This window comes from Pan troglodytes, chromosome 1 (genome assembly GCF_028858775.2).
Source record: "Pan troglodytes isolate AG18354 chromosome 1, NHGRI_mPanTro3-v2.0_pri, whole genome shotgun sequence".
Taxonomy (NCBI): Eukaryota; Metazoa; Chordata; class Mammalia; order Primates; family Hominidae; genus Pan; species Pan troglodytes.
In genome coordinates this window covers 119,924,426-119,987,115 of record NC_072398.2, presented here as the reverse complement: position 1 = coordinate 119,987,115, position 62,690 = coordinate 119,924,426, and the positions used below count along the sequence as shown (strand labels likewise).

The 62,690-nt window shown below is 42.5% G+C and overlaps 1 protein-coding gene across 7 annotated transcripts; it reads left to right on the top strand.

Annotated features, from left to right (window-relative positions):
* Positions 1–2,129: 2,129 nt before the first annotated feature.
* CHI3L2 (chitinase 3 like 2) lies at positions 2,130–28,420 on the top strand. Of its 7 annotated transcripts, none has more exons than XM_063798401.1 (13): positions 2,130–2,326; positions 11,956–12,366; positions 13,576–13,782; positions 15,546–15,575; positions 16,440–16,641; positions 16,936–16,992; positions 19,897–20,047; positions 20,629–20,753; positions 21,014–21,143; positions 23,731–23,913; positions 26,308–26,424; positions 27,208–27,347; positions 28,198–28,420. In XM_063798401.1, exons 3-12 carry the CDS (start codon positions 13,743–13,745, stop codon positions 27,343–27,345), a joined length of 1,173 nt encoding a protein of 390 aa, XP_063654471.1. In that variant the 5' UTR covers positions 2,130–2,326; positions 11,956–12,366; positions 13,576–13,742; the 3' UTR covers positions 27,346–27,347; positions 28,198–28,420. The 7 variants fall into 7 exon arrangements, with proteins under 7 accessions (XP_063654471.1, XP_063654479.1, XP_063654480.1 ...); XM_063798409.1 differs by having other exon boundaries at positions 13,499–13,782; XM_063798410.1 differs by lacking the exon at positions 2,130–2,326 and adding an exon at positions 7,954–8,333 and having other exon boundaries at positions 13,499–13,782.
* Positions 28,421–62,690: the final 34,270 nt, after the last annotated feature.

Sequence of the window (62,690 nt, the reverse complement as noted above, 5' to 3'; positions counted from 1 at the left end):
ATTCCTGGTTGGGGGGCCCACTCCTGCCCTGCTCATGTCTGCGTAACTACCTACTGTAACATCATGTTTTATTTAAAGAGATAGATGCACAAAGTGTGTATATGTGTAGGTGCCCACATGTCTATTTAACTGTATGTACTAAATTAACATCTGTCCCCAAACTGATCTCTGCTGAACAGAGCCAATCAAACTTAGTTCCCTTGGTGAGCTTGCACTCTTGGTATTACATACCCACTAGGGGACAGGGCCAGGCTCAGCCCTGATGTTACAGTCTCACCAATGCACCACAAAGTAGCAGTCTCTCACTGTGAGTTATCACCTGGAGTTCTTTTTCTCACAACTAAGAGAATTAGGGAGAGTGAGCACAAAGGGTGAAGTTGGAGTGAAAGTTTAATAAAAGAAAGGAGAAAGCTCTTGGCTGCGGAGAGGGGACCCAGAAAAGGGTTACCATTTTTACAGTTGAATGCAAAGGTTTTTATAGGAAACCAATAAGGGCTGGGGATCTCATTTGCATAGGTACGAATTTCTGGTAGCTCTACCTTGTTCTTCTAATGCACATGTGGGCCCTTAGCTTGAGTTACTCCGTATTGCTTTGTTCCCCTTACTGTGCATGTGTCAGGGGATGGAATTGTCCATTGTGGGCATGTCTGGGCAAGTCACCTGTATAGCCTTTCTTATCTCTGTGGCTGTGGGCATGTCTTAGGCAAGCCCCCCTGTGCAAATTCCTTTATCTGTGCCTGCAGCTTCATTTTTCAGGCTGTTCTTTTGTTTGAAAGAGAACCCACCCTAACTACCTGCCTGACCAGTTTCTTCCTTTCTCCTCCCTCACTAGGAGATGCTCTTATCAGACTTTCCTAAGTGTCAAAAAAAAAAAAAAAAAAAAAAAAAGCCACAGTCTACTCCATCTTTTCTCCACTTCTTTGTTCACTTTTCATCTTACTCTAAGAAGTCTTTATGTAGCTATCATTTCCTGAGCGTCACACTGCTTGGTTCTGGGAATCAAACCACACAAAACTGAACTCAGCTCATAGGACATACCATCTGTAAACCAAAAATAAAATTCTAAAACCCCCCGCCGCCGACCATCTGAATGGACCCCTTCTCTCAGCAAGGGCATTCCAAGAGTTACCTGAGGGACTGGTTCAGGCCATGATGGGGGGTGGAGTGTGGACATGCCTCATCGTACACGCCTCCCTCTCAGAACAGACTCTGAAAGTTTGATGAGAAACAGTTACAATCAATTCTTTCTGAAGCCTGCTACCTGAAGGCTTCATCTGAATGGTAAGACTTCAGTTTCCACAACCCCTTATTGTAACCCAGACATTCCTTTCTATTAATTCCAGGTCTTTAGATAATAACTATTTCAACCAATTGTGAATCAGAAAAATTTAAACCTGCTTATAACCTGGAAGCCCCCATTGCAATCTCCCCACTTCAAGTTGTTCCCCCTTTTCAGACCAAACCAAGTACATCTTACATGTATTTGATTGATGTCTCATGTCTCCCTAAAATGTATAAAACTAGGCTTTGCCCTGATCACCCTGGACACATGTTCTCAGGATCTCCTGAGGGCTGTGTCACAGGCCATTGGTCACTCATATTTGGCTCAGAATAAATCTCTTCAAATATTTTACAGAGTTTGACTCTTTTCCATCGACATGTTTCAGCCCTTCGAGGAGTTTTCACAACCAACGTAATTTGCAGGGTACTTGCAAAGACCAACAGATATTTTAGATATAAAAGTGCTTTAAATAATTGGATTATTTGAGCTAATATTATTGCCATATACTCCAAAGGTAAAACAGAGCTCACTAGTGTCCTTGCAACTGACAGGAAGCAGAATATAGGGGTAATCAGCACCCGATGGGATGCCTGAGAGATGTGAGGTCTGAGCAGCCATCACGTTGTAGAGTTGTAGAGAACGTGAGAAACCATGGGCACCAAGTTCCCAGGGTGAATGGGGCTGTGCAATCACTGCTTCATTTTGCTTTTGCTTTCTTCCCCAGCTCTTCTCTCTCTCTCTCTCTCTCTCTCTCTCTCTCTCTGTCTCTCGACACAAAGGAAACCAAATGCAAATTGATACTTATTCTATAGGGCCCAGATACTAGTCTCCTTCTTCACAGGAAATTGAAAGTCTCAGTAAATCTCTCAACAGAGGCCTGTTTGCAGGAGGCCAGGGCCTAGGAGGTGGAGCTAAGTTTGTTTATCAGCTTGTTCTGGGGACAGAGGTGGAACCATCACCCACAACCAGAGGAAACTGTCTGGTTCCCCAAGGTCATTATGGGACTTCCTGCCAGAGCACCTGATGGAACAGTTCATGACTGAGGTGGGCCCTCACCTTAAACTCTTTCCGTAGACAGAAGTGGGGGATGGGAGAATTTGTAAATGACCAACCAACCACCTCTCAGGTCAAATCTGAACTCCCTGGTGACTTGAGGGAGGTTTTGTGCAGAAAAAGCACCAGGCCTGCCAGGCCTGCAATGCAGTCAGAAATTGCTGCATGTAAATCCTGGCCCTGCCATTTGAAAGTTGCTCAACTTTTTCCCTGTAAAATGGGGAAGGCTATAATGTGCACTATACCCTGGTGATAAGGGTTATGTAACTTCCTCTCCTATCCATTTTCATTTCTCCCCTTTCCTTCCCAGTTCCCGAGATCCCATTATCCTTCCTCTTACACTGACAGCCAAAACTTAAAATTCTGCTTGCTTTATTTTGCAGAGCAATTTAGTTTTCTTTGCTTCATTTTTTCCTTTCAAGACAAGATTCTGGGAACTAATTTTTCAGAATTAAACAACCACACAAATGTTTTGCTGACACACACACACACACACACACACACACGAGTCCCCCAAGAGGACTTCTGCCTCCAGCTTTAAAACACGTGCATTTTCTTTTCTCACTGTATTAGTTTTTCAGTCGATACTTCCTTTGTTTCTCCAGAGAACCTAAAATGAGCAAGACCACCAAGCTGGTCCACCATCCCCTACATGGACTTCGAGAGTCGCCAGAACACTGCTTTTTATGGCCATTTGTATAATCGCAAATGGTGCCCCATCCATGCCCCCTCCATGTCTTTCAATCAGCTTATTTGTAAAGTCTTCCATAATCATAGTGCCATTATGCCGATATCTTATAAAAACATGTTTATTATATACACCTGCCAAACATGGGCAGCAGGTATTTTGCAATAAAAGTGAAAAAAGCAATCAACAGTTGAAATTGTTCGTCACTAGCCCAACATCTTTCCTACCACATGCCCCTTCTTCTCTGCTAATAGAACCCCTATTTGCTAGGTATCGGTAGAAATCCTTTGACTTTAAAGAGAGGAGGCCTCCTACCCTCACCATAATGCAAGAATTGTAATTCACCTAAACCACACATAGTAATTTCATTCTCTTATAATTGGTCATGTGACCCAATGAGCTATGAGGGGAAGTTTGCTGAATGTAGTGCCCAGGAAAGCTTTTGCTTTCTGGGCAAAAAAGGACAGACTCAACTGGTAGGGTCCCTTTTGCCCCTCTGCCATTTCTTCTTTCCTGTAATACTGACATTATGCATGGAAATACTGCAGCAATCTTGGAACCATGAAGCACAAGGAAAAGAACAAAGAAGCAATCTATGAAACAATGGCTTAGCAGAAAGATAGCCAGAACCTGGGACAGTTGACAACTTTGAGTAGCTGACCAGCCTTGGTCTTACCAGTTATGTGAAACGGCTAAGCCCTCATTTGTTTATGTCACTGTAGCTGGGTTTCCTGTTATATATACTTAAATGCAGTCCTAATAGGTACATAGTGCATCCTCTCAAAAACGGTTGAAGGCTCATTATATACACCTTTGCGTCAGCCTTGATTCCAGAATCTAGTGCATGAGCAAGTCCTGTCTGCTCTACCATCAAAAGTGTATCCCAGATTTCAACTATTTAGTACTTCCCACCACCCCCACTGCCATTAACCTGGCTGAAGCCACCATCATCTCTCACTCATAATGCAGCATTCTCTTAATGGGCCACTTGAGTCTACTCTTTTCTTCCTTCAGTCTTTTCTCAACATGGCAGCCAGAATGATTCCATTAAAATGTAAATCAGATGGTATCATTTCTCTTATAAAAGCTCTCCAATGGTGCCTCTGTTACTCAGATTAGAAGCCAAGGTCCTTAAAATGGACTATGGGGCACCTACCTGATTGGGCTCCTCTCTGTTTTTTTCATTTGTTTTGTTTTGTTTGTTTGTTTGTTTTGGTTAGATACTTTCTATTACTGTCTTCAAGTTTGCTTGTTCTTTTGCAGGATCTAATCTATTAAGCTCACTCAGTGAATTTTTAAATTTTAAATCTCATATTTTTTCAGCTTTCCTTCACTTTTTGTTTAATTTTTCATAATTTCTACTTCTGTCTTCATTATACTCATGTTTTCCTTTAAACCCTCGAATGTACTTTTTTTTTTTTTGAGATGAAGTCTCACTCTGTTGCCCAGGCTGGAGTGCAGTGGCGCAATCTTGACTTACTGCAACCTCCGCCTCTCAAGTTTAAGCAATTCTCCTGCCTCAGCCTCCTGAGTAGCTGGGACTACAGGCACCTGCCATCATGCCCAGCTAATTTTTGTATTTTTAGTAGAGATGGGGTTTTATCATGTTGGCCAGGCTGGTCTCAAACTCCTGACCTCAAATGATTCGCCTGCCTCGACCTCCCAAAGTGCTGAGATTACAGGTGTGAGCCACCGTGCCTGGTTTTGAACATACTTATAATAGCTGCTTTAAAGGTCTTGTATATTAATATCTGTCATTTCTAGATCTGTTTCTATTGACACATTTTTCTCCTGGTTATAAGTCACATTTCCTGTTTTTTGGTATATCTGGTGATTTTTTTTAATTGGATGCTTGACATTATAAATGTTATGTTGCTGTTGAATGTTTAGATTTTGTGGCCAGGAAGTCAATTTATTTGGAGATTGACAAGAGCTTTTTTTTTTTTTTTTAGACAAGGTCTTATTCTGTTGCCCAGGCTGGCGTGCAGTGGTGTGATCATAGCTCACAGTAGCCTCGACTTCCTGGGCACAAACAATCCTCCTGCCTTAGCCTCTCAAGTAGCTGGGACTACAGGTGTATGCCACTATGCCCAAATAATTACTTAAAATTTTTTTTTGTAAAGACAGAGTCTCTATGCCGCTGAGGCTGGTCACAGACTCCTGGCCTCAAGCAGTCCTCCCACCTCGGCCTCCCAAGGTGCTGGGATTACAAGTGTGAGCCACTGTGCCCCGCTCAACTTGAACATTTTGAAGCTTGTGTTTAAACTTTGTTAGAACGGGTCTAGAGTCACCCTTACCATGGGGCTAGTGAGGCCCTTAACTAAAGTTTGACGCTTCTGAGGTTTCTATTAAATTTCCAGCTGCTCAAGAAGGACTTTCCACTCTAGCCGGTCTTATCAAATGTCTCCCAGCCCAGTGCAAGCTTTAGTGGTTGTTCAGCTTCCAGATCTCTGGTGGTGCTTATTTCCTTGGTACTTTTGGTTGTTGTTGTTTTTGCTCATTCTGCTGTAGTCTCACCCTCTGTATGAGAGCTTTGTATTCAGCCACAGATCTGAGAGAACCCCATGCAGGTTTCTGAAGCTCTTTTTCTGTACTGCTCCCTTATCTCTGGCATTCTATTGTGAAGTTTCCAAGCCTCTCAGCCTCTTCAAACTCCATTCTTTGTCTCAGTGGGACTTGCATGCTCTCCATAGGCCCCCCTCCTTGTGTTGCAGTCTGTACAAGGCACAAAGCTGGAGCTGTGGGAGGGCTCACCTCATTTGTTTTCACAGCCCTGCATTGCATGTTGCCCAATGTCTGAAAACAATCATTCTGTATATTTTATATCATATTCTAGTTTATCGTGTGAGAGTTACTCAGTCGTTACTGGAGGAGGCCACAAATACTTATTAAACGTGTGAAGTATTTTAGTTTCCATGCTGGTTAGTAGGCTGTGAAGATGAGTTAGTGTGCATAGAGGAGGTAGAGGAACTGAAACTCAGGGTGGGTGGGTGAGGAGGAATTTGCCCAAGACAAAGCTATTGTTAGACCTAGGAGGAGAGGCCTGGTGCTTTGCATCCTCGGGCTGTGCTTTCACACTCAAGCCACATCATCTCTTCCCTGGCTTAGCTGCTCTGAGCACTGCCTCCTCCTCAGTCGTCTCCTCCTCTTCAGTTATGTCTTCCAGCACTTGGGATGCTGACTTCTTCAGCCAAGCCCCCTCCAAGCCCTCCCCATACCCACATTCAGATAAAGTGGAAAGAGGTTTTCCATCCCAAGTGTATCAGATCATTTGGAAAGATCAAGACCCACTAGCTCCATCATGAGCCAGTGGATGAGCTTTCTGGTTGTCCCTGCTTTGACTCCCACTTCCGATTTGTCCAAAGGCCCTCTCACCACCATGCAGCCTGCAATATGAGACCATGTCTGTGAAACCGTGCCATGAACAGCAACACTTAAGGAAATTGGATTATTTAATCAATAATTGGAGCAATAAGCATCTGCCTCGGTGTGCCAGGCCACAAGAGGCACAGGTAAAAGGCCTGTCTTCTCAAGAAGCACTTATTCTAGAGACTGGCTGCCCACTGTGGGGTTCAGTTAGCAGACAATACCCTGCTGCCAGTGGTTTCAGGGTCTGCCTCAGGTGCAGATAAGGCAAAGGATCCCTTTGCCCAAGGTCATGACTTACCAGGGAAGCCCATCACTTGTGGCTGAATGAGGAGGGCGTATAAAGACCCAGGCATTTTAGTCTGAAGTGAGACAACTCTGATGGATGTCACTTCTTCTGAATCTCATGGCTAGGTTGGCTGAAGCTTTGTCGGAGCTGCATCCAAACTCAGCCTCTTTCTCTGCCCAATCTTGCTCCCTCTTTCCTTTCACAACAGATAATTTCTAATTAACAGCTTGTGCCCACACTTCAATTCCACACCTGCTTCTAGGGGGCCCAACTCATGACACAGGGAATGACCGTGACCATGGGCTTTGGCAGCTACAGTCCAGTCCACTTTCCCTGCAGACAGGGAAAGGTCAGGTCAGGCAGGGGATGATGACTCCACAGAAGAGTCACCCTGATACCACAGGCTTCAGCTTCTCAACACTTTTTACCTCCCTTCTTTTTTTTTGAGATAGAGTCTTGCTCTATTGTCCAGGCTGGAGTGCAATTGCACAGTCTTGGCTCACTGCAGTCTCTGCCTCCTGAGTTCAAGTGATTCTCATGCTTCAGCCTCCTGAATAGCTGAGATTACAGGCACCCTCTATGCCCAGCTAATTTTTGTATTTTTAGTAGAGCTGAGGTTTCACCATGTTGGCTAGGCTGGTCTTGAACTCCTGGCCTCAAGTGATCCACCCACTTCAGCCTCCCAAAGTGCTGGGATTACAGCCATGAGCCGCTGCACGTGGCCAACCTGCCTTCTTTATCAATGTGACAGAAAGTTGAAATGAAGATGAATTACTGGGACATGAGATCAGATTATGTTTATTGAGTGTACACTCTGAGCCAGGTACTAAGCTAAGTGCTTCACTTGCATTATCACATTTCATTCCCTCAAACAACCTCCCAGGGAGGTAATCTCATTATCTCCTCTTTATAAAGCCCTTTGCCTCTGTCTTATGAGAGTTGGGGCAGGCCTGAGGGCAATGAGTCATGATCTCAGATGCCCTCCAGGGTCCTGGCCTGTCTTCTACAGCATGAATCCCTGTGAGCAGCTTCATTCTCATTGCTGGCTCCTGCTTATCTCCTCTTTTTTCTCCTCCCTCCCCAGCTCTCAGTTCTGCAGATCTGGCAGCACTGCTCAGACCCCACCAGCAAATCCGAGGCACTTTCAATGCCCATCCCCCACCCTCAAAAATAGGAAGAGGAGAAACTCTCAGACCACATCCTGCATTTGAGCAAAGTTCCCACCAGTGGTTCAATGCAGGCAAACATTTATGCGACATCTTCCAACTCATAGCCAACCTAGCAACCACCAAAGCTGGGCTCCCAAGAGGTCACTCATTCACTTATCAGCAATGGACTACCAGTGATCGACCTGCTGTGTGTGGGGGAAACTGGAAGTGTACAGATGAGTGATTCATTCATTTATTCTTATACTTTTTCACCTAACAGTGACTTACTGCGGTCTTATTTTGTTTGAAGCACAGGTCCTAAAGATGTGGTGGGTAGCAAGAAAGAGTCTTGATCTTATGTTCCACTTAGTGGAAGAAATAAGATTTACAGTCCATTATCAAACAACTTCGTAACAGTCCAGTCACATGCACACAAAGTCCAGAAGAATGTACAGGAGATTTGTAGTTTGGGATGGATCATAACATCTCACACATAAAGGGTCTCAGGTAAGGTGAGCATTGAGGTGGCTGCTGCAGTTCGTTTTCTTCCTCCCTGGTTCTGCACTGGGCCCAGGTCTTTCTATTTAGGCTCTCTGGGTGCCTCACAGACCCACTGCTCTCCCCAGGGAGCACATACCTGTCTCTGAACCTGCTACCTCTTCTCCCCCACGCCTCGTCCCAGTGGACACTTGGCCTCTTTAAACCTCCCTCCAGTGTCCTCCCTTATTGATGGCCACACTGAGCAAGTGTGGTCCATGTGTCCCATGCTGAGATATGCTAAAAGAGCCTGGCTCTTCCTCAGCCTTGAAGCACATTAACAGAAGTCTCTTTCTGTTATACCAGTTTTAGGCCTGAATCCGGCCCCAGAAAGCAAGATGGGACAGTGCCAAGCCTCAGGAATGCAAGCATGTTAGGGCAAACAAGAAAAATCCACTTTGCTGTATTTAGAACAGAGCATTTCTCCTTCCTTTATTTTTATTTTCATTTTTCCCTTTGATCTTCCCTGGTGTTCTTCCTCTGCATTCTCTTTTTTGGGTCATACTTATTTCTGCAGTGAACAAGGTTATGACATCATCCCTCTGTCCCCGCTCATCCTTCCAACCTTTCTGAGACAATCCCGGGGCCAAGAGGAGACTGAGAAGCTCGGGGAGGTAGGACCTTCCCAGGACACCTGCCCAGCGCCAACTAGGTGTTGAGCTGCCTACCAACAACCACGAGAGGGCGCCCCTTCCCCATGCCTCTCCTGCGGAGGCTCCCTCGGGAGTCCAGGTTTGGGGTGGGTCAGAAGTGCTGCAGGCCCTGGACACAGGCTTGTATCTGGAAGGTGACAGTGCCTCTGCCTCATCACTGACTAATAGAAGGCCACCCTTCATTGTTATTTCCTCCCTGTGGCAGAACTGGGTTCTGAATTTCTCCTCAAGCAAATCCCCAAAGCATATTTTTAACCTAACCTTGGGTAAATAAGTATAGTTTTTCCTATCTTTAGGGATTCAAGTTCTCCCTGGGGTTTGGAACAGAGCTAGATCCTGCCTTCACAGACCCCTGTAAATCAAGGTGAATCGAAAGTGGCATTTAAATCTGGCCTTATATGCCAAGAAATGGACATCTTCATGCTTCCACCCCGCTGGTGATCTCAGTTCCCATGACACACCTACACTCTCATTAAGTCACCCTTGTTCCCACGTCTGCCACAGAGTTACGGAGTCCAACTCTGAGACTTCACTAAGACTGGTCTCCTCGTGTGTTTCCTATTCTTCTCCTCCTGGCAATGCCCAGATCCTCCTTCTAATCCCTTCTCAAATCTTGCTTTCAGGAGGAAGCCAGCCGGGTCTCTACCAGGGCAGTATGGCCCTTCTATTCTCTGCAGTCCTCCATTCTTTCTGTACCACTGTGGTGTTTGTGTTTAATTCTCTGCTCCTTTATCCTGCCTCTTACATATCTCTTTCCTGAGCTAGATGCAAAAGCTGTAAATGAAGATTGGCAGACATAAAAATATTTTTAAAATTATGTAATGAAAACAATATAAACATAATAGGAAGTAAAAAATGAAAAAATACAATAAATATGATAATGGATTAATTTCTATAATACAGAGAGAATTCCTAAAAAGCCATACCAAAGAGATGGAGAATCCAATAGAAATGGCCAGGCAACTCAGAGAAGGAGAAAAAGCATTGGCCAATAAATATATACATTAAAAAGTTGCCCAACCTTTAGTTTTAACATAAATTAAAATAAGAAGGCATAATTTTAATATAAAAGATAGACTGATAATACCCATTATTTATTGTTTACTAGAATGGGGGTAATAAGCATGCCTCATACGTAGTTGGAAGGAGTACACGTTGAAGCACAATTTGAAAAGTAGTATAAAAATAGTATATAGATGTCTTTTATACAAAATCATCTCATTGCAGAATTATCTGTGACTGTGAAATTTGAAAACAACTGAAATGTCCATCAATGGGGGATGTAGTAATTTAAAATTGCATATAAATTGATATTCTCTATTTTGATTATGTGAAAGGATGCTTTGCCATAAATTGTTGAGGGTAGGGGAGAAAAAGAGAGAGAGAGTGTATGTGTGTGTATGTGTGTGTCAAGAAAGGGGAGAGAGAGAGAGAAAGAGAGAGAGAAGGGAGTTAGGGATGATGTGTACCAAAATTGTTAACAGTAGTTTCTTTAGAGAATGAATAGGTACTTTCATTTTCTGCTTTATATATTTTAATATTCTTAGGGTTTTGCTACAATGTAAACTTGCTACAATTAAATTTTTTAAATTTCTTTTTGAGACAGAGTTTTGCTCTTGCTGCCTAGGCTGGAGTGCAATGATGCGATCTCGACTCACTGCAACCTCCGCCTCCTAGGTTCAAGCGATTCTCCTGCCTCAGCCTCCCAAGTAGCTGGGATTACAGGCATGTGCCACCATGCCTGGCTAATTTTTTGTATTTTTGGTAGAGACGGGGTTTTTCCACGTTGGTCAAGATGGTCTCGAACTCCCGACCTTAGGTGATCCGCCCACTTCGGCCTCCCAAACTGCTGGGATTACAGGCGTGAGCCCCCGTGGCCAGCCCAATTTTTTAAATTTCAAGTTTGAGGAAAAAAGGAATAATTTGTTTACATGTTTGTCTCCCCCACTAAAAACATAAGTCAATAGAAAGCTGAAATCAAATTATATTTGGTTCATATTTGGTTTACTGTATAAATTATATTTTTGCAGTGACTGACAGAGTAAACACTCCATTAATTTTTTAAATTACTTTTCTTTTATACATTTTAAGGGTGGATGCTTTATTTAGCACATACTTCATTCCCTCTAATGTTATATTTACCTGTATTTATACATTTGCCTTCCCAAGTAGAGTACAAGTTTCTTGAGGCAGATCAAATAGGGACTGTATAAGCTCTTATCAGTTCTTTACAAGGTGTAGATTTTCCATAAGTGTTTGCTGTATTTGTCAGATGCTGAAGGATTGAAAGCCATTTTTCCTCCTTGGGCTCCAACCCCCACACACACATTATCTTCCTCTTCCATGGTGGGGTTTGAGTTTAGAACATACTAATGTCTCTTGTGACTTTGAAAGATTAGGAGTCTAGTAAGGAATGTCTCCAAGTTAGGTTCTCAGTTGGAATAGGCACTGGAGCAGATGAAGACCTTGCTTAGGAGAGAATCCACAGCTTAAGCCTGGAAGGAAACTTGTTTAAGAAAAAAATCTGCAAATAATTGCCATGACCTTGACCACGAAAGTCAAAATCTGATTGACTAAGCTTTCTCTTTTAGTCCTGGGGACAAGTTTATCATTTTCTAGAATTAAAATGTCAGGAGAAAAAAGATACATCTCTCCATCCACCAACATAATAAGGCATAATGTCAGGAAAGCAGAGATAAAACATTAATGCCTTTCTTTACTGTACTCTCAGTGCCAATCTGGTCGTCTGATTGAAATACGGAGATAGACAACTGCAAAGCAATGCCAGCGAGAGTGAATGCACAGGCACACTGTGAAATGCTACATTTACCTTCTTCAGCAGGGCAGGAAATACCTACCAAAAGATGAAAAGATCTCAGTTCAAACTAACAAAGAATACCATGAGTGCTTTCTTTTTCTTTTTTCTTTTTTTTTTTTAGATGGAGTCTCGCTCTGTCACCCAGGCTGGACCATGAGTGCTTTTTTAAACCTCATTTTAAATCTGAAAGAAGAATGAATACATTGGTATGCATAAGAAGTTTAGTATGAACCCATACTGTGTTTTGTTATCAACAAAGAAACAAGAACAAAATTGGCACCCTTTCAGTAAGCTCAGCTGAGGTATTTTCACACTGAAGGTTCTGCAGGCTTCTGGAGCCCTTGAGAACTGAGTAGGTAGGTTCAGGCAGCTATAACAAAATACCACAGACTCGGTGGCATAACAACAAACGTCTGTTTCTCACAGTCTGGAGGCTGGGAAGTTTAAAATCAAGCTGCACACAGATGAGGTGTCTGGTGATGGCCCTCTTCCTGATCTGCTGAAAGCCACCTACTTGCTGCATACTCCCATGGTAAACAAGATCATCTCTTCTGTGTCTATTCTTGTAAGAGCACTAATCCCATTCATGAGGACTCTACCCTCATGATCTAATTACCCGCAATGCCCCTTCTCCATAGACCATCACACTGGGACTTAGGGCTTCAACATGTACATTTTGGGTGACACCGAGGAGTCAGTTATGAAAAAGGCACTGGGAGATAGGTAGGGAGATGTGCAAGGCCCTGAGGATCTGAGCCTTTGAGTCTGGAGTGCAAGTCCATTCTCACAGGTTAAGGCAGGATCCTGAACAAACATTTGTTGAGGTTTTTCTTTTTGTGTTTCACATAATTCTTTATTTTTATTTTTTATTTTTTTTTTTGAGATAGCGTCTTGCTTTGCCCAGGATGGACTGCACTGGTGTGATCGCAGCTCACTATAGCCCCAACCTCTGGGGCTCACTCAGGTGATCCTCCCACCTCAGCCTCCCAAGCAGCTGGGATTATCAACACGTGCCACTACTCCTGGCTAATTTTTCCTTCGCATACTTCTTGTACTTGCACAGTGGAGACACAGACACCAATACATCACAATACAGTGTGAAGGAATGAAGGGAAATAGAATGCACTGTAGGCAGAGGTGCCAGCTAGTCTCTGCTTGGGGGACAGTGGGAAGAGCTACAGAGAAGGTGTCATTGGAGGTGCCTGGTAAACAATAGCTGTTGTCGGGTGTGGTGGCTCACACTTGTAATCTCAGCACTTTGGGAGGCCAAGGCAGGAGGGGCGCTTGAGCCCAGGAATTCAAGACCAGCCTGGGTAATGTAGTGAGACCCTGTCTCTACAAATTTTTTTTTTTTTAATTAGCAAGGTGTAAGGTGCATGCCTGTGGTTCCAGCTACTCTGGAGGCCAAGCTGGGAAGATCCTTTGAGCCCGGGAGGTTGAGGCTGCAGTGAGCCATGATGGTGCCACTGCACTCCAGCTGGGGTGATACAGCAAGAGCAAGATCCTGTTTCTAAAAAAATTAAGCAAGCCAGAGGTGGTGTGAACACAGAGAGAGAGGTGGGGGCAAGAAGAAGGAGACAGATTGGGATGATGAGGAAGGAGATTCAGGGCCGAGGGTGATACCAGGAGGCAGAGCCTGAGTATCACCTCCTTCCCTTCTCCAGGACCGGGTCCCTTTTAGGTGAGACTAGATGAAAAGGGCTCTTCAGCAGCTGACTTCACAGCAACTAATTTCTGACAGGTCAGAGTTGGCATTGCTCAAATCTGGGCTTCATTTGCAAGAAGTTTCACAAGTCTGCCAGGGGAAGTCCCTGGACTTCTTGCTGCTTTCGTGTAGGGCAGGCTGTCGAAACCTCAGTGGATAAAAGACCTAGAGAATGTGCATCCCAGAAGAAGCTGGCCAAGGATATGGGAGCAACCACCATGGACCAGAAGTCTCTCTGGGCAGGTGAGCATGGGGTTGATAATTCAGCAGGAAAGTTGGTGAGGAAGGAAGAGGTAACAGGTCTGTAGAAGAAGTAATCTTCCTCCTTTCCTGGGACTTCAGTCTTTCCATTGACCTTAGTGTCAAAAAATTTCAAGCCAATGCAACTCTCGTAGGGGAACCACCTGATCTTTCCTGAATGGACAAAAATGCAGCAGTAGCCGGAACCCTTTGCACTGGCAGGATGTTCTCAGTTTGTGCAGAGGTGCTTCTTGTCCACATTAGAACTGGAGCTAAGACAGGAAAGAGGCCAAGCTTTCTTAGTCTCTTGGTGTATGAGCGTTGTATTGCGAGTCACATCTTTCTTGGGCTCTGCTGTGGTTATATTTTACAACTTTTGGAGAGCCCCACATTTCTCATCTGCAGAATGGTTTATTGAATTTAATGTTTTTTAAACTCTCCCTTTCAACTCTAAAGTTCTGATCCAAAACTCTGGCTTTTGTGGTGGCTGGGAATTGGGATGAGAGTGGGGATGAGGCTAAATAAACAAGGCTATGAGTGAACGGGGGACGTTTACCAGGAGGGGAGGGGAGGGAATATGTCTGCTGGAGGAAAGAAATCATTTATTTGTGTCCATACCTCTTTCACCTTGTCTTACCCTCTCAAGCCATTAAGCCCCCACTTGGCAAGAGCCTTTTGGGTTCCCTGTTGAACTTAGCTGAGCCCTGGACTGACCCTTGACAGGGTAGAGCCCGTAGGGAGGCCACACTTTGGAGAAGGGCCTGGAGGCTGACCTGACAGTGGATGTGCCAAACAGAATTTCTCTGACCATTACTGAGTGTGTGGAGAACCAGGGCCTAACCTCCCTGCCTAAAAAAACATGTGAATCATCAAGAGAGAACAGTAGAGCCCTGTTTTCCAGCCCTAAGCTCTGCAGGGGAGGAATCAGCTCCAGCAGCTGTGTCATTGAAAGTTTTCTCTCCTTTTTGGCTGCCCCTTTCTTCACTTTCGGACCCGTAAAGGTTTCAGAGTGAACAATATCCCCAGGCTGGGGGGATTGCAGTTCCAGGAGTCTTGTCCATTGGGCAAAGTTTCTAGGATCCAGGGGTCTGCTCTTTCTTTCCTTTAGGAGGATGTGTTAAGTATAGAATAATCTCACCAGTCTTCCTAGGGTAGATGTCCTATGGAGAAGAGACTGGGCATAATTTCAAACATATAAGTTTAAAGCACTACCAGGGCCAGCTCACACTGCTTATCTTGTTCTAAGAGTTAATTGTTTATACATAGTGTGACCATCTCAATTTGCCTGAGATAGTTCTGGTTCAAGCTATCGTCCTAGGGAAATTATTAATAATGCTCCTTTTTACTCTTTGAAGGGTCTCATTGGACAATAAACTATATGGTCACCCTACCTATATTCAATTCCAGACTGGACTATGAGCTCCTTGAGTGCAGGGAAGGCATTAACTGCATTATAATTCCCCCAGTGTCCTGAGCAATGCTTAGCACAGAGCATATGTTTCAATAAAACTTTGTTGAATAAATGAATGAAAAAATAAATTCCCAGCTTGGAACATGTTTCTGCCTAGGAATGTAGAGACACAAGGCACCCCAGGGCTGGGGACCTCAAGGTCCTGTAAAGAAACCACAGCAGCTGTGACTGGGGAGCCCAGATGAAGTGTGGCTCTATCTTGTATGTGAGCACACCCACATTTTCACTGCCATTATCTGGGACAGAAGAACCAGGTTTGGCTCAACAGATTTCTCTTTCCACCCATCTATTGCAGGTGTAGTGGTCTTGCTGCTTCTCCAGGGAGGTAAGTAGTCAATAAGTCACTACCGCCTGGATCTCCTGGCTTGAGTGCTTTCATTTTTGATGTACAGTTTCTTTTTCTGCTACGTGCTTTTTCTCTTGATTACTCTCTCTGGTTCTGCCACTGACATATTTATGACACTGAGTTTTTGTTCTCTGTATCTTTTTGTGTATCCCTTGTTCTAGTTCTTTTTGAGCCACTCTCTCTCTCACCCCTCCCCCATAGCTGGCCTCAATATGTGTGTGTGAATACAAACATACACAATGTTTGTATTATCTGTTTCTCTACTGATCTGTGTCATCCATCCATCCATACACACTGAATCTTAGTGCTCCATGGGTGTTTTATATGTTGGTGGTATCTCTGTCTCTCAATGTATTTTTTTTTTAATTTTTTTGAGACAGGGTCTCACTGTAAGGTCCAGGCTGTAGTGCAGTGGTGTGACCATGGCTCACTGCAGCCTCGACCTCCCAGGCTCAAACAATCCTCCAACTTCAGCCTCCTTAGTAGCTGAGACTACAGGCATGAACCACTACACCTGGCTAATTTTTAAATTTTTTGTAGAGATGGGGTTTTGCTATGTTGCCAGAGCTGGTCTTGAACTCCTGGGCTCAAGCAGTCCTCCTGCCTCAGCCTCCCAAAGTGCTGGGATAACAGGTGTGAGCCACTGTGCCCAGACTCAGCGTATTTCTTAACTGGGGTCTGGGTACTCAAGAGCCAGCACTAAAGGCCCAGGCTGAATGACCCTCAGAGTCTCTGGCAGAATGAGCAAATGATGCAATGGCTGTCTTGGGGAGAAAATTGTGACTTTCTGGACTCTAAGGCAACAGCACTAGAGTCTCATTGGCTCTCTTCACTCTACTCCAGGATCTGCCTACAAACTGGTTTGCTACTTTACCAACTGGTCCCAGGACCGGCAGGAACCAGGAAAATTCACCCCTGAGAATATTGACCCCTTCCTATGCTCTCATCTCATCTATTCATTCGCCAGCATCGAAAACAACAAGGTTATCATCAAGGACAAGAGTGAAGTGATGCTCTATCAGACCATCAACAGTCTCAAAACCAAGTCAGTAAGATGGGGGTGGAAGCATCCTGCATGGGTTTTAGAGGAGGGAAGCTGGTCTTAAGCTGAGCCTAAGACATACTATCTCATTCATTCATTCATTCCTATGTATTTCTCTGGGTGTATTTCTGATCCTAACTGTTCTCACCAGTGCTTCATCCCTTCACTGAACTTCACTTTAGTTCAAACAGCCAGGCCCTAATTGTCCATATTCTCTACACTTAAGAACTCTGTTCTTTAGACAAAGGCTTCCCTGGCAGCCAGAAAATAAATAATCATCTTATTCTTCTACTTCAGGAATCCCAAACTGAAAATTCTCTTGTCCATTGGAGGGTACCTGTTTGGTTCCAAAGGGTAAGACTACGTCTTTATTTTTTGTTCATTTCCCCATGTAATTTTTGATCATCATCATTTTTCCTCCTTCTAAGAAGAGATATTAAACTAGGCTTTAAGAGGTTTTCCCTTGGCCAGGTGGCAAAACTGATCTGAGATTTGTCATAAGCAGAGGAACAGCATTAGGTTTTCTGGGGTCTTTGAAGGAATTCTTCTGGAGCTTAATACAAGCCCAGACACTCAAGGCTTGAGAGAAAGTGGGCCATGAACAATATTCAGAAAATTCTGAATTATTTACATGAATGTTTTTCACTTTATGGATTATAGAATTAGTTTTAATTGGAAAGTGCAATTTTTTTTTAAAATCACTTGAGGGTTTGACTTTGCGCCCCGGGGTGGGTTGGATGGGTTGCTTCCATTCAGAAGCCCCACCATGGCCCATAGCAGTCAGTGGAGTACAATGTCTGGGATCATGGCTGTGCAGCCAGATGGCCTCAGCACCATCAGAGCAGCAGAGGAAACAATCAGTCCTGCTTTGCTTAAAATCAAAATAGCTATTGATACAAAGCACACATTCAAAATAATATTTTCTATTCACATGGAAATGATATCCCATTTACATCAAGAGCTAAATGAAAATACATAAGGATAAATATCACATTTTTTCAATCTTCAGCTACAGTTTATCTAATTTTGAATTTCTTCTGCTTTATTATTTAAAGTGCTAACATCTTAAAAAGTCCAGAGATCTTAAATTTGGCTGAGAGAGTCTTGGAGTTTTTATAGAAATCTGATAGTACAACTTGTGCAACCTGTCAGAAGTCAGTTACAGCCAGAGTAGGCAGAGAGAAGAAGTAGTGTTAGAAGACCTATGTAGATTTCTGCACACAGAAAGAAGGAAGAAAGATCAGGCAACCTAACTTTTTTGGTTCTGTGTTAACTCCTCCGTGAACACCCTTCAATATGAATGGGCTTCCATGGCACCCATCCTTCTAATTATCAAATTTTCTCCCCTTCCTAATACTTGCTTAGGTGTTGATGCAAATAAAAATGTCTTCATTTATTCATTCATTCATTCATTCATTCAGTAAATTCATTCAGTAAGTAATTGTTTACCAGTTTAGTGGTTGAAAGTAGAACTTTGGAGATAGACGTGTTTGGTTTGGATTTCCCTTTAGATGCATGCAAGCTGTGTGACTTTTGTCAAGTTCTTTATGTCTGTATGCTGCAGTTTTCTTTAACTATACAATAAGAATAATAACAGAATTTACCTCGGGGTGATGTTGTAAAGGCAAACTGTTTAGCATAGTGCCCCTGTGCAATAAGGGCTCAATGGTTGCAGTAATTATTGTTATATGATTATTGTTGTTATTATTAGGTAAATGCCAGGCTTTGTGCCAGGTGCTGTGCAGAATAATTATATATGTGTAATATACAAACTTGCTTCTAAGGAACAAATTAGTAAATTTCTATTGAATGGGCATCTCTCCTAAAATTGGAGGCATCTGCCCAGAGGCTCAGGTGCAATGGCTTTCTAATCATTGTAAGCACTTTCAAATGCAAGAGAAAAGCTAGAAAACTATTTCCACTGTAGTTTTCTGATATCAGGCCAGTTTCTTGCTATCTCTTCAACTTCAAAGATGAGATACATGCAGGAATCAAAATCTCAATTTAATATTGAGTAAAACAAAATTAATTCAAGGCTCTAAGAAAGCCTGAGTGTGGGAGGTATTGTAAGAGGTGAGTGACACAACTTAAAAGTTATGTCCTCAGGAAAATACCAGTATCTCATCTACAGCTTTGGGTTTTAAATGCTATTGGTGCCCTTGGTGTGGGCATCTGAGAATCAACTTCATGGCTTCAGAATTCTAGTTCAGGTGAAGCCCTTGAGGAGCTGCTGATTTCAAGTCCTGTTTTCATCAGAAATCCCGGGGGTGGGGAGATCTGCGTTGCCTATTTGTGGCCGGGATGCTTGTTTGGGGACCATGAAGTCACTGGAGTCCAGTTCTTTTTCCTGGAACTTCCCTAAATGTTACCCCCTTGAGGCACATGAAGCAGGATTAGTACCCTCAGTCCCAATTTAGAAGTGGCCAGACTGGAACCCAGAGAGCAGGTTAATGACAAAGTGGCCATCAATCAGAAAGGATTCTGACCTTGGACTTGAATCTAGTTCTCCTGACCGTAAGCCCACCACATTGCAAACTGCTTTTCCAAGGGTGTAAAGTGTTAAAGAAAACCAAAGCTGGACAGTATTTAAAACAGTAAAACAGATTTTATTCAGGAAATATTGAAACGGGGAAAAAGACCTCAGTATGGTACTGGGTTCTATTCCAAAGGCAGCAAAGACAAGTGAGGAAATATAGCCAAAGAGCACGCTGGGGGCAATCAGTGGATGGAAAATCATAAAGAGGAAACACTGGGGCTAGGGGGATTCTTGCTAAACTGATTCAACAGGATTCCTGCCAAAGGATGCCAGAGCGATGAGATGCCACCTGGGGGATGGCAGGGGGTGAGTAATCAGGTACCAGGTCTGGGGGTTTCTGGCTAAACTGACCTAGCAGGACTTTTTCTGGAATCGGACACTGCAAAGACAGACACAGAAGCCCAAGGTTAAGGTCCAGTTGAGAAGAGGGCTCAGAGAAGCCTACCTAAGTTTGGTCAAGGCAAGAGTCTTTGCCAAAGGCAGCTCCGTTACCCTTAGGAAGGTCTGCAGAGAATCTAGTCTTCCTTTACCTGGCTGGATCAATGTTCCGGCCCAACAATCCTTTTTCTCTCGTCTGTTCCAAAAGGGGAAAGCATTAGAATAGACAAATTGTAAGTGAATATTGGGGAAGAGAAGACTGCTTGGGATTTCTGTGAAAAATGTGTTACACTACAAGTGTTACTTGTTCTTTCCAAAAAGACACTCGTATTGCTTCTTTCCAGGTTCCACCCTATGGTGGATTCTTCTACATCACGCTTGGAATTCATTAACTCCGTAATCCTGTTTCTGAGGAACCATAACTTTGATGGACTGGATGTAAGCTGGATCTACCCAGATCAGAAAGAAAACACTCATTTCACTGTGCTGATTCATGTAAGTCATGAATCAAGTAATTCATGTGAGTCAGATGCCACTGTGTACTCAGTACTCTGATATCCAGAATCCACGGCCACATTGGGAGACAAAAAGGAGGAGATTGAGTCTAACAGCCCCAGCCTTTCTGAAGCTCCCACTAATGAGAGAAAAGCCCTGGTTCCTATTTTAAGGTGGTAACAACATGAAACAATGGAGCCCCCTTGCACATTTATTTTGATGTCCTTCTTTTTGATGAAGAACATCAAAATAAAGCAACATCCATATGAAAGAGGGTGTAGCCATAGGATTTCCTGAGTACTGAGGTAGCCTCACAGAAGATCTATCAGATAGATCTGAAAATCTATCAGGTAGTAACCAAGATAGTTATTCCTGGGTAGAGTGAGGCTGGGGTTCTCCTGCCTAATGTGGAAACTTCCTGCGCAGATACAGGCACAAGGCATCCCCATGTGGGGTGGGGAGGAATGGGTTGATCTTTTCCATCTAATGTGGTTCTAGAAACCTCACAGATTCCAGGCAAGAAGCTTAGCACTGTACTCTGGGAAGGGGAATATTGCACCTTGTTTCTTTGTTTTTCCTAGGAGTTAGCAGAAGCCTTTCAGAAGGACTTCACAAAATCCACCAAGGAAAGGCTTCTCTTGACTGCAGGCGTATCTGCAGGGAGGCAAATGATTGATAACAGCTATCAAGTTGAGAAACTGGCAAAGTGAGTACATCAGAGCAACTTTCCACCCCTCTGCTTCCAATTTGCTCCATGCAAATGATGCATCAGCATGTTTGACGGATGAGGGGAGGAGGAAGAGAGGGAAGGTCATTGTCCTAACCCTGCATCATTCAGCCAGGAACAACTTCTTTACAGAGACTTTCAATCCTTCTAGCAGCATCATTCAAAGCCAAAACAATTACTTACAATTGTTTCTACCACTGCTCGTCACAAAACCTCTCCCATTGCTTTTGGCACTTTAGAGATCTGGATTTCATCAACCTCCTGTCCTTTGACTTCCATGGGTCTTGGGAAAAGCCCCTTATCACTGGCCACAACAGCCCTCTGAGCAAGGGGTGGCAGGACAGAGGGCCAAGCTCCTACTACAATGTGGTGAGTAGGCCAGGGGAACCGCAGGGGTACTGGCTGTGGGGGTGGGGCCGGAGAGAGTCCAGCATGTCTAGAGTTACTTCTGTCTTGAACTGAGCAAGAGCTATGATCCCGAGAGGGAATTGGGTAGCCCCAGGAGCAAGTGAGTGCAGGAGAAGTGCTTTGACCAGGCACCAATAAAATGTCACCTAGAAAATATCAGAAGTGCTGATAGCTGAAGTGCCCTAAGCTCTGTCTCTGGCTCAGAGTGTCCCCCATCCCAGTCTTCTCTGGATTCTCCATCTTTGATACATTTCTTTGCATCTACACAGGAGAACAGAACTTGTACCTTCCTGTGTCCATCTATATTCCCTGTTTGATTCTATCTTTAAAACAACCCCATGAGGTCAGCTGGGTAGGAAATGTTACTCCCACTTCACAGATGATGAAACAGAAGCTCGGCAGATTCCATTGACTCTTCAAGGTCGTGTGTTGTGAACTTCCTGGTGATGGGAAATGAAAAGTAAAAAAAAAAAAATAATGTTGTTGATGTTGTTCTGGAACATAACTTATCCACCCAATGGGTTCTCCTTGCCCATTGATTTATCAAGATAGGAGAATTGCAATAGAGAAGAGTTAAAGTCATGCAGAATCAGCTGTATGGGAGACTGGAATTTTATTATTACTCAAATCAGTCTCCCTGGAAATTCAGGGATCAGGGTTTTTAAGGATAATTTTGTGGACGGGGGTCAGAAAGTGACGAGTGCTGATTGATCAGGTTGAAGATGAAATCATAAGGTTCAAAGTGGGTTTTTCTCGCTGTCTTTTGTTCTTGTTTGGGATCACAGAACTGGTTGAGCCAGATTCCTGGGTCTGGGTAGTGTCAGCTGGTGCATCAGAATGCAAGATCTGCAAAATATCTCAAGCACTGATCTTAGGTTTTGCAGCAGTGATGCTATTCCCAGCTGCAATTTGGGGAGGCTTAGAATCTTGCAGCCTTTGGCCGCATGACTCCTAAACCATAACTTCTAATCTCATGGCTAATTTGTTAGTTCTACAAAAGCAGACTGGTCTCTAGGCAAGAAGAGAGTTTGTTTCTAAAAAGGGCTGTTAATCATCTTTGTTTCAAAGCTAACCTAGAGACTAAATTCCTCCCAAATCGAGTTGGCTTACACCCAGGAATGAACAAGGACAGCTTGGAGGTTAGAAGCAAGATGGAGTCAGTTAGGTCAGATCTCTTTCACTGTCATAATTTTCTCAGTTACAATCTTTGCAAAGGCTGTTTCATATATATGGATGTATATTCCTAAAATTCTGGGAGAAAAAATATCTGTGTTGCATGTTTCCAGGCCTTCATATTCAAAGTCACAAAATGGATCAGTCCAGAGCTAGATATGATTTCTGGTTGGGGTTTTCTAGGCCTTCATGTGGCTAAGTCACATCAGCCTCCTTCACTCCTTCCTCTCGATCAGTTATCTTTAGGGATAAGGAGACATAACTTTGTCTTCTCTAACCCTTTATTTTGTTCTGAGAGCAGGAAAGCCAAAATCCGCCTCTTACCTCCCAATCTGTCTATAAACCAAAAATAAAATTCTAAGCCCCCCAAACATCTGAAAAAATCCTTCCTCTTGGCCAAGGGCATTCAAAGTTAATCTGAAAAATTAATTCAGGTCATGATGGGAAGTTGGGTGTCAGACATGCCTCACAGCTGACCAGCATTAACATCAATACAGAGACCTTAAGACTGATAGAAGAGAATTTCTAAGTCTGATGAGAAACATTTACAATCTAGTCTTTCTGAAGCCTGCTACCTGGAGGCTTTATCTGCATGATAAAACCTTGGTCTCTACACCACTTATCATAACCCAGACATTCCTTTCTATTGACTCCAGGCCTTTACATAATAACTCTTTCAACCAATTGCCAATCAAAATATCTTTGAATTCACTTATGACCTGGAAGCTGCAGCTTCTAGTTGTCCTGCATTTCTGGAGTGAACCAATGTACATCTTACATGTACTGACTGATGTCTTATGTTTCCCTGAAATGTATGAAATCAAGCTGACAGCCTTGGGCACATGTCATCAGGATCTCCTGAGAGCTGTGTCATGGGCCATTCGTCACTCATATTTGGCTCAGAATAAATCTCTTCAAATATTTTACAGAGTTTGACTCTTTACGTTGACATGTCCCATTGGGTCCAAGGTCATTGTGAGGCCTCATGGACTAGGAATCTGACAGCCACCTTTGTCAGTATTCACAAAGAGCCATTGCGTAGACAAGTTCCACAGGGATTTTGAGTTGACTCAAAAGGGGAAGGAAGATGGTGACAACCTTGATTTCATGTTTTCTAAGTTCCTTGACTGATTTCTTTTGTGATCCATTGTCTAGTTCCTTTCAGAAATTAGAAAAAGTTGCATAAGCCTCTTGCTGCTAAAGAGCACATGTGCATTACAACAAGCACTCTGGTCTGGGGGGTCTGGTCTGTTCACACTCTGATGTAGAAAAGAAACCAGGCAGTCACCTCTGTGAAGTTTGGGATAGAGGCTAAAAAAGGTCTGACACATTTCTTTCCCCACACTCTGAGTCTCCATCTCTCTTCCCATTCTAGGAATATGCTGTGGGGTACTGGATACATAAGGGAATGCCATCAGAGAAGGTGGTCATGGGCATCCCCACATATGGGCACTCCTTCACACTGGCCTCTGCAGAAACCACCGTGGGGGCCCCTGCCTCTGGCCCTGGAGCTGCTGGACCCATCACAGAGTCTTCAGGCTTCCTGGCCTATTATGAGGTACCTGGAAACCCCCTGTACCCTCAGCTCCCTGCCATGTCTGGGTAGATGTTCCATCTTCAATTTGACAGCAGAGTAAAGCATCCTGAGTCTTACGAAGGGGAAAGGGCAGAGTACTACTGAACATGTGAGGGGATCTCCTAACTCTCGGTTGGGAGAGGGTCAGGGAATGCTTCCTGGAGGAAGTGAAATAAGCTGGACTCTGAAGAGGAGATGGAGCTAGCCAGGAATGGGGATAGGCAGAGGAGGGTGCGAGAAATTGAAAAAGGAAGACTACCCCAAGTTCTTGATTTGAGCAGCTAAGTGGATGGCAATGCCATTTACAGAGATAGGGAAGACTGGAGGGAGAACAGAGTGGACATTGGTCCTGCTTATGAAATCAGTTTTGGATGTTCTGAGTGTGAGGAGCCCGTGGGACATATAGATAACATGTGAGTCATTGAATATATGGGTTTGGATCACAGCAGGCCAGTCTGCACTAGAGAGGTAGATTCAAAAATATCAGCATAAAGCTGGTACCTGAAGCCAAACCATACAGTGAGAAGTGAATGAGGCCCCAGACACAGCCAAAAACCTCCTACACCTGAGGGTCATGCAGAGGAAGGGGAACATATTAAGGTAACTGACAAGGAACTACAAGAGGGATAGGAGGAACCCACCCAGATCTGTGCCAAAGACCTTAGAGAAGTAGGTGTTTCAAAAAGGAGGGAGTGGTCAAATGTGTCAAATTCTGTGCAGATGTCAGATAGATCATAGGGATAACAAAATTGTTCTGCTAATTATACCATCATTCCTCTCTGCCCTCCAATCTGGGAAAATTTATTTAAAAAGCATAGGGGAAGATATAAATCTAACAATAGGTCAACCAACAGAAACTCTTTGGACACTCCCATATCCCAAACACTGGGTACTGTGAAAGCTAGAAATAAGTAATTATCCATCCTTGTCTCTAAAGGGGTTATTGTCAAGGTGGAAAGAATGTGAAATACAGACATAGCTAGTTAAACAAGAGTTCAAAAACAAGATAACTATAACATTTAATAAAATCAGAGACGTATTGTAAAACAATATGGGATTCAATGACCAATGAATGGTGTAGAGTGACATGAGATCAGAGATGGGTGACTGGGGAAGGCTTCATGGAAGAGGAGAAGTTTATGCTGGGCCTTGAAGGATGAGTAGAAATTTGATCAGGTAGAGAAAAAAAAATATCATTCTATATCCTGGTCTATCTTTGGAGTCCCAGCCTGACCTCTCATTGTGAGTGTGGACATGCCATCGGCCCATGCTGAATGACTTGGCACCCACCAAGGTACCCATTCAGTGTAATGCTCCATTTTTCCCTTCATCTTACACATAGGAATGATTGACACATCATCAATTCAATTGTCAACAAGAATGGGACATGGGTCATTGTGAGAGTCCTCATTGAATCTCAGGGTGCCTGATACATAGGAAGTGGGAGAGAGGCTGACCCATCCTTGGGTAGTTCTAGGTTGATAGCAATAACACTCTTAATATAAGGGAGAAGAGAGGTCATTGCTCAGAATCTCCTGGTAGGGTTATAATATCAACCACTAGATATGCACTTCCCATCTCATGGAAAGTTTGATTTGATTGTTCAGTTCATAATGACTCTAGGTCATTATAACTTTGACAGGTTGATATTTGCTTAAATATTCAACTTTCATTTTCTGCCCTCATTGTAGTAAGCATGAATGTAGTTCATCCAAAAAGAGTAATCCGAAATGCATTTTCTATGTGATGTTGAAATGCATTTTTTAATTGAAGATTTATCTTTTTTAGAGCTCTTCCTTATGCTAACAGAAAGAATATAGCTAATGATAGAAGGGGAGCCCCAGGACAGGGCATATTGGGAATGGGACAGGACAGAGAAGGAGTAATAAGATTTAAGTGGAGATGCTACAAGATGAGGAATAGTGGTGATGGTCATGATAATACTTAACTTTAGAAGTAGAGCACTTTACTGTTTTCAAAAAATTTTTTTAATGTGTATTAGTTCATTTGATCCTAACAACAACACTGTAAGGTAGATATGTTGAAAGCATTATTATAATTATTTCCATTTTGCAAATGAAGAAATTGGAAGATTTATTGGTCGGTGCTGGGGTCTGATCTGGAACTCAAGTATTTTCTGATTTCTAGCTGCTGTGTCTCCTCCTGATGAGACTTTAGCACAGACACTTCCTAGAGGTTCGCCTTGGAACATCCACTTCATATGATATATGTGGTCATTTCTCTCATTGTCTGATCCTTGGGATAAAGGTTCTGATATTTTCCCCAAGTCCCTAGTGGCTCGCCTGCCCTGTCTACCCCAACCAAGTTTCAAGAATAACCCATTACTGACCCTCTCGTTTCCCTTTCCCCTGCCAGATCTGCCAGTTCCTGAAAGGAGCCAAGATCACGAGGCTCCAGGATCAGCAGGTTCCCTACGCAATCAAGGGAAACCAGTGGGTGGGCTATGATGATGTGAAGAGTATGGAGACCAAGGTAGGTGGGCCACAGGCAGATACTCCTTTAGGTGGGGAATGGTGATATGTAGTAAAATGCCTGAATACTCTATGTTGAAAGAGAGAAGCTTCTGAGGCCCCAGACTCTAGGATGGGATCCAGCAGACTTTATAGCTCAAGTCTAGTAGTGACTCTATGTCATACCCGTGAGCAGCTGTGGTACAGGTAGAAGAGTTGGAAAGGACGCAAAAAAGAATTGAGAACAAGTAAGTTTATTCTGATAAGTGAGGAGTGGAGAGAAGAGAAAGGCAAGGAGAAGGGAGAGGGAATAAAGGAGACGTTGGTGCCTGTATAGGTAATCTACTTTGTTAATTATCTCAGGACAAACTGTTCAGTCCTTCTCATGGATTACTTAGCTAGGAGGCTCCAGATTCCTGAGCCTACCAGTTCTTAGACCTTGGTAAGACATTTGTGTTCCTTTCAGGGTTAGGGCAAAAAGGAGGCTTGAGTGTAATTGACAATCCTGTCCACTTGTCTTGTTAAGGGCTTCCTAGTTTTTTCCCTTATTATGGAGAGTTTTCTCAGCCTCCAAGAATGCCGGACCTTGAGTGTGGTGACTCAAGTCAGAATGAGACGTAGCTAATGCTGATTTGGTGGCTGTCTCTCCCTGAGCAATCTTACCCCTCAGGGAGTCTCTAACTCCAGAAAACCAGTTAGTCTACTGCTGTATTCTAAGCTTAGTCCCTCATCTGAACCTGATATGGTCCTGGGCATTTAGGGGCCACCCTTCGAATCTCTGTGTGTCCTTCTGTGTCTCCCATAGGTTCAGTTCTTAAAGAATTTAAACCTGGGAGGAGCCATGATCTGGTCTATTGACATGGATGACTTCACTGGCAAATCCTGCAACCAGGGCCCTTACCCTCTTATCCAAGCAGTCAAGAGAAGCCTTGGCTCCCTGTGAAGGTAACAGTCCAGGCTGGAGCTGGGAGTGGGCAGACAGCTGGGCAGAACAGAGCACAGGAGACTGGGGGAGATCATCTTCACATATTTGGACTAATCCTTTCTCATGCTCCTTTGGCTCTTCTGCCATGTTTTCTTAGCAATTAGGCTGGTTCTGCCCTTTTCATAGGCTTCCCATAGACTTTTAAAGTAATAATAATAATATTGATAAATTTTGGCTACCATTTATTGAGCATAGTATGAGCTAAGGACTTTCATTACATATATATTAGGGATAAATATTGACTCCACCACAATTCTTGGTTACAAAATCATCAGCCTGTCTTAATTTTCTAAATCACAATACATCTGACTCTATGTCCTCAATTCACTGGACTGATGATAATTTCCATCTCACTCATTACCTGATGCTCTTTTCCCCCACCCACAGTTGATCTTACTTAGTCTAGACATTTGGGAGCTCCCATGGTCATTATTGCTACACCTTTACCCAAGCCTCCCTATTACCTTGAAGGTCGGTGGCTTTGCTGCTGCTCCATCCCTGGACCCCCAGTTCCCTAGGTGTATTGTATATCCTCCTGTGCAGATGAAGGCTGTTGCTGACCAAACAGTTATGCTGTGATACATTGGTTCTAGGGCAGAGGGTGGAGAAGCAGGGCGCTGGGGCTCACTGCAGACAGACAACTAAAAGACTGGCTCTGCTATCCTGGCAAAGGGCCTAGAACCATTTGAAAACTCCTGATTAGATAACTGGGTAGCAGCCTTCCAACTCTGAGCATCCATTGTTTAGTAACTTGACTTAGGCCTCAGTTTACTGAGTTGGGCTTTGAAATCTTTTTCCTTTTGTTTCCAGGATTAACTTACAGAGAAGCAGGCAAGATGACCTTGCTGCCTGGGGCCTGCTCTCTCCCAGGAATTCTCATGTGGGATTCCCCTTGCCAGGCTGGCCTTTGGATCTCTCTTCCAAGCCTTTCCTGACTTCCTCTTAGATCATAGATTGGACCTGGTTTTGTTTTCCTGCAGCTGTTGACTTGTTGCCCTGAAGTACAATAAAAAAATTCATTTTGCTCCAGTAAGTATGGCCTCATTTATTCAGTCCTTGACCCTGTGATATCAGGTTGTTCTGTCCCTGCTATTTGTGGGATCCAGAGATAGGGTGAAAACGAAGGTTTGCATATCATGTTTAAATATTAAAAACAGCTAACATGCTGTTAAAATATGACTTATGCTCCAACATTAACACATACAACTTTGCAACCACCTAGAAGGTCAGAACCTGAAAATTTAAAATTCTCAGACTCCTTAGAATACCACACCAGAATTCCCATCTTTGCCTCTGTCTTTCATAGTAGAAGCCTCGTGGGCATACTTGTGGACATTGTAGGCTTTGTATCCAAGCTTCATCTGCACTCTACCCTCTACCCTCAACCTCCAACACACAAACCCATGCACACACACATACACCCGCCTCTGGGCTATGCATGTGCACACCAGCGTTGTGGTCCACTCTCAGTAAAGATGGGCCCAGAGAAAAGTCATGTGCAGGCCCTGAGAGAGCGCACAGGCTCTTCTGGCTATTTGGGTAGAAATGCTGGATGTCTGGATCATGATTTAGAAGAGGAGGTATGTGAGCTTTAGGTGAATGTGCTCCTAGCCTGGCAGTCTCCTTACCTTGTGGGGAGGGGTGCAACTGGAAGAGGGCCCAAGTGGGACCCTCCAAAGGAGGGTCAGCAAACTACGGCCCATGGATCAAAGCTAGCCCACTGCCTGTTTTTGTAAATAAAATTTTATTGGAAGACAGCCACACTCAGTTTGTTTACATATTGTCTGTGGCTACTTTCTCCCAACAATGGCAGAGTTGAGAAGTATGACAGAGATGGTATGGCCTGCAAAGCCTAAAGTATTTACTCTCTGGCCCTTTACAGAAAAGTTTGCCAACCCCTTTTCTAAAGCACGGTGCTCACAGCACCAGGTCTAAGGCTGATTCCGGTGTCAGACTCCTTAATTTTAGGATGAACTGTTTTCCCCCACTTTCCCAATTTCTTCCAATCTTTTCCGTCTAGAAAAGCCACTTTTATCCTGACCTTTGAACAACAGTTTCATGCACATATTTAATTCTCATGGCTTGTGAAGTTAGTGATAATAAACCCAATTTTCAGATGAGCTAACTGGGGCATCAGTGTAAGGGTACATGTCTGATAAGTGGTGGCAACTAGACTGAATCCAAGAAGGCGGCTGCACCAGAATGTCCGTGGAGGAGGGCATTAGAGGTGGCTACACGATCAAAGCGGCATAAGGTGGGAATACTAGGAGACTTTTTTCAAAACTGCTTTGAATATCCTATTATGATGGAAAACCCCAGACATACATACCAAAGAATGGGAATGGCAAGCACTGACGGATAGTAGGGGAAGTTAGTCCCCAAGGTCCCCTTGAATGCTGCTCCAGTGCTCAGATCTTCTTACTACAAGGTAGAAATTGCTTGGGCACCTCTCTGGCTTTCTAACTCTGGCTTTCTAACTTTGCTTCCTATGGTAATTGAATTCTCAAGAATCAGAAGAGCAGTGTAATTAAGAACATAGTCTGGAGCCAGATCTCCTGGGTTCACACACAGTGGCTTTGTCACCAACCTAGTGGCTATGTGACCTTGGGCATGTTATTTATCTTTTATGTGCCCCCAGCTTTCTCATTTTTAAGGTGGGGATAATAACAATATCTACCTCTCAGGGATATGATAATGGTTAGGTAAGTTAATATTTGTAAGGCATTTGGGCAAATGCCCGACACATCACAAATACTATTTTTGTTTGCTATTATTTCCATTAAAAGAAAAACATTAGATAAAACAAATCTAACAGAGTTTATTTGAGCAAAGAATGATTCAATGAATTCGGCAACACTCAGAACCAGAAGAGGTTCAGAGAGCTGTCCTCTGCAATATGGAGAATGAGTATTTATAGACAGAAGAGAAAGTAGAGAAATAGTCTAATTGGTCACAGCCAGGAGTTTGCCTTATTTAAACATGGTCCGATCAGTTGGCTGCCTGTGATTGGCTGAGATCTGGTTACTGTTACAAAAAAATATACTTCTAAGTTAGGTTTCAGTTTATGTACATACTACATTAGGTTCTAGATCATTAGGAGGGACTCAAACTACAGAGATAACCTCAGGCCAAAGTTAATTTAACACTTCCATTATCCAGCTGCTGTAACGGGCACAAGAGAGAGTATGGGCAGCTGCCCAACACATTAACCTTGGCCTTGCATGGAGCCTAAGAGCCCAATAAAGGTCTATGTCTTGGGCTGTAAGCCGTGAACTCATGGAGCCCTCTCTCATGCTTACTGTGAGGATAGAACCATTTGTTTTGCAAACGTCCAGGAGAAGATTAAGGAAATCAAGGCCCCTTGTTTGGCTGGGGTTGGGGATGGATTCTGGTCATCCTTTCCTTTCCTCTCCTCTCCTCTCCTCTCCGCTACTTTCCTCTCCCCTACACCCCTACCCACTACAACCCCTTTGAGGAGATCTTTGTAGGCTAAGAGTCTTATGCCAAGGAGGAACCATATCTTAGACTTGCTCAGGGGCAGTATGGGTGAGAGTCAGGAGGTCATAAGAACCCAGGCCCCAGTTGGTCTCTGCTTGGATTACAGCTCTGCTACTTCTCGGTGTGATCTTTGGCAGTTTGCTTAGTCTCCTGTCCCTCAGTTTTCCTAATATGTAGAACAGATGACAGTAATAGCATCTTCCTGAAAGGATAGTTTTGAATAAACGAATTAATACATATGAAGCATTTAGCACATCGTAAGTGCTGAATGAATGTTCGCTATTATTGTGTTCAATACTGCTCCAGTTCTAGTTAGTCAATGCCTCCAGTTTTTGACATTCTTCTAGTGTTCAGACAGAAGCTAAACAGTCAAAAGCCTGGGAACGATGGGGACAGATTGTAGGTAATAAATAGCTTTGGAAATGCCATCAGCTCTGCACAACCATACACATGTACTAAAGTTTGTAGGACCCATTTCTGTTTTCTTTGTGAATCTAATTTGCCTTTAAATGGATCCGGCCTCAAAGATCCCAACGGTCTGAGTAGCATCTCCCAGAAAAATCCTGAAAATGTACCTGGCAGATCTCTTAAGAAGGAGGTATCTTGGCATATACTGGGAGTGGAGCCAGCAGCAAGACTCTCTCCTAGATGGGATTTCATTTAAGTTAGGCTATGTCGATGCCTCAGGGCTAATGTCAATACCAAAGGTTTTTTTAAAAAGGCCTGCCTTGGAGGACAGCAGATCACATCTTTGGTACTTTCGTTGTCTTCTGGGGCAGAGGGACCCTCAGAAATGGTCTAGAAACCTATGATGTGGCATCATGGTGGGCTTCCTGTAGGTGGCATCCCTTTATGTATGGGTAGTAAGACTGGGGAAGGAGTGGAAGGAGGTGGGTCCTAAAATATTGTGATTTTCAAAGCCTTGATCCCTGGGCATTTTTGCAGCTGTCTTTTCTCTGATATACATTGTTCCCGGGACCTGTCCCAGGGCTTGCTGCCTCTCCTTTCTGAGTCAAAGCATAATTAGAAATGTCTGTCCCAGGTGAATTTTCTCTGTCCTCTGTAAACCAGACGACCTTTGAATAAACAGAAACAACCTTGGAAAATGATGCTTTCTCTTGCCAAACTTGATAGAACTCACAAACTTCTTGTAGCCACTACCCAAATCTATTGCTACAATAGAATCAAGGTATTAGGGCCTGGGCAGGGATAAACCCACCCAGGATGGTTTATCCAGGAATGCGGTCAAATGGTTATTTGATGTCCTTTGTCCATACTCCTCTGCTAGCATCCATCTGGTCTCTTTGGACACATGGGACCTACTCTGACCCCAAATGACTTTGGACTCTAGGTCAGCCTCATACGTGTGCCAAATATGCCATTTTCCTCAAAGAACTTTCAGTCAACAGCCTTTTAAAGCTGCCTTCCCATGTGTCCCTGGGTTGGTTACCCAAGATGGAAAACACAGACAAGATTCAGAGAGCTAAGGGGAGCCGTATGCCACCCCTATCCCTTTATTCCTGATCTCCCATCATGCCTGCTGAAGGGGGCCAGGTGCAGGATGAGAGGGCCTGCATGCTCCCTATAAAAGCTGTTGAGTACCCCACTCAGACCTGGAACTTGCATTTAGGACTTCCCAGCAAAATGGGCAAGCTGCTGATTCTTGCTGATGAGTCTTTCCCAGGCAAGCTGAGTTTAGCTTTCAGAGCAGCTGCCTTTTCTCCTCAGTTCACTTGCTGTCTCCTCCCCTATCCTATGCTCCAAAGGCCTGCACTGTCTCCTTCCTCCATCTCTTGCAGCCTTCTTGAGTACATAACATGGTGGGGAAGTAAGGAAGAGTTCACTGAGCACCTTAGGGCTTCATACTGGAGGGAAAGTGGATAACTCTGACAGACCAGGACAAGGCCATTTCCACCACGTGAAATAAGAGAAGACTTAGGCCAGCCCCCACCCCAACCCCTTTCCAGTGTTCTGTGATTCCCGCTCAGTGCCAGCCACAGAGCAGGAGCTCAAGACACTCACTTAATCAAAGATTAACCAACTACCAGGAGCAATTAGTAGAAAAATGAATAAGACAGCTGTTTCTCTGAATGTAGAACTCTGGGAGCAGGTGCATAGGAGGGGGTTTGGGAGAGAGGAAGAAAAGGCCTTAAAGAGTTAATGCAGCTCCCCCATGGCTAACTTGTTTCCCAGAGAGAGTGACCAAACTGTAGAAAGAAGCCCAATAAGGGTGATCACTGGGATGGCACAACAGCACATCCAGGGTGTGGTTGGGTGGCTTGGAAAAGGATACAATTTAAAAACTTCATCTGAGTTGAAAAGTAGAGTGTAGTTGTTCCTGGAAAAGATGAGTTGTAGCTCTAGGGTGAAGAGACTGCTATGGGAAGGGGCCCTCTGCCTGAGATCTCCCTTTCTTCACCTTCTATGCCTCCTGTGCCCCTCCCTACCAATCTGGCTTATCTTTAGGGTCCATTCATTCAACACATATTGATAGAGAGCTGACTGTGTGCTGGGTAGTGGGGACTCAGCAGTGTCAGCACAGTCCTTGCCCTCACAGAGCTCGCAGTCTGATGGGCAGACCAATAAACAATCATCTTTCAGTGTGGTAAGGGCTGTGATGGGGATAAGCACAGATGTCAAAGGGGCCTAGAGGGACAGCAGGGAGTTCCAGTCCCAAGGTCACTTCTCTTGGGAAGTCTTCCCTGACCTCTGTGTCTCAATTTTATCACTTGTCATATGGCATTGCACCTATGTGCTTACAGGTGTGACTTTCCACCAGGCTGTGAGCTCCTTGAGGGGAGGGACCCTGCCTATGTAGTCTTTTGATCTCTACCACCCAGTAATTAATATAGGTTTGTTGAAAGAATAACAACACATCCTCCTGGCTCCTGAGTCACACACCATCACCTGAGCTTCCGGGTAGCCAAGTGAATGCCTACATTAGCCACCTGCTCCAAATATGTCATACAGTAGCCTATGTTGGGAAAGGGTTTATAGAGCAGAGGGGGCGTCAAGCCCCATCTCCCTTTCCCCATTTACTGGCCATGGCTGCCATAGGCTTGCCCCTTCCCAGCCAGAGACAGGATGACCCTGGCACCCTCTGAACAAGACCTTTTTGTCTTTAGGTCTGGCCCTCCTGCTGCAGCTGGGTAAGTATCCCATGGGAGGGTTCCCCAAAAGATACCAACAGCAGAATGTTTAGCCTTTGAATGCTGTCCACAGTCACTCTCATGCCGTGCTTCATTGGTAGAGCCTTCAGCATCCTTCTCCCCAGGAGAGGCAGGTTGCTGTCATTTTTCTGGATTCTTTTCTTCAGGAAATTCAACTCCCCAGCATCCTATTCTGTGTGTCACAGGAGGTGCCATCCACAAAGGATTCTCTGTGAATAGTATCCCCTGAAGTTTGCCATGTTGCTATACAGCCCCACAACAACCTATCAACTAGCTGCCAATTTAACCTAAAGTTTAACCTAAAATTGCACCAGCTAAATGTTTAGCATATTTATTGGGTAACTACTGTGTGCAAGGTGCTTTTCATTTATTATTTTATATACCCACACATTAAATGCAATGAAGTGGGCATATTAAAACCATGTTAAGGTTGAGGCAACTGAGTCATAGGGAGGTTAAAAGCTTTCCCTAGCCCACAGAACCCAGGAAGGCCAGATCACCTTCTCAGCTAAGTTGATGCTTTTGTCCCGTCAGGAATCCAATGGGTAGATTTTATAGTCAAGCTCACAGGACCATGGTATAAAGGACTTAGGTGTGAGTCCTGGCTCTGCCACCTTACGAGTTGGATGATCTTGGTCAAGTTGCTTCATCTCTCTGAATACCACTTAAAGGTCAAATGATATTAACAGTTTCTGCCTTGTGGGGTTATAAGGGTTAAAGAAGCAATGCATGTAAAGTACCTGGCATTTAGCAGGCACTCAGTAAATGGTAGACACTTCCACTGCCGATGTTCCTTGCTCTCTCCTAGACTCAGACTTCCAGCTTTCTGGCCTTGTGTGTCCCGGAAGCTCCAGCCAATCTACCTTCTGTGCTAAGGGGTTGATATCTGGCTCCCTCATCCTCCCCAGGATGCCCTGTCTTTTCTTCCCTGAAGTTCCCTTCTGCACCAGGGTCCATCAGCCCACTGGCAGAGATGGCAGCAAGAACCTACTCAATGAGTTATTTATAGCGTGCCCTGGAGGACTCATGGCACAAGGGCCCCTTGATCCTACAGAGAGCTCTGTTCCCAACACAAAGGCCTTGTGTGGAATGTGAGGGTGGAGGGACCGACTGGCAAATGACAGCTCATTGCAAGTGGAATTTCTTTACACTAGTATCTTTTTATCTCCAGCAACACAGAACTGAAAACCTTGCTGTCTGTTGGTGGCTGGAATTTTGGATCCCAGGGATAAGACCTAGTATTCAGGATTGAATCATTTCCAGATTAATCAGTCTCTTCCAAGCTCCAAGGACTGTAAGTTTCTCTAAAGTGAGTGAACCCCGGGCCTCAGACCCCAGTGTAGACATCCCAGAACTCTTCTCTGACCAGGTCTCCCTGAAGTCTGCTCTTCCTTCATCATAGCTCTTACCACACTATTTTTTTAAATTGGACATTTCATGATTTTTTGTTACATTATTTTTAACTTTGTTTTTTAATTGACATACAATAACCGTACATATTTATGGGATACATAGTGATGTTTCAATACGTATAATGTAGAGTGATCAGATCAGGGTAATTAGCATATTCATCATCTCAAACATTTGTCATTTTTTTGTGTTGACAACATTTAATATCCTCTTTTTAGCCATTTGAAACTATACATTATTGTTAACTATATAGTCATCCTATACCACACTGTATTTTAAGTTCCATTTACTTATCTATACCTTCCTCTATATGAGCTCCTCCAGGGCAGAAACTATTTTATTCACCACTCTATCCCAGCAATGTTAATAAATGACAGAATAACTGAATGACAGTAAATGACAATAGATGACAGAATAACTGAATGTATGTCCAGGCAAATAGTAAGGCGGATAAGTGGCAAGACAGAGTATTCAGGAGCTTAGGCTACTGTGATTTAGGCTACAATGACTTATTGACTCCAGATTCTCTGATGTGGCGGCCACTGCTGAGAACCGCCAGACCTTCATGCAGTCAGCCATACAGTTTCTGAGGAAGTACAACTTCGATGGGCTGGACATTGATTGGGAGTATCCAGGCAATCGTGGCAGCCCAGCTGACACCCAGCAGCTCTTCACCATCCTGTTGAAGGTGTCTCACCCTCACTGTGTCCAAAGAATACACGATCTGGCCCACAGCGGGCTGGGACAAGGCCTCTCTCTGGAGAGGGGTTCTGAGAGAGGCTGAATATATGCTGGCCAGGGGTGTGGATCTCACCCTTTCTGGCTCACAGCCTCATCTCTTTAGTGTAAGAGCAGATCTCTCTTTTGGGGAAAACTCCGACTGGCAGTGAGAAGTATACCTTTGAGCACCAATGTTGGCTTCGATGCTCTTATTTCCCCTTCTTCCATTTTTCTGATGTTTAGATGCAATCACATATACAGTTTGCAGTGCTGGAGGCCATTTTTATCTCTTTAATACAATCTCCCTCCTTTTAAAAAAAATTCTACTCTGGACAGATTTGTTTATTTTAAAATTTAACTGTCAGAGGATGACCGAATTTCCCTCATTTCCAAGTTTTCAGAAGACAGCTTACTGTTGTCCCCAGAGACCAACAACAGCTTTTGGATCAAAGGACTCTAAACCGAGCACGTTGCAGCTTTCTTCATAAGAGCTGTGACCTCGTCACATGCCCACTTGTCCCTCTAGCCTGTGTTCAGTGTCTTCTGTTTCACAGGAAATGTATGAGGCTTTTGAGCAAGAGTCTACCCGCAGCAAAAAGCCCAGATTGTTGATGTCTGCTGCTGTGTCAGCTGGCAAAGGTACCATTGAGACTGCCTACCAGATCCCCGAGATGTCAAGGTAAGCAAACCCAGGAGCTCATATTCAGAGCTAAGTGACCCTTAGACCTTCCCCGGGCATTGTCAAATGCCCAGATACCAGTGACCAATGCTCAGGTACCCAGGATAGAGAGGACTCTATCTCAGAGGAATGAAATGACCTCAATTCCTGAGGAAGAGGCAGAGGGAGACAGTATGAATGCTGGCCTCGTTTCTAAGTCTATCTCCAAGGTTCTCTAGGGTAAACGGTCATTTGGAGAAGGTTAATTGAGTCTCAAGCTTCTACAAGTCCTGAAGGTCTGAGTGTAACCAGATAGTGATCATGGTGTGGGTGCCTTTTATGTTCCAGGTTCTCTTGAGATGAAGGTGAGGGAGAATGGAATAAAGAATAACAATGCATAAGGGAAACTTTATTGCATAGTGGCAAACAGCAGATTTGGCTGTTTGTCAAATCTGCAATCAGCCGATTTGGGACTAGGAGTGTTAGGGGTAGTGGGTTAGAAAGAATGATTTCCCTGGGTCATTTATTTCCTCTTGCTCCCTCTCCCAGCTACCTAAGGTACATGGACCTCATCAGTGTGATGACCTGTGACCTAAGGGGCTCCTGGGAGGGCTTCATAGGAGAGGACACCCCCATTTGCAGGACCTAATGACCAGGGAGACTACAAATACTTTAATATGGTGAGTGAGGAAGTCAGTCCTAACAGACATCTTCAAAGCCTGTCACTGGATCCCCTGCCCCAGACTGCAAAGGAGACCAAGAAACTTGATGGACAGCTCATGTTCTCTACCTCCCTGTCCCTGTGACTGATTGTATCCATTCATCTTTCACAAAAAAAGGAAGCAGAATAGTGGCTTGGGATAATCCCAAACATTGGGGAATTTTAAAAAATATATTTTCCACTTATGCTAGGAGCACATCTCATGATCCATCTTCTTCCCACTCTTCCTTCCCTCCCTTCCACCTTGTTTCTTCCTAATTTATGTGGTTTAGGCAGCTGTAATAGTTAGTCTGACTAATGATTAGTAGGTGAGTAAATGGGCTAGATGTCATTTCAGTGGAGATTTCAACCAGAGATTTAAAAATTGACATGGGAAAATCTCCCAGTCGATGCTCCATGCACGAACAATCCTCAGCATTGTAGTAAGCCCATTTGGAAGACAAGTGGATGCATGGCTGAACACCAGTCATGCCCCAAATGAACTCCAGTATGAGGAAAAAGAGGATCTCTGGCTAACACTGGGCCCTGCTACTAAAGCAATGAACCTCTCTTAACACCCATTCTAGAAGGGGCAGCACTCCTTTCCTTTCAATGAGATTGGACTGTGGAAGGGGTTTGACTGGATGCTGTACCTGGAGATACTAGGGAATTAGGCAGAAAACCTGGCTGTTCCAAGGCCTCTGGGTACATACTCAGCTGCTTTCTCATGATATCTTCCTCATCTTGCCTCCAGGATTATGCAATGAACTACTGGAAGAGCCAAGGTGCCTCTACTGAGAAGCTGATGGTGGGCTTTGGGGCTTATGCTCACACCTTCACTCTCAGTAATCCTGCCAATCATGGCCTGGATGCTCCCACTTCTGGCCCTGGGACTTCTGGGCCCTATACACAGGAGGCTGGAACCCTTGCCTACTTTGAGGTAATGTCCTCAGAGGGCCTAGAGGACCCACTCTCTCTGTTCTCAAGGTTGAAGATAAGTCAATGGAGAGAGTCTACACTCTGATTTCCAGTAGAGGGTACCCTGTTGCTGACTGCTCTGAATATATGTGGCAGTGAGAGAAAGGAAGAGTGAAAGATTGATAAAACATCTTAAATGTTAACCTTTTAAAGTAAACATGCATCTTTAATATTAGAACTAGCTAATGCTTACTGAGTGCAAATGGAGAGCCAGGTTGTGCTCCAAGTGACTTTTATATATCGTCTCATTTAACAAACAATAAGGTACTGCATTCTCCCCATCTTATTCAAGAGGTGACTGAGGCACAGAGAGGTTAAGTAATTTGCTCAAGGTCACAGAATTAGTAAGTGGCAGAGCTGGAATTCAAACTTAAGTTGTCCAGCTCCAGAATCTCAGACCTTACCCACTATGTTATACTGTCCTCTTATTAGCTGTTTTGAGACACAACTCTTTCAAACGGAACAAATTCATTTCAAAAGGAAACCAGGACACAAGGCATAAAGAAGCTGCTTGTTCATTGTTGCACATGAGGTTATTGGCAGACAAAGGACTGAATTCATGTCTCATCTCTCTAGCTAGAGCACTCCACTGTCCCATGGGACAAAAGCAGGGCAGGGAGCTGGGTGACACTGGAACCAGGTTCTATTATTTCCAGCAAAGGGGAATGGGCTGGGATGTGGATCTTAGAAAAGAAATGGAGGGAGGACAGAGAATTGGCCTGAGTACAGCAGGGCCAATCTGAGTTATGACTGCTCCTTCTGTACCTGCCCCAGTTCTACTCCTTCCCGAAAGGAGCCACCTAGGTGTGGAATGCCCCCTGGGAGGTGCCTTATGTCTACAAGGGGAACCAGTGGATCAGGTACAACAACTCCAAGAGCTTCACCCTCAAGGTAAGGCCCTCCACACTCTTCCTAATGCATGGTTGGGGAGAGTTGGGGGACCTACCCTCCAGTTGCCCTTGAATTGCAATCCCAGGAGACCCCTGAGGGAGGTGAGGAGAGACACAGAGAGGTTGTGAAGTTTCAGGGTGAGCCAGTGACCCAGCCACAGAGCCTGACAGTTGGAGCAACCCCTTCACCTCCTTTTCCTTCCTTTCCTTGACTCCTGCACTTTCTCCTTCTTCCCACCCCTGGAGACTCTCCTTTGGCCCCCTCCCCTGCTCTTCTCTGGTCCTCATGCAGCTCTTTGATTCATGCTTCCTGCTTCTTGATACAGGTGTTCTTCCCCACTCCAAAGACAAAGTGTAGACCACAGAGTTTTTTGCTCTCCTTTGCCTATCTCCTGCCCATGGCAAATTCACACAGGCTGAGCCCAAATCAGGAGGCGATAGAGCCTCTGGTCTGTGAGGTTATGCTCAGGTCTGGGGAGGACATAATTGCTGTTTATCAATCCCAGGGCCCTTCACCCTACACCTTCCATCTAGAGCCCTCTCACTTTGTCCAGGTACTTTGCTTTGTGAAGGGCCCTATATCTCTATAGCACTCAACCCACCCAAACTCCAGCTCTGAGGTGCCTTCTCAGAAGGTGGTTGGTGATAACAAAGGGCAGGGGGTAAGAGCTGCTTGGGGCCAAGACTCATTCTCTGTGACTTAGTCCTACAGTCCTGTACATACAAATATGTTCATGAATTCCTCAAAGTTGCCTCCTCAAAACCCACCCCCAGTCTCTCCTCTCCATGACTAGATCATGGTCCTCCTGCCATCCTGCTAGAGTTACTCCCTGCATTTGTGCAAGGACAGCCCAGAATCCCCCTGGTTCTCTCCCTCTGGTTTAGTGGCTCCTAAAGAACAGATTTGGAGGGGCCATTGTCTGGGCCATTGACCTGGATAATTTCACAGGCACTTTCTGTGGATGAGGCAAATACCCTCTCATGAATGCACTCAAATCCGCACTTGGTGTCTCTGCACCCAGTAAGTAGTGATGACCTACCAGCCATGAGATAACAAACTAGACATGGTTAAGAGGAAGAGAAGACCAGAGCTCCTCCCAGTCTCACCTCAAACAAGGCCTCCTCCAGATCTTCCAGCTGTCTTAGTGTGTCCAGTTGGAACTTGCATTTAGGACCCAGAAAGCAAGACCCAGCGGACTTACTAGGGGGCAGGCCATGAGTGAGAGCCCTGGCAAGTAAAAGGGGACCTATCAATATTCTGGAGGATTCTCCTCTGTAGAGCTACTCAGTGAAGCTTCTATAAAGTAAACTGAACATGCTGGAGCGTGGGTAGGGAAGGGGACAAAAACACCGTATTCCCTGTCACTGCTGCTCGGCTCCAGCTTTTATGAACTTTGTGGGTCAGAGGGAAAAAAAAGCAAGGGAGGTATTAAAAACTTAGAAGATGAGGAAAGGAATGAGAGAAGGAGAACTGTAAAGGGGCTCAGCTAGCATCTTTCCTGAAGTGGGGAGCAGAGCTACAGATGGTCTCAACACATGATTCTGTCTCAGCCCCAAGAACAGGGCAAGTCCAGGAAGAAAGAGGGGCTGGGAAGCTGTGGAAAAAGCTAGTGCTAATCATTGAATCTTTATTCCGTCTCAAGCCTGCTGGTTCTTTTAGATTTCGTATAATTCTCATAGGCACTCTTGGTGCCAGGTGTATTAGTTTACTTACAAATAAAAGCTAATAATTACGTGGTATTCACTATGTTATATAGTGTGCACATTGGAAAATGCTTTACCTAATAATTCTAAGAGATGATACAATTATGCCATCATTTCAGAGAGGAAATTGAGGCTCAGAGAAGTGTTAATGAATTTCTCATGGTCACATAGCTCATGGCAGAGCTGGGCTATGAACTTGGGTATCCTCGATTCAGGCTCAGAGCATTAAACCACTGGTTTAGGTAGGATGTGTACTGAGAGAAACCCACAGTGACCTTACAGACATGACACTCATCCTGGGAAAGGAGTCCTCTCCTGAGCTTATGGGGACCATTTTCCTTCTCTCTTCAGATTGCAGAGTGCCCACCTCTATCCTGGGCACCAGCTTGTCCCCCATCATCACTGCAGCACATGGGGGTGGCAGCACTGGTGGCAGTGGATTCTGTACTGGGAAGTCCAAAGGTCTGTATCCTAGTCACCCCAGCAAGCATGCCTTCTACAACTGTGTGGATGAGCACATGTATGAGGAGGCTTGTCAGGAAGTCCTGGTCTTTGATACCAGCTGCTCTTGCTGTAACTGGGCATAAGATATTCACCTGTTGGGTCCCTTGGAGATTGTAAGACTAAATGATGATTAAAGGGAAGTTTTGCATGTGAATGCCAAGTTGTCTGTTTTGATTTATAAATCTGTGTGATACTATCCTGCAAGTAAAAGACAACTTACTGCCACCCCCTAATCCTCGTTGTCCACAAGCTCCCAGAAGATGCCCAAACATTGAGGCTGAGAGAGAAGGAGGAACAGGTACCTGGGACCTCTCTGAGCATCTCTATGGGAAGTTCTGGCACTCTGGCCCCTCCTGAAGCAGGACGAGAGAGGAAATAGGCTCTAAGGAACAAGAGAAAATAAAGCCTCATTCTTTCTCACAAATATGCCTTCAAAGGGTCTTGCGGAAGGACCCAGAAGAGTGGCTGGACTTGGAACACTTAATTTACGGCATCCACCCTCTTCAGGAACTCTTCACGAAGTTTACTCATTTCCCAACTCCATGGCAAACAACCCTAAGAAAGCCTGTGTTTTAAAGACACAGCATGATGGGCTAACCACGGGCTAGTTTACACACACCACTTCCACACCTATGAGGTTAGGAAAAAAAGACCATCGCCGATGATTTCAAGATTACTTCATTTCCAAAACAAATTCATTTATTATCATTTTATTGCCACACCATGCTGCAACGTACCCTTTGATTCCCTTAGGGAAGGCAATAAGAAAGCTAGAAGAAAAACCACATTACAGCAGGAGTCAGAGGTCCTCTTTCTCCTACCACCTCCAGAACCTGGCCTTGGCTTTTTCCCCAGTTACCATGCTGCAGAAGGCAGGAAGAATGCAGCTCACCAAGCAAGGGAGACACCTCTTTGTCCAGCCACCTTAACTTGTTTATTGGTGGATAGGGAGGGAGTCTGTGGATTATACGCTTTTGACAAAACTGTCATAATCAGTCATAAGCAGAATCCCCAGAAGTTTATTTTGTCCCTCCCATCTGGCTAGCTGGAGTATAAGCAGGATGTCTATACATCTCTGTTTGCTCGGGAAAGTCCTGGTTAACTATTGTACCAGTGTCCAATTCATTTAGCAATTGTGTGGGTTTAAAATTTTTATTATAAAGTATTTTTATTACTATTGTATTGAAGTTATATGACATGAATTCATACACCTCCACTTTATACTACTTTTTGCCGTGTTTCATAAACAGAGTTCTTTAATATGTGGTTAAATCTGAACATTTACCAGAGATAACCCCTCTCCTTTCCTGGCCCTTTTCTGACAAAACAAATTACAGCCCCCTTTCAATGACTACTTGCTGGGTGCTTGCTAATAAACTGATGTGCACTAGGATGGAAGTAGCTAGAGATAGCTGTCACCTCTGGTCTCCAGGACTGGTGAGGGACTGCTGCTCCTGCCAACCCCTTCGTGGACCAGCCAGTTGTGCCATGGCCTGTGAGACGCATAAAGCCATCAGGCCACATGTCAGTAGGATCAGTGGGTAATTATAGGTTAAGAGTATGTGGAATATAAACAGGGAAATATTAATAGAAACTAAGAAGACATTCCACTGAGTTTGTAGAGAGTAGTCTGAATGCTCTTCCTACAAGGGCTTTATCATCTATTGTGTAGTATAAATCTACAACCACTTATTTATTTTATTGTTTGGTAACACTTTTTATTTTGCAAATAAATTCTTTTGTCAGCAATGAGCTTTAAAAGTTCAAATGTCTAGATAATAAAAAATTAAGTAATGAATTTCCATTTTCCAAGAAAGTTGATGGTGAATGTATAACTTATGTACAACTTGCATAAGATGTTGGTTGACATTTACCAACCACCATGGGGTTGTTTGATATAGCATGAAAACCAAAAGACATGAATCTGCTGAACAAGCATCAGCGTCTACTTCAAAGAAATCATTATTTTAAGAGGATTTTGCCTAAAGATGATGATTTCACAAAAGTAGTTGCCAAAGGTATTATTTATATCACTAGGTGCCGTGGTCTGAACGTTTGTGTCCCTAGCCAAATTCATTGAAATCCTAACCCCCAAGTGATAGTATTGGGAAATGAGGCCTATGGGAGGTGCTTAGAATTAAGGGCCTTATAAAGAGAACCCAGAGAACTAGCAAACCTCTTCCACCATGTAAGGACACAGCTAGAAGCTTTTATGTATAAACCAGAAAGTGGGTCCTCACCAGACACTGAATCTGCCCACTTCTTCATCTTGGATTCCTAACCTCTAGAACTGGGGAAAATAAATGTCTGTTGTTTATAAGCTACCCAGTTTATTGTATTTTGTTACAGCAGCCTGAGTGGACTAAGACACTAAATGAAACATAAATTTTCATTTAGGTAGATCAAGTGACTGATGCTTCAAATTAACTTTTCTCTTTTTCTATTCCAAGTTTTATATCTGTGTGTGTACATATATAAAAGTGAAGTTCTATTTGCAGAACAACTTTCCAAGCTTTTAAATAATACCAAGTTAATATCAATGTCATCAGATATTTCAAATAGAAAATCAGATAAGATAGTTATTCAAATAATGATGGGGTAGTTGGATTTTTTTTCACACAGCTTATGAAATAAAAATAAAGCTTTTTGGTAGTTCATTTCGTTAAAGGAGAGACATTGGATGTTATCATAAATGCTATTTTAAATTCAGTTAAATAGTTCAACACTAAAATTAATTATTTTGTAGTGATATGAATTCAAATATTGATGGAACATAACATTATGTAAAAACAGTATTCCTTCTAAATGTCTTAGTCCATTTATGCTGCTATAGCAGAATACTGCAAATTGGGTAATTTATAGAAAACAAAGATTTATTTCTCACATTTCTGGAGGCTGGAAAGTCTCAGATCAAGGTGACTGTATCTGGTCTCTGATGAAGACCTTCTTGCTGCATCCTTATATGGCAAGAAAGCAGAAGGGCAGGCTAGCTGAATTGCTGCATGAAGCCACTTTGAAAAGGGCCTTCATCCTAGTTGGAAATCATCATTCTCAGCAAGCTATCACAAGGACAGAAAACCAAACACCATATGTTCTCACTCACAGGTGGGAATTGAACAATGAGATCACTTGGACACGGGGGGGGGGAACATCACACACTGGGGCCTGTCAGGGGGTGGGGGGCTGGGGGAGGGATAGCATTAGGAGAAACACCTAATGTAAATGATGAGTTGATGGGTGCAGCAAACCAACATGGCACATGTATACCTATGTAACAAACCTGCACGTTGTGCACATGTACCCTAGAACTTAAAGTATAATAATAATGATAAAAAAGGGCCTTCATCCTATTCATGAGGGAGGAGCCCATATGGCCTAATCACCTCTTAAATACCCCACCTCTTAATGCTATCACATTGGCAACAGCTGAATTTTGGAAAGGACTCATTCGAACCATAGCAGCATGAAACATCTGACATCATTGTAAAAGCTATTGTAGATTCAGTTTAGAAGTTCAGCATTGAAAATCAATTATTTTTATGGTGATAATATGAATTCAAATATTGATGGAAGCATAACATTATGAAAAACAATAAAGTGTATTTTCTTCTAAATTAAAACAATATAGGGCAGAAATGTTCTAAAAATTGGTTGCAGGCTATAAATCACTCTATATGTCCCCAAAACTGATATTTTATCATTCAAAATAAAAATTGTCAAATTTGTAGATATTTTTATATACATAGAGTAACTGATCTATAAAATTTTGTTAACAACACTGATACTGAATACAAGACAACACACATCACGGCACTATGTGCTTTCTCTCCTTGCTGCCTATTGTCAATAGGATTTTAGAAATGTTTGAGTCATGGAAGAATTACTTTTTAATTAATTTGAAGTGTCCCACGATAGTATTGAACTTTTTTGGTACACAAGTCTTCTAAGTTTGGTTGCATTTTATTCAAAATTATTATAAATTTTTCTTCTTTAATTTCTGTAGGCACATAGTAGCTGTATATATTTAGGGATACATGAAATATTCTGTTACAGGCATATAATGCATAATAATCATCTCAGGGTAAATGGGTGTCTATCAACTCAAGCATTTATCCTTTGTGTTACAAAAATTCAATTATACTCTTTAAGTTATCTTTAAATGTACAATTAAACTATTATTGACTATAGTCACCCTGTTTTGCTATCAAATACTAGATCTTGTTCATTCTTTCTATTTTTTTGTACCCATTAACTATCCCCACTTCTCCCTCACCCACCCACTATCCTTTCCAGGGTCTGGTAACCATCATTCTACTCTCTATCTCCATGAGTTCAATTGTCTTAATTTTTAGCTCCCAAAATAAGTGAGAACATGTAAAGTTTGTCTTTCTGTGTCTGGCTTATTTCACGCAACATAATGACCTTCAGTTCCATCCACATTGTCACAAATGACAGGATCTAATTATTTTTTATGGCTGAATAGTGCTCTGTTGTGTATATGTACCACATTTTCTTTATCCATGCATCTGTTGAAAGACCCTTAGGTTGATTCCAAATCTGGGCTATTGTGAATAGTGGTGCAATAAACATAGGGGTGAAGATATCTCTTTGATATATGGATTTCCTTTCTTTTGGGTATATACTAGCAGTGAGTTTGCTAGATCATATGGCGGCTTTATTTTTAGCTTTTTGAGGAAACTCCAAGTTGTTATCCATATTGGTTGTACTAATTTACATTTCCACAAACAGTGTATGAGCATCCTCTTTTATCCAAATATGAGCCAGCATTTGTTCTTGCCTGTCTTTTAGGTGAAAGCCATTTTAATTGGGGTGAGATTATATCTTATTGTAGTTTTGATTTGTATTTCTCTGATGATTGATTATGTTGAGCACCTTTCATACACGAGTTTGCCATTTTTATGTCTTCTTTTGAATTTCTGTCTTTTGCTCATTTTAATTGAATTATTAGTAAAAGACTTATTTCCTATAGAGTTGTTTGAGCTTCTTCTATATATATATGCCAGATGGATAGTTTGCAAATATTTTCTCCCATTCTGTGAGTTGTCTCTTCACTGTGTTTTTTTTTCTTGCTATGTGAAAACTTTTTACCTGGATATGATCCCATTTGTCCATTTTTGCTTTGGTTGCCTGTGCTTTTGGGGTATTACTCAAGAAATCTTTGCTCAGTCCAATGTCCTACAGAGTTTCTAAATGTTTTATTTTAGTTGTTTCATAGTTTGAGTTCTTAGATTTAAGTCTTTAATCCATTTTATTTGATTTTTGTATATGGTGACTGATAGGGGTCTAGTTTCATTCTTCTGCATATAGATTTCCAGTTTTCCCAGCACAATTTATTGAAGTGACTGTTTCCCCAATGTATGTTCTTGGTGTCTTTGTCAAAAAGGAACTCACTGTAGATGTACGGATATATTTCTGGGTTCGATATTGTATTCCATTGGTCTATGTGTCAGCATGCCAGTATCATGCTGTTTTGGTTACTATAGCTCTGTAGTATAATTTGAAATCAGATAATGTGATTCCTCCAGTTTTGTTATTTTTGCTCAGGATAGCTTTGGCTATTCTCAGTCTTTTGTGCTTACACATAAATTTTAGCATTTTTTTTCTATCTCTGTGAATATGTCTTTGGTATTTTGATAGGGATTGCATTTAATCTATAAATTGCTTGGGGTAGTATGGACATTTTTAACAACATTGATTCTTCCAAATCCAGGAACATGAAATATCTTTCCGTTTCTTATCTCCTCTTCAATTTCTTGCATCAATGTTCTACAATTGTCATTGTAGAGATGTTTCTCTTTTGGGGTTAAGTTTATTCCTACATATTTTATTTTATTTATGGCTACTGAAAACGAGGTTACTTTCTTTATTTCATTTTCAGATTGTTTGCTGTTAGCATATTAAAATGCTACAGATTTGTTATGATGATTTTGAATTCTGCAACTTTACTGAATTTGTTTCAGTTTTAATAGTTTTTGGTGGAGTATTTAGGTTTTTCCAAATATAAGATTATATCATCTGTGAAGAAGAATAGTTTAACTTCTTCCTTCCCAATTTTGATGCCCTTTATTTCTTTCTTTTGTCTTATTGCTCTAGCTAGGATTTCCAGTACGAGGCTGAATAACAGTGGTGCAAGTGGGCATCCTTGTCATGTCCCAGATCTTAGAAGAAAGGCTTTCAGTTTTCCCCATTCAATGTGATACTAGCTGTGGGTCTGTTGTATATGACTTATATCATGTTGAGGTCTATTTATTTTATATCCAGTTATTTAGTGTTTTTTTAATCATGAATGGATGTTGAATTTTATCAAATGCTCTTTCAGCATCAGTTGAAATTATCATATGGATGATCACATTGATGAATTTGTATATGTCAAACTATCCTTGCATCTCTGAGACAAATCCCACTTGGTTATAATGATCTTTTTAATGTATTTTTGAATTCAATTTGCCATTACTTTGTTGAGGATTTTTGAATCAATGTTCATCAGGGATATTGACTTGCAGTTTTCTTTTTTTGATGTGTCTGTCTGGTTTTGTTATTAGGGTAATACTAGCTTCATAGAATAAGTTTGGAATTATTCCCTCCTCCTCTGTTGCTCAGAATAGTCGAATAGGATTATTATTAGTTCCTCTTTAAATGTTTGGTAAAATTCAGCAGTGAAGTTGATATCATTTGGATCTGTGTCCCTGACTAAATCTCATGTCAAATCTTAATCCCCAGTCTTGAGGTGGTGGGAGGTGATTGGATCACGGGAGCTGATTTTTCTCTTGGTGCTGTTCTCATGATAATGAGTGAGTTCTTGAGAGAGCTGGGCAACTCCCCATCACTTTCTCTTGGTCTGGCCATGTGATGTGCTGGCTCCTCCTTTGCCTTCCACCATGATTGTAAGTTTCCTGGGGCCTCTTCAGAAGCTGAGCAGATGCCAGCATCATGCTTTCTGTACAGCCTGTGGAATCATGAGCGAATTAAACCTTTTTTCTTTATAAATTACCCAGTCTTAGGTATTTCTTCATAGCAATGTGAGAACTGACTAATACAGAAGCGACTGAGTCCTGGGCTTTTCCCTGCTGGGAGACTTTTATTACAGCCTCAATCTCACTACTTCTTATTGGTCTGCTCAGGGCTTTGGATTTCTTTATGGTTTCCCTCGGTAGGTTGTATGTGTTTAGAAATTTATCCATTTCTTCTAGGTTTTCCAATTTATTGACATATAGTTGCTCAAAGTAGACTCATGATGCTTTGAATTTCTGTGGTATTCGTTGCAATGCCTTCGTTTGCATCTCTGATTTTATTTATTTTTGTCTCTTTTTCTTAGTCTGGCTAAAGGTTTGTCAGTTTTGTTTATCTTCTCAAAAAAACAACTTTTTATTGTTTCACTGATGTTTTGTATTTTTTGTTTCAATTCCATTTACTTTGGCTCTAATCTTTATTACTTTTTTTTGCTTCAACTAATTTTGGGTTTGGCTTTCTCTTCCTTTTCTAATTCTTTAAGATGCATTGTGAGGTTGTTTATTTGAAGTTTTTCTACTTTTTAAATGTAGGCACTTCCGTATTAGTATTGCTTCACTCTATCCTACAGGTTTTGGTATGTTGTGTTTCCGTTATCATTTGTTTCAAGAAATTTTCTAATCTCCTTCTTAATTTCTTCATTGACCTAATGTTCATTCAGGAGCATATTTTTAAATTTTTATGTGTTTATATAGTTTACAAAATTCCTCTTGTCATTTATTTCTAGTTTTATTCCATTGTGCTCAGAGACGATACTTGATATTATTTCAATTCTTTTGAATGTTTTAAGACTTGTGTCCTACCATATGCTCTACCCTTGAGAATGATCCATGTGCAGAGGAGAAGAATGTGTATTCTGTAGCTGCTGAATGGAATGTTCTATAAATGTTTATTAGGTCCATTTGGTCTATAGGACAGATTAAGTCCAATGTTTCTTTGTTGATTTCCAATACTGAAAGTGGGGTGTTGAAGTCTTCAGCTGTCATTGTATTGGGGTCTACCTCTCTCTTTAGCTCTAAGAATATTTGCTTTTCATATCTGGGTGCTCCAATGTTGGATGCATATATATTTATTATTGTTATAGCCTCTTGCTGAATTGACCCCTTTATCATTATGTAACAACTTTCTTTGTCTCTTCTTATAGATTTTGTCTTGAAATATATTTTGTCTGATACAAGTATAGCTACTCTTACTCTTTTTTTGGTTTCTATTTCCTTGCGATATCTTTTTCCATCTGTTTATTTTCAGTCTATGTATATCTTTATATGTGAAGTGTGTTTCTTGTAGGCAACAGAAAATTGAGTCTTGTTTTTTAATCTACTCAGCCATTCTATGTCTTTTGATCTGAAAGTTTAGTCTATTTACATTGGATGTTATTATTGATAAGTAAGGACTTACTCTTGCCATTTTGTTATTTATTTTCTGGCTGTTTTGTGATCTCCTCTTACTTCTTTCCTTCCTTCCTGTCTTCCTTTTAGTGAAGGTCATTTTCTCTTGTGCTATTTTTAATTTCTTGCTTTTTATATTTTGTGTATCTGCTGTATGTTTTTTTATTTGAGGCTACCATGAGGCTTGCAAGTAATGTCTTAAATCTCATTATTTTAAACTGATAACAACTTAGCACTGATTATATAAACAAAACTAATAAATAAGCAAAGGGAAAATTAACAAAAACCACACTTTAACTTCATCTTCCTGCTTTTTAACTTTTTCTTGTTTCTATATCTATGTTATTGTATTGTCTGTCTAGAAAAGTTGTCATTATTGTTTTTGATATGTTCATCTTTTAGTCTTTCTACTCGAGATATTAGTAGTTTATACACCACAATTACAGTGTTATACTATTTTGTGTTTTTCTGTGTACTTAATATTACCATTGAGTTTTGTGCTTTCAGATAATTCCTTGTTTTTTTTAATGCCCTCTTCTTTCAGATTGAAGAACTCCCTTTAGCTTTTCTTGTAGGACAATTCTGGTGCTGATAAAATTCCTCAGCTTTTATTTATGTGAGAAAGTCTTCATTTCTCCTTCATAATTAAAGGATTTTTTGCTGGATATACTATTCTAGGATAAAAGTGTTTTTTTTTTCCTTCAGCACATTAAAGATATCATGCTGCTTTCTCTTGATCTATTAGGTTTCCATTGAAAAGTCTGCTGCCAGATATATCAGAGCGCCTTTGTATGTTACTTGTTTCTTTCCTCTTGCTGTTTTAGGATCCTTTCTTTACCCTTGATCTTTGGGAGTTTGATTATTCAATGTCTTGAGATAGTCTTCTTTGGGTTAAATCTGTGTGGTGTTCTATAGCCTTCTTGTACTTGAATGTTGCTATCTTTCACTAGGTTTGGGAAGTTCTCTGTTATTGTCCCTTTGAATAAACTTTCTATGCATTAATATACATTTCTCTCCACCTCCTCTTTAAGGCCAGTAACTCTTAGATTTGCCCTTTTGTAGCTATTTTCTAGCTCTCTTGTAGGCATGGTTCATTCTTTCTTGTTTTTTGTTTGTTTGTTTTGTTTTCTTAATCTCCACTGACTGTGTATTTTCAAATAGCTTGTCTTCAAGCTCCCTAATTCTTTCTTCTGCTTGATCAGTTCTGCTATTAAGGGAGTCTGATCCATTCTTCAGTATGTCAATTGCATTGTTCAACTCCAGAATTTCTGCTTGATTCTTTTTAGTTACTTCAATTTCTTCACTAAATTTATCTGATAGGATTCTGCATTCCTTCTCTGTGTTATGTTGATTTTTTTTTAATTTCCTCAAAACAGCTATTTTGAATTCTCTGTATGAAAGATCACAAATCTCTGTTTCTTTGGGATTGGCCCCTCGTTCCTTATTTAGTGTTCATGTTTTTGGTGAGGTTATGTTTCCTTGGATGATCTTGTTGCTTGTGGATATTTGTCAGTATCTGGGCACTGAAGAGTTAGGTGTTGATTGTAGTCTTGGCAGTCTGGGCTATTTCCCACCCATCCTTCTTGGGAGGGCTTTCCAGGTATTTGAGGGGATTTGAGTGTTGTGATTTAAGTTTTTGTTCACTGATGTCACATCTGCATTGGTGGGCATCCCACACCTAGTAAAGCTGTGGTTCTTGCAGACTTGTAGAGGTATCATCTTGTTGGTCTTGGATAAGATCCAGAAGAATTTCCTAGATTACCAAGCAGAGATTATTTTCTCTTCCCTTACGTTCTCTCAAACAAACAAAGTCTCTCTCTCTGTGCTGAGCTGCCTGGAGTTGCAGGAGGGGGTGACACAAGCACCCCTGTGGCCACCACCGCTGGGACTGTGCTGGGTCAGACCTGAAGTCAGCACAGCACTGGGTATCACCCAAGACCCATCATTACCACTACCTGGCTACTGCCTATGTTCACTCAAGGCCCTAGAGCTCTACAATCATCAGGCAGCAAGGCCAGCCAGGCTGTGTTCTTCCCTTCAGGGTGGTGAGTTCTCTTGAGCTCTGCTGTCTGGTAGCCAGAGCCTGGAGTCAGAAATCTTAGAAATCTATCTGATGCTCTGTTCTGCTGTAGCTTAACTGACACCCAAGACACAAGACAAATCCTTCCCTCTCTTACTTCCCCTTTTCATGGGCAGAGGAGTCTCTCCCCGTGGCCATCATCACCACTGGCTTATTGGGAATACTGCCAGGCTTCCACTGATGTTCACTTAAGGCCCTAGGGCTCTTCAGTCAGCTTGTGATGAATGCATCACTCTGAGATTCACCCTTCAGAGCAGTGGGATCCTCTATGGCCCTGGGGAGGTCCAGAAATGCCATCCAAGAGCTAAGGCCTAGAATTGGTAACCCCAAGAGCCTTCCTGGTGCTCTAGCCTATTGCAGCTGAGCTGGTACCTAACCTGCAAGACAAAGTTCTGTTTATTATTCCCTCTGATTTTCTTAAGCAGAAAGGCCCTCTTTCTTTGTAGCCATAACAGCTGGGAATGTGCTGGGACACACCTAAATTCAGCATGGCCCTCAGTCTCACAAAAGGCCCACAATGAGTACTTGCCTGGGTACCACTGCCAATTATTTAGGGCCCAGGGGCTCTTCAGTCAGTGGGTAATGAACTCTCCCAGGCCTGGGTCCTTCCCTTCAAGTCAGCAGGCTCCCTTCTGGCTCAGGGTGTGTCTAGAAATGTTATCTGGGAGCTAGAGCTGGAAAGGGGGTCTCAGAACTCTGCCTTGTGATCTCTTCTACTGTGGCTGAGCTGGTATTCAAGTTGCAAGACAAAGTCCTCCTTATTCTTCCTCCCCTCTCCTCAAGCGGAGAAAAGGAGTCTCTTTCTGAGCTTTGAGCTGCACTGCCTAGGGTTAGGGGAGGGGTAATGCAAGTATACCCTTAGCTGCCCTGGCTGGTGTCTCACTAGATCACATGTCCCTTAAGTTCACTGGCTCTGAGCCCAGCACAGCACCGGAACTTGCCTAGAAGTTGCAGTCCTTGTGGCCCAAACTGCCTTTCCAGGTTTTTAGGACCCCAGAGAACTTTAGCCCATGGTGGCAAGGTTTGCTGAACTGAAGCTACAATCACTGGGGTGGGCGATTCCCCTCTGGCTAGGGCTTGTCTAAATAAATGTTCCCTTCATGGGTGCCAGCTAAGTTCTGTCCACTGTTGGCACTAAGTTCCAGTGCAAAGTCCTACAATCACTGTGTTCTTCCTCCACGTGCACAGATTCCATCTCCGCACCATGTAGCCACTGCCAGGGGATGCAGGAAGGGTGGTGTTGGCAATTCAAGACTGTCTTTCCTATCCTCTTCTTGACATCAAGTTAAAACCCAATACAGTGATCACTCACCTGATTTTATGGTTCTTATAAAGGTATTTTTTTGTTTAGAGAGTTGTTAAATTTAGTGTTCCTGCAGGGAGGAAAATCAGTGGAGGCTTCTATTTGGCCATCTTGCTCTGCCTTCATCTCAAATGAGCAGTTATACATTTTTTCATCAAAGTATTCAGCAAATGAAGCTCCAAGATGCTCTAAACTTAGGACATTTTAGTAAGTTGATATTGAACAAAGAATGTTGCAAATAGTGAAACTTTGAAAGAGGCAAGAACGAATCAAATAAGGAGTGCTCTAATGCTATACAATATACAAATTCTATAATTGCAATTTATAATATTTCAATTTTTGGGAAGAATCTTTTGATGGAGCAACTATTTTATAAGATATTATTTTTAATCAGATACATTTATTGCTATATTAGATTGGAAAGAAACTTAAGAGACCTATGATCTTGCAACATCTAAATCTGGTGAGACATTTCAAAGAGTCATAGAGATAACTTGCTCGACAAGTTTCCTCTTGTAAAGATGTTTGTTGAAGCAAGGAGCTCTGGACGGAGGCAAACAGAGCACCTGTGAAACATTTGAGTTGAAATATTTCAACATTTTAATGGAAAAAATAGAACTGAGAATACCCTACATTTGACAGAACTTGCTCTGAGCATCTGTAGAGATATTTTTTCTCGATTAAAGTTTTTGAGTTAAAAATTTTCTGATCTACAAAGACAATCAGTAGAAGGTATTATGGGCTGAATTATGTCCCTCCAAAATTTATATGTTGAAGTGTCAACCTCCACTACCACAGTGTGACTGTATTTGGAGATATGGCTTTTAAAGAGGTAAGTGAGGTAATATGAGGTCATTTTGGTGGGCCTTAATCCAGTACGATTGGTGTCTTTATAAGAAGAGGATATTAAGATGCAGACACACACCTAGGGAAGACTTCGTGAAGATGTGTGGAGAAGGTGGTCGTCTATAAGCCAAGGACAGACGCCTTCAGAAGAAACCAACTCTAATCATGGACTTCTAGCCCTCAGTATTATGAGGAAATAAGTTTCTGTTGTTTAGGCCTCTCAGTCTGAGGTACTTGTTATGGCAGCCCTAGTAAGATAAAATGGGAGGTACCAGCATTTTTAAATTGATTAACCATAAAAATTAACTTTGAAGAAGATTGCAGGCAATATTATTTAAAAATTTAATTAATAAAATCAAATTGAAAAAACTCTATTCTTCAGAAAAATGCCAGTGGCACAATATTAGAAATAGGGCCAAGAAACGAATTAAAGTTTGTGAATATGTAGCACGAATAATTATTCAGAATTCTACAGTTTTATTTACTGTACAGATGTTTATTTTTACATTTTAGAAACTATATTTTTGGAAATAGTTTTAATAGAGCTATTTTATAGTTATTTTTAAAGAACTACTTATTTTGTTTTATAAGTCCATTAGTACAATAAAACACTTTTTCAATCAAAAATAAATATTTCAAAAATTTCATAATTTTAATGCCCCCTTTCACCCTCCAGTGTGTCTGGCTTTGGATGATGAATCACATGAAGAGACTAGAATTGCTGAGTGGACATTCCATTATTCACTGAATGTTCTCATAAACAATCAGCAGAAAGGGAAAACCCGTATGTGCACCAAGTGCTAGCCCAGCCATTTTGTAAACTAATGACAAAAAGAGAACGTGAATTTAATTTCTTGTGAATCTGACATACTTTGCATGTATTTCATGGCCATTCAAGTGGATCTGGACAAGGGTTTCTCGATTCCCCTGTGATGCTTGCGGGTTGCACTTTAGCTCTTTGTATATGTGTCTGGATTATCTTCATCTTGAGAATCCCCACACCCTGACGGCTCCTTATCTTATTGCCCTGGCTAGTCCAGGGAGGAAGATCGGCTGGAGTCATCCTTGGTATTCTCCCAGTCCTCTCCCCAACCTCCTTCCTGCCGCTTTACTTATTTAACAACAGTACTCTGAGCAAACCCTGTCCTGAGCACTCTGTGAACATGGGAATCTTCATAACGACCCTATGCGGTAGTCATGGTTCTTACATGGCCACTTTCCAGGCGAGGAAACTGACGGAGACACTAAGAGATTTGACCAAGGTCAAATAGCTCAAAAATGCATTTCAAAGTTGGCTGTCTGGCTCCGGCGTCCAGGATCTTAACGCACACTCTGCTGTCCTTTGGCCCAACCGCAACTCGAGGCCACCTCTCATTCCTGCCCAGGCGCCAGCGTTTGGACCTTAGGACCCAGGGAAAGTTTGGTGGAGCAGGTGAGGTGGCACCACCACAAGTTTCAGGATTCCCTCTCTTCAAAGCACCCCATCCATGACGCCGCCTCTGGCTGCCTGGCCGCCCCCGCTGCGCCCCCGGCCCTCTCTACTGATGGATGGAGCATCGCCCCCAAGCGGTGACCCACCGGTGAGTCCCGGGTGGCCTAGGGCAAGGCGGACCGGGAGCCACCTCACACCCACACAGCCTGCGGGAAGGATCCGACAAGGTGAGGGTAGCCCCGCGCGGGGCCGCAACAGCCTGTTCCTCCCGTGTGTGACGACCCCAGCCAGAGAGAACCCAACCTGAGTGCCAGCGAGAGCCTGTCCTTGGTCGCTCCGACCCCTCGCCAGGGGATGTCCGGTAGGAATAGCACTGAGCTGAGGTGACGGCGCGGAGGCGCCAAAATCTCCACTTAGGGCAATGAAAGGTCATCGGTCTCCCTCTTGCCGGCACTGAAGGAACCGGCGGGGTGCGACAAGGTGGGGCGGGGCAAGGAAGCGGATCCTCATCCATGTCCCTGGATGGAGTAAGGCACACTCTGGAGGTAGCAGCGAGTTTGAAGTGTCTAAGAAAAAGGCCTTCTGCAATTCACAATTCGTATGGCTACCTGCACCTTTCATTTACCCACTGGCTGGGTGACTCAAAGCTAAAGGTTGCCGACGTTTTTCAAAAACTCTGGAGGGGCATTCAACATTTTTTAGGTGGCCTGAACTGCCGAGGAAAACAAATGCTGGCCAGATTCCAAGTGAAATACTGCACAGGATCCCCCAAGGCACGAAGCTGGCTGGAGGGAGCTGGAGGGAGCGCCCCACCTGCCCCGGGAAACTCACGAGGAAAGTGCAGACCTTCGGTGGCGCTGGCACCCGCGTGGCTCTGATTCCTAAGACCACTTGGCATTGGCCGCTAGGGTTCTCTTCTCTCCAGCCAGTACAGGCCACCACTGTCTGGTCAGGGACAGAAGCGGGGCAGTCACCACCGTCTCCAGGTGAGCGACACCGGGAGTCTTTAAATCTCCCGACTGAGAAGCTCTTTGTGTCCAGATCGGAGGTGGGCAAGTCTGTGGGACCAGATGCCCAAACTTGCCCATTGTCCCCCACCCCCACCCCAATGACACTTGCTTCACTCTTGTTCTATCTCTAGTTCCTCACTCCATTACTCTGTTGTTTTTTTTAAAAAATCGCTATCAGAGTAATCCTTTGGATGTGACCAGTTCCATCAGCTGCAGCAGCATTTCACAAAATGTTTCAAATAACCCTAGCTTTTTGCAAGCTAGTAACAAACTAAACCTGTTTTTTGGGAAATGCTATCCTACACTCATGCTGTGTGTGGGCCACAAATTTGGTTTTATATTTCTGGTAGACCAGTGAAAAATTAGAAACAAAATTAATTACACAATTTATAATGTGCAGAAAATCAGAGCAAACCAACAAGGCAAACTATTTTAGATTGAAAGACCAGAAATATACTTCCCTCCAGGATTTTTATTGCCAGAACACTGCATAATCCAAGGATCAACATCCTCACAGTAAACACAAAGGCCTATTTTTACATATGAATGCTCCCTATAGCATCCCTTAAAAGAAAGGGCGGGCTTAAGTCCAAAACGCAATCAATCTTTCAAGACGAAGATGCCAAAGCAATTGCAGCAAAAGCAAAAATTGACAAATGGAATCTAAGAAAACTAAAGAGCTTCTGCACAGCAAAATAAACTGTCGACAGAGTAAACAGACAACCTACAGAAAGGGAGAAAAGTTTTGCAAGCTATACATCTGACAAAGGTGTAATATCCAGCATCTATAAGGAACTTAAACTAATTTACAAGAAAGAAACACACAACCCTATTAAAAAACCATTAAAAAGTGGGTAATGGACATGAACAGAAATTTCTCAAAAGAAGACATAACATGCAGCCAATAATCATATGAAAAAAGCTCAACATCACTGATCATTAGAGAAATGCAAATAAAAATCACAATGAGATACCATCTCATACCAGTCAGAATGTCTATTATTAAAAAGTCAAAAAATGACAGATGTTGTGAGGTTGTGGAGAATAAGGAACAGTTACACACTGTTGGTGGGAGTGTAAATTAGTTTAATCATTGTGGAAGACAGCATGGTGATTCCTAAGACCTAAAGACAGAAATAATATTTGACCCAGCAATCCCATTACCAGCTATTATACCCCAAGGAACATAAATCATTCTCTTATAAAGACACATGCATGCCTATGTTCATTGCAGCACTATTCACAATAGCAAAGACATGGAATCAGCCAAAATGCCCACCAATGTTAGGCTGGATAAAGAAAATGTGGTACATATACACCGTAGAATACTATGCAGCCATAAAAAAAGAATGAGATCGGCCAGGTGCGGTGGCTCATGCCTGTAATCCCAGCACTTTGGGAGGCCGAGGCAGGTGGATCACGAGGTCAAGAGATCGAGACCACCCTGGCTAACACGGTGAAACCCCGTCTCTACTAAAAATACAAAAAATTAGCTGGGCGTGGTGGCAGGCACATGTAGTCCCAGCTACTGGGGAGGCTGAAGCAGGAGAATGGCATGAACCCAGGAGGCGGAGCTTGCAGTGAGCTGAGATCACGGCACTGCACTCCAGTCTGGGCAACAGAGCGAGCCTACATCTCAAAAAAAAAACAAAAGAAAAAAAAAAGAGAATGAGATCATGTCCTTTGCAGGGACGTGGATGGAGTTGGAGGCCATTATCCTTAGCAAACTAACACATGAACAGAAAACCAAATACCTACTACATATTCTCACTTATAAATGGGGGCTAAATGATGAGAACACATGGACACATAGAGGGAAACAACACACACTGGGACCTATCAGAGGCTGGAGAGTGGGAGGAGGGAGAGGATCAGGAAAAATAATTAATGGATACTAGGTTTAATACCTGGGTGATGAAATAATCTGTATAACAAACCCCTATGAAACATGTTTGTCTATGTAACAAACCTGCACATCTTGCACATGTATCCCTGGACTTAAAAGTTAAAAAAATGCAATCAATCAAAGCAAACCTATGGGACGCTTATATAAAAGGCAGGTTTCAGCTTTCTACTGATCTCTCTAGAGCGATGTTGTACAATATGGTAGTCACTAGTCACAGGTGGCTACTGAGCACTTGAAATGTGAATAGTCCAAACTAAGATGTATTATAAGTTGGAAATGCACTCCAGATTTTGAATATTTTCTAGAGGGGAAAAAAAGTAAACTATCTCAGTAATTTTTATATTGATCACATGTTGAAATGATATATATTAGGTATACTAGATTAAATAAAATATATTATTACATTAGTTTCACTTGTTTCTTTTTACTTTTCTAGATGTGGCTTTTTAAAAAATTTAGAGTTCCATATGTGGCTCCCATTATTTTTCTATTGGACAGAGCTGCAATGTTTCTTGAACTATATACTCTAAGATATCTATATATATACTATATATGACAAAAGGGTTTCAAAGTTTAATAATTTGGAAAGCACTGCCTACTATATTCCTTCTTCTTGTGTTCTGCAGGGTAACCTGAGATTTTGGGGAAAAATTTTTATGGATTAAATGTATTTGGGATATGCCAGTTAAGAATGGAGGACTTAGAACTCTCAATGTAATGTGAATTATGATTTTCTAAGAGAGGCATCTTATATACAGTATTTCTCCAACACACTCGAAGAACGCTTTTCATCATAAACACAACCCCCATTAATACAATTCTGAAGGAGAGTTTAGGGAACTGGAGTAGAAGATAAAGCTCATAGGCCTTACTTTCCTTCATATATCTGTTGTATGGCTCAAGGCTTGCATTGTAAGTCTTTTCTCTAGCTTTTCCCTCAACTAATAGCTAGACTAGTATTTTCACCAGATACTGGTGAAGTCCTCACCCCAGATGTAATCAATCAGACCCTTGGAGATCACCCTTTTGTGTTAGTTAAGCCTTGTTGTGTAAGAAACTACCCCAAAATATAATGGTTTAAAGTGGCAACAATTTAACACGCTACTATATGGATAAACCTTGAGGACATCATCCTGAATGAAATAAGCCAGTCATGAAAAGACAACAGTGTATGATTCCACTTTTATGAGAGATCTAGACTAGTCAGTATAATGGAAACAGAAAGTAGAATAGTGGTTGCCAGGAGTTGGGGAGTGGAGGAAAATTGGGAGTCATTTGATGGGTACGGAGTTTCCGTTTTGCAAAACAAAAACCGAAAGAGTTAGTTGTTAGAAAAAGTCCTAGAGATTTGTTACACAACAATATGATTATAGCTAACACTACTGTACACTTAAATATGGTTGAGAGTTTACATTTTTATTGTGTTTTTTAACCATAATTTCAGAAAATTAAAAATAAGGTAAAATCAAAACAGCAACAATTTATTTAGCTCACAATTCTGTGGGCCAGCAGTTTGGGATGGGATGAGCCAAGTACTTCTGGTCTTGGCGGCTGGGCTTACTCATGCGTTTGTGGTTGGCTGGCAGTCAACTAGTGGGCTCTGCTTCTGGGGGTTGCCTGGCTGTCAGCTGAGGCCATTGGGAGTGACTGGCCACATGTTTCTCATTGTCCCTCAGGCTAACTCTGGTCACATGACAATATCAGCTTTCCAAGAGTATGAGCAAAAGCCTCATGGCCTCTTCAGAACTAGGTTTAGAACTCACCCAGTGTTACTCTAGCTGTGTCCTATTAGTCAAAGCAAATAACAAGGCTAGCCCAGATTCAAGGGGTGAGCTAAGCAACTCCTGATACAAGGCGCTAAAAAGCACTGTGACTATTTTTACAATTGTCCACACTTGTCCTGCATCCCATTTTCTAGAATAATCCATTTTCTTATATTTTATATGAGAAAATTTCCTGTTTCTTATATTTTATATACTCAGAAGCATACTACTCTTTTGTGCATCACTTTCTTTTACTTTCTCAGACACTCTTTCATCTCATCAGCATATCAGAAGTATTTTATTCTTTTTAGTGGTGAATTTTTGCATTATCATTTTGCTGGGCTTGCCTCACTCCCCTGTCTCTCCATTATCTTTGCTGTATCTCAATGCTAAATGCTAAATATTATAAAAACAATCTTCTCTAAAAGTGTCTCCTTGACTCTCTCCCTCTGCCTCTAACAATTTCCTTGGGAATCCTAAAATCCAGATGCCTGGCTGTCCACTCCTTAGGCTGGGTTCCTTTTCACTTGCTGTAGTAGTTATTATGGGCTAACTTGCCTTGTAATGTTTGACTCACTAGGTCATAAGTTTTTATTTACTTATCTATCTGCACCAGTGATGGTAAGCCCTGTGTCTTGTTTACTTGTATAGACAAGCGCTCACAAGGTACCTGACACAATATAGGCATTCAGTAGGTAATTATTAAATAAATGAATAAACATTAATTAATAAATAGTTTGATGTAGGTGCATTCCCAAGGTGTTTACTGCAAACTACACCATCTAACTATAAGATCCCCTATAGGGGATTCCCTGTAGGGGATGGGAATTGCACCTCTTCTCTTTCTTCCTTCTAGCTTGTGACTCATCTTTTACTGGAAGGATACCTTCTTTTAATATCTCCTACCTGATTTCCCATATGCAAATCAACACTCTCAGCTTTCATGTGTTCACACCATGAGTACCATCTGCCAGACTCTATCTCTTTATTAGAGTATTTCTCCTCTATACGTGCTTTAACTGATGAGAGTCCTCTAGAAACAAGAGCCCCTCCCCCATCATTCCTTCATATGCACTTGAAAAGAATATGACTGTGTAAAAGTGTATATTGTGTAAATTTTTATGTAATGTTTATATATGTCAATTAGGCCAAATATTAATAACATGCTCAGGTCTAGACACTTACTGACTTTTTTCTTTGTTCTGTTACTGTGAGAGGTATTAGAAGTCTCCTACTATGATTGTAGACTGGTCTTTTCTCCTTTTAGTTCTGGCAATTTTTCCTTTCCATATTTTGTAGCTATGTTCATGAGTACATAGAGATTAAGAGTTTTTATATCTCCCTGTTAGATTGACACTTATTGTTATAAAATGTCTTTATCTCTAGGAATGCTTCTTGTTTTAAAATCTACTTTGTCTGATATCAATATAGCTATACATACTTTCTTTTGGTTAGTGATTGCATAGCATACTTTTTCCATCCTTTTATTTTAATCTTGCTGTGTCACTGTCATATTTTTCTTAAAAGTAGCATTTACTTGAATATTTTAAAAAAAGAAAACACATCAGTAATCTTTGACTAATAAATGGAGTATTTAGCCCATTTATATTTAATGTAACTACTGGTATATTTCTGGTATATTTAAGTAACTTTCCCAAAGCCATAGCATGTTAGTGGGAGAGTGCACACTAGGCATTTCCTGACTTTCAAGTCCAGGATGCTTTCTCATTCATTACCTCAGACTTGGGTTAAAGGCTGTATTTCCCACCCTCACATCTGCTTCTGCCACTGCTGTAATATTTAGTCCTTCAAGTTCCTTGAGAGATATAGGCAGCACTGCTCTGGAATCTTAGCCTGATTCCAGAACAAAGGAATGTTAACAGCCCTCTGTGAGCTTTCCAGGAGCCCACACAATAGGGTTGGTAGGCTTTCAAAGAAATCAGTTCCATTAGTGAAGTAGCACAAACAATTGTGAATTTCCTTGAACTCACCTGAAAGCCTTAAGATCCAGGAGTAAATTCAGGGTCAGGACCTTGATGCCATACTACAGGTTGAGAACCCAAAACATATCTAAAGTAGGACTGAATCTAGGACCCACAGCCACCAGCAAAGAACTACATATGCTATATTGCTAGCACTCCCTAGCTCACCTATTTTACTTTTTTTTTTTTTTTTTTGAGACCAAGTCTCACTCTGTCACCCAGGCTGGAGTGCAGTGGTGTTATCTCAGCTCACTGCAACCTCTGCCTCCTGGGTTCAAGTGATTCTCATGCCTCAGCCTCCCAAGTAGTTGGGACTACAGGCATGAGCCATC

Bases quoted from the DNA above. Each gene is read 5' to 3' on its own strand.
- CHI3L2 (XM_063798401.1), top strand. From the start codon at position 13,743: ATGGGAGCAACCACCATGGACCAGAAGTCTCTCTGGGCAG. The intron at 23,914-26,307 runs GTACCTGGAAAC...TTCCCCTGCCAG, and splicing joins GCTTCCTGGCCTATTATGAG to ATCTGCCAGTTCCTGAAAGG. The intron at 26,425-27,207 runs GTAGGTGGGCCA...TGTCTCCCATAG, and splicing joins TGAAGAGTATGGAGACCAAG to GTTCAGTTCTTAAAGAATTT.